The sequence below is a fragment of the Pelodiscus sinensis genome, chromosome 3 (genome assembly GCF_049634645.1).
Source record: "Pelodiscus sinensis isolate JC-2024 chromosome 3, ASM4963464v1, whole genome shotgun sequence".
In the NCBI taxonomy this organism is placed as follows: domain Eukaryota; kingdom Metazoa; phylum Chordata; order Testudines; family Trionychidae; genus Pelodiscus; species Pelodiscus sinensis.
This window is the reverse complement of record NC_134713.1, coordinates 180,729,064-180,800,022: the sequence shown is the minus strand read 5'-3', so window position 1 is coordinate 180,800,022 and position 70,959 is coordinate 180,729,064. Positions and strand designations below refer to the sequence as shown.

Here is a 70,959-nt window from a genome sequence, read left to right as displayed (position 1 = left end):
CAAAGGTTTTTAGAACACATTTCGCCATCTGTTTACATGTAACCTGAGTATTGTGTCATTTACCATAGGTCTCCCATCACAAATCTGAACTGAATACAAATGAGACACAGCAGGTTAGGTAATTTTTTTGGTGAAAACCCCACAGATCACCACTAATTTCATAGACTCAGTATCGACTCCGCACATGTGTGCACACACGCACAAATCTATTACTCACAGTCAGGCGCACATATCACATAATATGATTGGAGAAAAGTACCTTAACCCCTTCAGAACTACCATCACCAAACCAGGACTCTCCACCAGGAAAGCAGATAATTTAATGGGCCATCCAAACATCCCAAAAGACTCTCCTTCTATACAGAAATAAAATCTCCTCTGACCACAGACCCCCTACTCGTCACCTACCACTCCACACCTGAACCCATATAGAGTATCAAACAACTAAAACGTAAACCTGATTGAGACTGCATCCTGGGGAAAAAAAAATCTTTTCTGAACCCCACTCTTCAAGCTTATCAGACGGTCCCCAAAAAACAGGACATACCAACTCAACATGACATCAGACCCTGCCAGAATGGACATATCACCACTGCTTGAATGATCAGCACACCCAACCTCTCAACACACCTTTCGCCTATCACAGCATTTGCAGTACCTTCCCTGGTGCATTAAATTGTCTTAATAGCGACTATGTGGGTGAAGCTAGACAATCCCTAGGCTCTTGAACAAACCCACACAGGAAAATGATAAAGACAAAAACACCACATTACCTGTGGGTGAACATTTTGTGAAAACTCTGTTCTCATCCTCAAAGAAAACCTTCACCAACACTTTCAAAAAACAAGCCTGAGATCTTAAAATTCACAGCTTTGCTAGACACTAAAAGCATGGGCTGAACTGAGACACTGATGTATGTCTTATTCTAACCATCTGCAATCCACTAAACCTCCGCAACCTGCTTCCCCATTGCTTCTTTTTCCCCTATAACTGGAAAGGTGCAAAAGCTAATTCATACTGAACAATCACTTGATATATCTGTTAACTCTTCATTTTACACAAGGTGGAACAGGTTATTTTAACTGTGCAAATCCGTGAGCTTGTCTTCATACAATACTTTAATGAAGATTCTACTACGCAGACACAAGAGCTTCCCCCATCAATGTAGTTCAGTGGTTCCCAACTTTTTTAACGTATGAGAGCACTTTTTCAATTTAAGTGAAATCCAACATCAACCTGAAACCCAAATACAAAGGAGGTGAAGCAAGGGTATCCTTTCTCTGAGTGGGTTGATCCAGCCGGTGAACACCCTGCCACCTTCTGGGGTGGCCCAGAGCCACTTCAAAAATTTGTGAAGTGGCCCTCCTTCTAAAATTATTGCCCACCTCTGGTTTAGATATTAGCAACCAATTATTCAGGTACTCTACTCATGAAAAGTTATACAAAGAGTTGGTGGTGGAAAGCAAATATATCAGAATGCAGACTGATCCTCAGTAATAATATAGTCCATTGGGAAAGAATTTCAGTTAAACTTTCCTGACTGTGCTTCTGCAGTCATTCACTCCCCTCGTTTTTCCTGGGACAGAGATGGCCACAATACTACTGAATACAAATGAAGGAAAGTGAGAAATTTCAGAAAAACTAAAAGGAAGAGAAACACAAAGGGATGCTTTATTGTTGGGGCAGAAAAGACACCAATGCATCCTTCACTGAGCACGAAAACGAACAACATTCTTGTTCTATGAAATACAGGTGTCAAGTATGCTTAGCTAAAAATGCTGGAGAATCCTGGATAACATCAGTTTCTTTAGATAAGAATAACTCTTAGCTTAATCTCTAGAAAAAAAATCATGATTTTGTTTTATAAGTAACCATTTCCAATATGTTTACTATTACTCAAATTTGTTCTCTGATATTTATTCTTGTTTTCATTATATCCAGGGCAAGAGATCTCAAACTGGTAGTCGTGACCTCTCAATCTCCACTCCCAAACCCAGTTATGCCTCCAGCATTTAGAATAGTATTAAATATTTTTAAAAGTATTTTTAATTTATAAGGAGGGAGGTGCACACACAGAAGCTTGCTCTATGATAGGGGTCACCAGTACAACTGATCTAAGGCTGTGGAGTTAAACATGATAATGGTGCTCTGTTGAATTTTACAAGCTGGTGTATAATTCTGTTCCCTGAGGTACAGCAGGCTCTGTAATTTTGTGAGTATGCAGTGGTTAAGAGGCTAGACTGAGGCAGGAAATTATTTTTTGTCAAGGTCCAAATTTCTTGGTCAAGATATAGCTGAGGTTCAGATTCCAGACATTAAAAAAATACCCAATAGGATATATGGGTCTGTTCAAAAGCATCTGGCAGTCTAGATTTGGCCTGCAGTCCTCCTGACTTCCCTGCAGTGTCTAATTTGTGGTAATATTCCAAGGACTTGGATATGGTGGCCACCAATCCTCATGTACAGTGGGACCAAGGCCTTGATAGAGGCGAGGGAGAGGATTGCAGCGGCACTGGAAGTTAGTGCTTGTACTACCAGAAGCTTCTGAGTTCAGAAAGCTGAGCAACAGCAGGCCCAAACAAGACTAGTTGATGCTAAGAGCAGATAGTGGTTAGGTCACCAATGGGCATCTAGTCTAGCAAATGGGCTGCATGAGTGGTCCTCCATGTCAGTTACAACAATCTTGTGGCCCACTAAGATGATCTCTCTGGATAGGGTAGTTTTTTTAACTGTTCTTAGTTATAATTTGTGAGGTGTACCTGACTGAATCATAGTAGCACTTTGATTGGATGCAGGGAGGGGGTGCTGCATGTAGTCATTTGGATGAACTGATAAACCTAGACTTAATCGTTTACACATCTATAGGCTAACATCTGTAATTGGGATTCCATTGGGCTAGCCATACCACAAACACGCCTACGTTTTATGTCTAGACCAGTGGTTCCCAATCTTTTTGCTACTGGGGACCAGTAAACCCATTCACAAGCTTTTGGAGGACTGGTAACATATTTGCATATTCATTAAGCAAATGATGAATATGCAAATAAATTGTGTCACTGGCCCTACCTGTCCGGTAGGTTGTTCCACCGCTCCGGCCCCAATCACAGCCACTTTAATCGACTGGCACCGGCTCCCTCAGCTGCATCCGGTGCCGGGTATTCTGACTCGGTGTACCCGGCAGATTGTTCCGCCCCCTCCGGCCCCAATCTCAGCTGCTTCATTGGCCGGTGCCGGCTTCCCCGGCTGCGTCTGGCATTCCGCATCGGTGTGCCCGGCTTTCTCCCTGGGTCCTAGCACCTGTCAGATCTAGCCCCACCGCCCGGGAGCATGCCCAGCAGATACCACGGCGGTGGGTCTCTCCCAAGAGGGCCACGCCGCCTCACTCGGCAGTGCAGAGTGCTGCTACCCGTCACACAAATTAATAAGATTGTGTGCAATAATTTTTCCTAAGGACTGGTACTGGGCCGTGGACCACACTTTGGAAAACGCTGGTCTAGACTATATCTCTTGAAGACAGAATACCATACTTTTACTGAGTTTTCACAACATGCTGATAAAAAAATACAAACTTTAATTTAACCATACCTTCTTTTTTAATTTTGTCATTGATATTATTGATGTAAACAGTATGGTTTGGTCTGATATCCATCTTCTAACTTGCTTACACAACAGCCTAGAAAAACAAGCACAATCTATTAAAATACTTTCCATTTATGAGGATGAATTCTTAATAACAGATTGAGTTTTTGTTAGTTTAGATCAAATACCTGTTGCCAACATCAGGCTATATAAAATGGTATCAGAACTGCCTCGCTCCACAGCAAAAAGGAAGCCCTTTCTATCACATGGGGGTTTTAAAACCATATATGAAAAACAAGTAGCCCTTAAAGACTAATAAAAATACGTATAGCATCAAGAGCTTCCGTGGGCACGAAGCGGGTTTTGCCCATGAAAGCTCAGGATACCATATATATTTGGGAGCGAGGGACTACTCGCTGTTTTCAGCGTTACCGACTAACAGGGCTGCTACCCCTCTAAAGCCACACACGGCCATGTGCCCACAAAGGGCCATCTCCTGGGAGGGAGGAGCCGCCGAGAAAGCACCAAGCTGCGTGTGGACAAGAGATGTCCCGTAATCCCTGGACTGCCCCTCAGCAATAACGCTCCGTCGTGTTCAAACTCGTCGTGTAAACAGCGAGGCCCTCACATCACCCTCCCCCCCCCCCCCACAAAGCCAACCGCAGCCCCCGACACCCTCCCCAACAGCGGCCTCCTTCAGCCACCCAGCGCCCCCACCGCTGCAACGGCCCCCCCCCGCAGCCCATGGGCATTAGGGGCCAGCCCCAAGCGAACCCAGGCGAGCTCCCCCGCCCCCCAGCGGGCTTAGCGCTGCTGGGTGCCCCGGGGCCGCAGCGGCCAGTCCCTCACCCTGCTCCCACCGGTCTCAGCGCCGCACCAAGCCGCGCGCTGGCGTGACCTCATCCGAACACGCAGACGACAAGAGTCGATCTCTCGCACAATCGATATATCGCGCGCCCAATCATCGATGAGCTCTTCTCCCTCGCGCGTTCCTTCCTCTAGCACGCCTGCGCCGCCGCCTTACCAGGTCGGGAGTGGAAGGCCGAGCGGTCCCCGTGTTGCCCCACGTGTCTCACTCACTGCATAGAGTTGTGGGCCGGGCTTAGGTGCAGCACGTCCGAACCGCTTCCGTCAGGGCCAACAGGAGGCCTCCTGCCGGCCCAGGCTCTTCCCCGGGTGATTTTCGTGTTTCTGGTCCTTGCCCAGATGCTGTTGTGCCTCGGCCATCCCCTGCCCTTCTTCCCAAAGGCTCTGAGCCAGCGCTGTCACGCCAGTTGGTGGGGCAGTGCCCTAGAGCAGGCCCCTATGCGGGGGGGGGAGGGTGCGAAGGGTGCAAAAAGCAGGTACCCCATAGAAGCATGCTCTGGCTGGCCAGAGGAAGGCAGCAGCGGGTTGCTGCCCCATGCTCTGGCTAGCCAAGGGAAGGCTGGAGCTGATTTCCCCGCTTACTTGGGAAACACGGGGGCATATCCACACCCTTGTGGCCCACATTTACAAACAAAGCATACACCCCCACAGAAATTCCTGCATAGGGGCCTGTAGAGAATCCCATTTGGACACAAACAGCAACCAGGTGTGGAAGAACAGTCAGGAAAGGGCCTGGGTGAACAAGAGCAAGTTCCTGTAATGCTTTGAAAAATGCTGATACCATGCTGTGGTGTTTTAGTGGGAGTGCTGGATGTATACACTGATCATACGTCCCGGATTTTCTGACACTGTCCTGATTTTAAATACTCTGTCTCTGTGTCCCCATCAAGTAGTGAAATGTCCCAAAAAGCCCTGCTGGATATTTCACTACTTGATGGGGATACCAGCTTGCGGAAAGAATTGACCGAGTCCATGCACTGTCACTGCTCCTTGTGCAACGCCGCCGCAGCAGCAGCCTCCTCCCTATCTCCCCCCGCGCAGAGCGCATAGGCGGCTGCACTGGAGCTTTGCTGGCTGGGGCCAGCTTCTAGTGGCATGTGGTTTCTGTCACTGCCCACCCATGGGTTGGCACCTCATAAATTCACCCCTCTTGGAGCCAACACCCCTTCCTCTCGCCCAGGCAGCAGCTCTCACTAATTGCGCTTAAAGGGGCAGCGGCATGCACATCCCCTCCTGCATGGGCGCTCTTGTTTCTGGGTAGTCCCTGAGCCCAGCATGGCTCCCAGACAGGACAGGCACTTGCTCATGCTCAGTGCCTGCATGGTCACTTACTTTCTATCAGCCACCCAGTGCCCCACCACTGCACAGTGCCTCCCTCTCCCTGAGGGACTGCCTCTATCGCATGGGATCCCTGGTCTGGCCATGTAGCCTCCTTTTCCACATGTGCAGGGGCCGCTTGTTCTTTGTTCTTCAGGAACCAGGAGCTGATTGGGGTGGAAACCTCACCTGGGGAGAGATGTGAAATCTTTGTGGGATGGTGATACTGTTATGGGTTGCTTTGCTATGAATCTTTGTTAATAAGGTTATTAAGTTTCTGAAAACATCCACCCAGTGAAAAAAGCAGTCAAAAAAGCAACCAAAATGTTAGGAATCATTAAGAAAGGGATAGAGAATAAGACAGTATTTTATTGCTGCTATACATATTCATGGTACACCCACATCTTGAATACTGCAGGCAGAGATGGTCACCTCATCTCCCAAAAGGTATCTTGGCATTGGAAAAAGTTCAGAAAAGGGCAAAAAAATTATTAGGGGTATGTAACATCTTCTATACAAGGAGAGATTAATTAGACTGACTTTTCAGCTTGGAAAAAAAGATGACGGGGGGGATATGATAGAGGTCTATAAAAACATGACGGCTACGTCTACACTGGCCCCTCTTCCGGAAGGGGCATGTAAATTTCACGAGTCGTCGTAGGGAAATCCGCGGGGGATTTAAATATCCCCCGCGGCATTTAAATAAAAATGTCCGCCGCTTTTTTCCGGCTTTTAAAAAAGCCGGAAAAGAGCGTCTAGACTGGCCCCGATCCTCCGGAAAAAGTGCCCTTTTCCGGAGGATCGGGGCCAGTGTAGACGCTCTTTTCCGGCTTTTTTAAAAGCCGGAAAAAAGCGGCGGACATTTTTATTTAAATGCCGCGGGGGATATTTAAATCCCCCGCGGATTTCCCTATGACGACTGGTGAAATTTACATGCCCCTTCCGGAAAAGGGGCCAGTGTAGACGTAGCCGACTAGTATGGAAAAAGGGAATTAAACAACTATTTGCAGAAGAACTAAGGGTTACCAAATTAAAATAATAGCAGCTTTAAAACAAAAGGGAATACTTCTTTACATAATGCACAGCCAACCTATGAAACTCCTTGCCAGAGGATGTTGTGAAAAGATTATAACAGGGTTCAAAAAAGACCTAGATAAAATAATGGAGGATAGGTCCATCAATAGCTCCCTAGTCTTTGCCAGAAGCTAGGAATGGGAAATGAGAGAGGGATCACTTGATGATCATCTGTTCTTTTCATTTCCTTTGGGGGCACCTGGTATTGGCCACTATCAGAAGACAGGATACTGTGCTAATGGAGTTTTGGTCTGACATAGTAGAGCTGTTTCTAGGTATGTTCTTAATAATGAAAGGTATGTTTATCTATGTTAAAACCAAGTTATACAAGGTGGTTAGCTGTACACTCTTGTGTATATAGAATATTAGTGTTGTGGGATGCCCTGTTTAACTATACAGGCAGTCTCCGACTTACGCGGATCCGACTTATGTCGGATCCGCACTTACGAACGGGGCTTTCTCGCCCCGGAGCTCGCAGGCAGTGGTCCGCCACCTCGACCTCCAGGGCAAGAAAAGCTGCTCCTGGTGCCCCTGGTCTGCTGGGGACCGTCTCCAACAGACCAGGGGCACCGGTAGCAAAGCCGCAGCAGCGGCGGGTCCCGCGCCAGAGCAAAGCCTCAGAGGCGAGGAACCCCGCCGCTGCGGCTTTGCTCCCCGTGTCCCTGGTCTGCTGGGGGGGGGGGGGGGCGCAGCTAGTGTGCCCCCCCCCAGCAGACCAGGCTTTTGTTGTGGACCCTGGGGCCAGAGCAGCTGGGGCGCTGCCGGTTGGTCCCGCAGCGTCGCTCTGGGCACTACTGGACCAACCCGGCAGCACCCCAGCTGCTCTGCCCGAGGCGTCCTGATTCAGCCGCTGCTGGTCAGTTTCAGCAGCGGCTGAATCAGGACGCCTGGGGCAGAGCAGCTGGGGTGCTGCTGGGTTGGTCCAGTAGCGCCAAGGAGCGGCGCTACTGGAGCAACCCAGCAGCACCCAAGCTGCTCTGCCCCAGGCGTCCCCAAGTCAGCCGCTGCTGAAACTGACCAGCGCTGACTACAGGAAGCCCGAGGCACAGTTGCTCTGCCCTGGGCTTCCTGGAATCAGCGGCTGATCAGTTTCAGCAGCAACTGACTTGGGGTTCTTAAGTTGAATCTGTATGTCAGTCAGAACTGGCGGTCAGTTTCAGCAGCGGCTGAATCTGGACTCCAGTTCCGACTTACATACAGATTTAGCTTAAGAACAAACCTACAGTCCCTATCTTGTACGTAACCCGGGGACTGCCTGTATACAACTTGAGTGTGTCGATCAAAAAAGTCCAAAAGCAAGAGAAATTTATGATGCAATGTGTAATCCAGAATTTAAAGCCTACCTGCTATTTTTGAAATATGTTTTGGATTACATGAACAAATTCAATGCTCTCTTTCAAAGCAAATCTCCACTCATTCATTGCACTAAACCAGCACACCAGGGAGACGCGGAGCAGCTTTTCTCGCCCCGGAGGACGCGAGCGGCGGGACCGCGGCGCATCTGGGCGTCCCGCCGCTCCCGTCCTCCGGGGTGAGAAAAGCCCCGTTCGTAACTGTGGATCCGACATAAGTCGGATCCGACATAAGTCGGGGACTGCCTGTACTTTGAAAAGTTTCACTGACTCTGGTTTAATGCAATGAATGAGTGGAGATTTGCTTTGAAAGAGAGCATTGAATTTGTTCATGTAATCCAAAACATATTTCAAAAATAGCAGGTAGGCTTTAAATTCTGGATTACACATTGCATCATATATTTATCTTGCTTTTGGACTTTTTTGTTCGACACACTCATGTTGTATATAGTTAAACAGGGAGCCCCCCCACAGCAGACCAGGGAGACGCGGAGCAAAGCCGCGGAGGATGCGGGCGGGACCGCGGTGCGTCTCGGCGGTCCCGCTACCCGCGTCTCCCTGGTCTGCTGGGGGGGGCGCAGCTAGTGCACCTCCCCCTGCAAGACCAGGCTTTTCTTGCCGACGACGCCTAGGGTAGAGCAGCTGGGGTGCTGCCAGGTTGGTCCCGCAGCGCCGCTCCTCGGCGCTACTGGACCAAACCGGCAGCACCCCAGCTGCTCTGCCCCAGGCGTCCCCAAGTCAGCCGCTGCTGAAACTGACCAGCGGCTGACTACAGGAAGCCAGAGGCAGAGTTGCTCTGCCCCGGCTTCCTGGAATCAGCCGCTGATCAGTATCAGCAGCGGCTGACTTGGGGACACCTGGGGTAGAGCAGCTGGGGTCCTGCTGGGTTGGTCCCCGCAGCGCTGAGGTGCGGCGCTGCGGGGACCTACCCGGCAGCACCCCAGCTGCTCTGTCCCAGGCGTCCAAATTCAGCCGCTGTTGAAACTGATCAGCGGCTGACTCCAGGAAGCCCAGGGCAGAGCAACTCTGCCTCGAGCTTCCTGTCGTCAGCCGCTGGTTGGTTTCAGCTGCGGCTGAATCTGGACGCCAGTTCCGACTTACATACAAATTCAACTTAAGAACAAACCTACAGTCCCTATCTTGTATGTAACCCGGGGACTGCCTGTAATTGCAACAAATTACTTAAAACCACATTTCCTAAAAGGTGAATTAACAAAAGTTAATATGTCACATCCCTCTAATTTTATCAAAATTAATGAAATATATACTGGTCCAGAGTGTGAGGAGTACTTAAAATGTATTGATCCTAGTGTAGCTCTGAATGTAAGAAAAGTGATTCAGCATTATTACATCACTTGTTGTCAAGAAATGTAGCACAGGCTACCACTTGACTCAGTTGTTTTCTCAGAGGTTGGATTTATAGATCCTAAAATTTGTCTTAATGTTGATGTAGATAAAGAAAAAAAAAGATATCTCAAAACTTTGTGCAATATTTAAGATAGATGTGAACTCAGAGCCTTGTCATTTTCTTTAGAATCAAATCAAATTGAATGTGTAAAGAATAAGCCTATCGATGCAATGTGGCATGAAATTTCTAAAATGAAACATTTTTCTGGAAAATTTATGTTTTCAAACATTCATAAATCAGCTCAAAAGGTTTTAGCATTGCCACATTCAAATGCAGAATGTGAGAGAATTTTTTCAATGGTTACAGACATTAAAACTAAGAAAAGGAGTAACATGAAAACTAAAACACTTAATTCTAGTGTAATTGTCAGATCAGCTTTTAAAGCAAAAAAAAAAATGTTCTAGTTTTGTAATTACAAATAAGCATTTACATTTACATAATAAAAATACAGTAGACTTCCGATAATCCAGAACCTTTGGGACCAAGGTGGTGCCAGATTATTGGATATGCCGGACTATCAGGCGGTACTATAAACTGGTTTTAAATATATATATATATATATATACACACACACACACACACACAGACACTGTATACCAGTGGTCCCCAACCTTTAGAGGCTCCCTGGCGCCCGGGGGCGGGGCCACTCGCGCTGGGTGCCCGGGGGCGGAGCCGCGCATCCTGGGGCACACCAGGGGTAGGGATGCCCTTGCACTGGGCGCCGGCATGTGCCCCAGGGCCGGTGCCGCCCGAGCGCCTTGTGCCGTGGGCCCGGATGTGCCCCGGGGCTGGAGCCGCCCGAGCGCCACGCACCAGGTGCCGGTGCGTGTCGCTCGCCTGGGGCCGGCGCCTCCAGTGCGCCGCACGCCGGGGATGGGCCGACCCAGGTTGTCGGCGGGCACACAGAAATGCCTCGGCGGGCGCCATGGCGCCCGCGGGCACTGCGTTGGGGACCACTGCTGTATACAGTATATACTGTATATAAAGTGTTTTAACCCTTTTTATTGTGCATACTGTATATAATATACTGTAATGTTTTAGTTTTTTTAACCCTTTTCACTCGGTTCAGCTGCTTCCTTGAGGAGTTTTCTGCTGAAGCTCACTCACTAGGCTCTTGCCATTTTGATGCCGGATTATCAGGAGTGCCGTACAATTGGATGCCGGACTATTGGAGTTTTACTGTATGTACAAATATGGATATGCCAGAAAAACTGGCAGTCAGACTGATAAAAATATTAATGGTGATGACATTTCTAGTGAGGAGTCGAGTCATGACTCATCTGATGAGTAAAACTCATCGTGATAGTTAAGTATTATGTATTAAATATTCTATTCATTTTATATGAAACGAAAATCTTTTATATTTGAAGTGTTCCTTTATTTATCATATATAACTGAAATGTATTCTGAAGTGTATACTGTACTGATTTTACCTTGAGTAAAATAATTAAAATGTTTTATTATTCTTTCATTTTATGAAATACCATCCATGAAGTAATTAAGGATATTTGGATATATAAAAATAATTATTTTTGGATGAAAAGTTCAGCTTTAATAACATTATATTTTTAATTATAAAGAGCATCATAAAATCATCTAAATTATTGTCATATATTTCGAGTTAATTATATATATATATATATATAAAACAAATGAATTAACTATACATAAAATAGCCTTTATAACATATACAATTAATATGGGAATTTTTCATCAGATTTGAGAAATTTTTAGCGCTGGCCTGGGAAAAGTTGGCAACACGATATCGAACCGCTGCCCAGCTCTGCCGACGCTAGGGAAAGGTGCGAGCGCAGCATTGCGCGGACAAGAGAGCCGCAGTCTGCTCAGCGAGCCTGGGGGCGAGACCCCACCCCAAGCTGCTGCTGCTCCCGGGAAAGTGGGGCGCTGCGAGCGGGCGCCTGAGAGCACTTGCACCGCCTCAGAGCGGGCCGGTCCGCCCCCCAGCTCATCCCTCCCGCCCCGCCCCGGGCACTCCGCGCAGACCGTTCCAGCCGCTCAGGGACCCATCGGAGTCGGGCCGTTCGCTCCTGAGAGATTCCCCTCCCGCCGCGCACACTCTGCACGAGCCGCGCTGCCAGCCGGCTCAGGACACCCGCGCGCTCAGCACTTCCCATAGCGGACAAAGCCCCGCCTCGCAAGATGGCCGCGCCGGCCCCGCCTCGCGCAGACCGTTGTCCCCGGCCTATCGGCCGGCGAGCGCGGCCCTAATGACGTCACTCGCGGCGTCAGTTCGTTCCTCCCCTTTCGCCTGCGGGTGGCTCTGACGGGCCGGGAGGCGCAGGCTGAGGCGGTGCGTTCTGGAAGCTTCGCGGCGGGGATCGTTAGCGCGGGCCGGCCCGGTTCATCCGTCTCCATCCGGGACTTAGACGCAGCGAGGCGCCGGGGAACCGACATGCCGGAGAACGCGGGGCCCAGAGCCCTCCCGGGTGGCAACGGAGGCCGTAAAAGAAGCGCCTACCAGGACCGGGACAAGCCGGCGCAAATCCGCTTCAGCAACATCTCTGCCGGCAAAGGTGCGCCCGGCCCGACTGATGAAAGGGACCGAAAAAAAAATCTCTGTCAGGGCGGAAGGGGGGGGGGGGTCGGGGGATCGGTGGCGGCCTCTGTCTCGCCCGCGGTCCTGTTCCTCCTGCCGTTGTGCGGGGAAGCGCGAGGCGGCGGCTTCTTCCTACAGTGACCCCCCCTCCCTTCAGTCCCATAGTCGTGGGGGGTGAAGACTCCATCACACACACAGACCCTGCCCCCACCCCACCCCACCCCACCAGCGGGCCGGACGCCTTCGTGGAGGGTGAATTCTAGACAGTCGTCCCCCCAGGCTCCATCACTGCATCAGCTACAGCCGCTGCTGGAGACGTTTCTTCCTTTTAGCTAACACCGCATGGGCCTTGTCTGCAGGGGAGAGAGTGTTCTCTGCAAACCCTCCCCCCCCCCCCCATTTTTTCTAGGTTTTTTTTTTTAATGTAGTAACTGTTATGGTGCTAAGACCAAAATCTGGTGGGGAAGGGACTGTAATTGGCAGTTGTCATAAGGCCTGATCATTTTACCGGGGCAGAAGGCATTGAAATTTGAAATGTAAATAACACTTTAAAATTATATAGTGAAAGGGTTAACTTTTTAATTGGGATTAAGACAGTCTGCTGCAGGTGGCAGGTCTGCTCCAACCAGTTAACTGTTTCCCAGGTAAACGTGGGTGTGGCTAATTACCAAGTAACAGGGTTTACTTTTTACATCCTTAATTGAAATTCACTATGAGACCAGTGAAACCACTCAGCATTTTTAAATCTGTGTGGCTTATAATACCATTAATACCTCATTGGATTTGAAAATACTTCATTCACATAATCAGCTATTGATTGTCTTTAACATATTCCTGGTGTTAGAATTAGCCATGAAAGCCATGCACTTTATTTTTCTTAAAATTTTTTATGCTATATCAGTAAATTTGTCCTTGATAAGATTATTAAATAGTGATGCAGACAAACTTGTGTGGGAGCCATTTAAAGTTTTCTGTCCTTTTCTATACAGAAAAAACTATGTTCAGACTTGCAGTATTAATTTAGATGCTAATAAAATATACAAAAACTTGTAAAGTTGAATGTTAGTAACTAATTGCATAAAATAATTTCATTTTTACTCCTCCTTCAGCGGTTGCTGATGCTATTAGAACAAGTCTTGGACCAAAAGGAATGGATAAAATGGTAAGCTTTGAGATAAGTGCTTGAATATTTTAAAAACATATTATAAATACGTAAACAAATTTCAAAGTTTTCTTATAAGAATAGTTTTCTTTTGGGTTTTTTAATTTGCTAATCACAAAGGTGTAACTTCTAGTTACGTGCACATGATTATTGTTGGAAAAGATAATACATTGAAACTTTAGTACTAATATTCCCTTTGGTTTAAAGGAAATATCGGGTAGTTTATGACTCTTTAACATAGAATCATAGAATACTAGAACTGGAAGGGACTTTGAGAGATCAAGTCCAATCTCCTGCCTTCATGGCCAGACCAACACTGATCTAGATGGTGCTATCCCAACTGGTGAAGAGCTGGCATTCCCCTACCCCCTCTTAAAGAGACAGAGCCATGGCGGGAATCATGGCAGCGGGGCGCTTTTTTTTTTTCCCCTCTTGATGAAACGCAGCCCTAGGGCAGTGGTCCCCAACCTTTCGGGGCCGCCTGCGCGTCCGGGGACGGCCCAGATGATTCAGCAGGTGCGCACAAATGCCTCAGCGGGTGCCATGGTGCCCATGTGCATCACATTGGGGACCACTGCCTTGGGATTCTGTGGCCAAATAAAATTGGGAAACACTGATCTAGATCATCCCTGATAGATGTCTATCTAACCTGCTCTTAAATATCCTCCATTGATGGAAATTCCATAACCTCCCTAAGTCCACCCTAAACCTCCTTTGCTGCACTTTAAGCCCATTGCTTCTTGTCCTATCATCAGAGACCAAAGAGAACAATTTTCCCCCTTCCTCCCTGTGACACCCTTTTAGATGCCTGAAAACCGCTAAATAAATGTCTTGTGTAACTAAGGTCATAAGTATGTATAGTATTTAATTTCTATTTTAGATTCAAGATGGAAAAGGAGATGTGACAATTACAAATGATGGAGCAACTATTCTAAAACAAATGCAGGTTCTGCATCCTGCAGCTAAAATGGTAAATTACTTTTAATATCAACCTGTAAACCAACCTAGATTGCAGAGAACTCTTAAGGAGGCAGTGGTAGAAGTGATGGGCAACATAGACTTCATGAAAGGCTCTCCATCTCAGTGAGCAGCAAGATTGTTGTAACCAAGATGGTCTGCTGGGTTAGGATAGTTGTGCTAATTGCATTTGCATACCTGGAATTTGTGGGGTGTACTGATTGAACTCTAGCAGCACTTTGATGGGATGCAGAAGGAGCGCATGGCTTTTACAGTCAATGTTGTGTGCATGTGGTATACACTTCTGTTCATATGCCCTTTATGTGCATACCACTTAAGTAATAACAGTAAGTAAAAAAATATACACAGACAGAAACCCGCAAAATCTGGCAACCTTGCACATGAACTGTGTAATCAAAGTGTCTTGTGGGCCCCACACATAGAACCCTGATGGACCACATGCCCATCACTGATTCTGGGCATTTACATAGGAGGGAGGGAGGGAGAGAGAGAGAGAGAGAGAGTGTGTGTGTGTGTGTGTGTGTGTATTTTTGCAGCACAGCAAGTCTGCGATGCACTGGGGTTCTGGCTTTGATGTTTTTTCTATAGACTGGGGGAGAGAGCCTGAAAATCCAAACTTCAAGTAATGGTTTGAGTGTAACGCAATACAAGTTTGCCACAGAAAATGCCACAGAAAATGTTATGGAGGATGCTTAGATGCTGATTATCTGACAGTAAAATAGGCACCCTCACTGTTATTCCCTTCATAATGTCAATGGGTTACTGTTATACCTTGAGAGACACACTGGCAACGTGAGTGGTGTTGCTGGCCAGTCAAGAAACAAGGAATTTCCTGTAGTATGGACCTCACAGAATACTTAATACATATTTTAGCCCACTTACACTTCTGTACAAACAATACAGAACATATTTGGACCTTTTGTAACCATAGGATAATGCGTGCACACACAAAGTTGAGGAACTGATCTGTATACTTAAAGTTAATAAGAGAATCCCCTCTAAGCAATCCCCACTTTGATATTTAATATTTTTTCATGTTTATTAAGATTCAGTAATGCATAAAAGTAACTGGTTTAAATACATTATGTCACAAGTTCTCAAACAGTCTTAATTTTAGTTGGTAGAGCTGGCCAAGGCACAAGATATTGAGGCTGGTGATGGCACCACTTCAGTCGTCATCATTGCTGGTGCTCTCTTGGATGCCTGTTCAAGACTTCTTCAGAAGGGTACGTACTACTGGTTGGCTTTAATAAACTGGAAAAGGGAAAATGCCAGAATTTAATTTTATGTAACTGATTTGAAATAAGACTTGTTTGGTTAATGAAAGACCATTAATTGTGTTACTTACTCGTGGTAGAACACTAAACTGATTTGAAAGGTGTTTTTAAAAAAGAAAAAAAAGCTTTGTTTCCATACTTGATATTAAAGGCCTGTATATCTGGTGGTAATAGTAAATAATTTAGCTTCATGTTTCTGAGGGTGAATCTGCTTCCAGTATCACTGATCAAGTATAGTTGTAAAAATGTTAAGATACCTTATGAGAACTTGTATTTACAATAATTCATGATGGGTGAAATAGTGGTAGAAATAAATTAACCCCACATTGGGAAGTAGGAATTCTTGCTGGGGTTTGAGCAAACCATCTGGACTTTGGTTTTGTGTGTTTTTCAGAAAAATATATATTTCATATGACTGTTGAGGATTATTAATGCTTGTAAAAGATTTTCAATGTGTAAAGCAGTATAAAATGTGAGCACTGGCAGTTCTGCTGTACCAGTTCAGAAAGACTAACAGCATGCCAGCAGCAATTGGATAACTGTGTGAAGTAGGGATGTGAACAGGTTACCTAGTAAGCATCACCCTTAACAGGTGATGTTTATCCGGTAATGGTTAACCATTACTTAGAGCAGTCTTTCACCTGCAGCCTGCCATGGGCAGAGCGCTGCTCCGGCCCTGCAGGGCTGTTGGCAGCTGTACTGGTTCATGAGAACTAATAAGTGAAATTGAGGCTTGTCGATTTTATAATTCAAATAAACTACAACTAATAAATCTGTTTACATGGAAGTGATTACTATCAGTCCAAAAATCTAAATTGGCATTTTAAGTGGAATTAACCACCACCTAAAATTAAGAAAATCAAATGTTAAAGTTAAGTGAACAATTAGTCTGTAAAACTTGAATTTAAACTTGTATTAGGAATTCATCCCACCATCATTTCGGAGTCATTCCAGAAAGCTTTGGATAAGAGCATTGAAGTCTTGACCAACATGGGACAGCCAGTTGAACTGAGCGACAGGGAAACCTTGCTAAATAGTGCAACTACTTCACTGAATTCAAAGGTAATAATTATCTAGTTGGTAGGGAAGAAGAGAGGGTTATTCAGCCTAACTTCTGTGTAAATTAAAAATAGCATGTGTTCATGGGTATTGTTTATACATTTTTCCCACTGTTTGTAGGTATTTTGTTCCTTTCTATAGTGTTTAGCAAAATGAATTCTTTAGGTGCTACCATAATACAAACAATAAACAGTGATTTTTAGCTCATCCACTTACTAGCTGAATTCAGGTCTTTGCTGTTAACTAGACTGTGTTTCTTGTATGAACTTTTTATGATTCATGATACTAATACACATATACCAGATAATTGGGACAGTAGGTAATTTCAATAACTGTTCCTGGTGTACTAGACCAGCAGGCAATTCATGAAGCTACCATTGATTGGCATTAATTTGCAACCTAAAAATTGAACTGAATTTAATCTTCATCACTTTTCAGTCTGAATGTTTTACCTAATATATGCTACACATAAGATAAAGAAAACAATTAACAGTGGTGCTAACCTATTATATATAAGTGATGCTACAGTGATAGACTACTTATTGGAAGGGGGGAAATTACAAAATCAGATTTCATTTTCAAACTCTGTATATGGTTATAAGTACAAAAGAAAAACAATAAGAAATTAGAAAAGTCTTGGTAGCGTAATTTTGAAATTGGTATTGTCTTAACTTTGATAATGCTGCTAAATTGAATTATTTTTCAGTTGGGTAAAATTTTGTTAATGTTCCTTTTCACATTAGATTTCTTAATTAAATTCCTTAGGTTGTATCTCAGTACTCTAGTCTGCTTTCTCCAATGAGTGTGGATGCAGTGATGAAGGTGATTGATCCAACTACGGCTAGCGGTGTAGATCTTAGAGATATTAAAATTGTCAAAAAGCTTGGGTAAGTAGCAATCCATAACTAGCCATTTTGTTAAAAGTAACTTGTCTAGGGTTTAGAAATGCTTCCCTAAAATGTTAATTTCATATTTTACTGCTCTTGTTTCCAGTGGAACAATTGATGATTGTGAATTGGTTGAAGGACTAGTCCTCACTCAGAAGGTGGCAAATACTGGTGTAACTAGAGTGGAAAAAGCCAAGATTGGTCTCATTCAGTTTTGCTTGTCTGCTCCAAAGACTGATGTGAGTTGGTGTGATCCTGCTGAATTTAATATCATCTTAGTGCATGGGGATTTACATATAATTCAGACAATGAAGAAATATATACTTGAGATTATGTATACTACAAAAGCCATCATAGTAATTGAATCAGCTGGTGATGTCCACACTACCCTCCTGCTGGTAATATGCATTCTCCATCTGAAGCACTGATTGGAAAAGAAGCACTGTGCAGTACTATCAGCTGCATGGGGCTTAAAGTCTGAGCTCCTGCCTGCTGTCAGGCTGGCATGGGCTCAGTTTCATAGCATGGAGTCTGCCAGCAGTGAAATTGGTGCTTGTCTGTTTCATGGCTGTCTCTGGTTCAGAGCTCCATGTTAGGGGTCACAGCTTCAGACTCACCCCAGGTAGGGGTTCCGGCCGTGAGCCTGGACCCTAGCTGACAGCTGCAAGAGAGGGATGTGGTGTGGCAGCAGGGAGCTTACCCAGCATAACGTTCTTTAAATTTCATGGCTCCAGCTGTGAGCCCAGCAGCCATGAAACTCATAAAAATGACAGCCAATGTAAGTTTTGTTTACCAGACTACACTGACATAACTCTGCCCCCACAAGAGACATAGTTCTTATGTCTATGTAGCAGGCAATTTACTTCTTCAGATGTAGCATTCTAGTGTAGACACTGACTTATAGAAACAGCATGGGATAATTAGAAGTGTATTTAAATTTGAGCTGGACTTCAGTAATTTTTGAAGACATGGAATATTTTTCTGTTTTAATAGATGGACAACCAGATTGTCGTTTCTGACTATGCTCAAATGGACAGAGTATTGCGTGAGGAGAGAGCTTACATTCTAAACTTAGTTAAACAAATTAAAAAGGCTGGATGCAATGTGCTGCTCATTCAGAAGTCTATTCTACGGTATGCAAACTTCCAGAAAAAACAGTTCTTCTGCTTGCTAAGTAACTCTTAGATTGAAGTAAAGCATCTGTACTCATAAGCTGAAATTGAACTGAAATATTAACATAAAGGAGTGTAATTTCAAAAACTAACTGTGTAAGCATGGAGGTTCTGTCACACCTCACACTTAAACAATTTTTATGTAGTTTTTATAAGCGAATGCTGAAATTTGTCATCAGGTTTTTATTACCTCGGACACAAATCCTAATGATTACTGATAATCATGTGCTGGCAATATTGGTTTTATAGAGTTGTGCATTCACTGTTTCTTTGCCTTTTGGTTTAGGGATGCTCTTAGTGATTTAGCACTACATTTCTTGAACAAAATGAAGATCATGGTGATTAAAGATATTGAAAGAGAAGATATTGAATTTATATGTAAGGTGAGAAAGTATTTTGTTTAAATAGCTGTGCTAAAGGATATCTATACTCAAAAGATTCATTCTAATCTTCAGTATCCTGTCATTGTTATATAGCTTTAATGGGCTATAACAGATTGTTTTATTGGCATGAACTTTGTGAAATATGGATGTGTGTGCATATAGGGTATGAATAAAACAATATGAAGCTCTCTAGAATACTTAACTATTTTTCCCATTTATCACCAAGAAAAATAGCAAATGGTCAGGTTGTAGGGGGGAAAAAAGATTGGTCATTTGAATTAAAGTAGTTTTGAGTCAACTATATTGTATAGAAATGTACACTACACTGTATTATGCTTGTTTATTATTTGTGGTTTAACTTTTTTCTGTAGACAATTGGAACCAAGCCAGTTGCTCACATTGATCAGTTTTCTGCTGATATGTTAGGAACTGCTGAATTGGCAGAGGAGGTCAACCTAAATGGTTCTGGGAAGCTAATAAAGGTGAGGAACAGAAATGATCTTTCCTTGTTGGTCATACAGTTGTAATGTAAGTTTAAGGGAGGGTTGTGAAATCTTTTTTGGGTTGGGGCCATTGACGCAGAGAAAAATCAGTTGGGGACAACACATAAATGAGTAACAACAAAACAAAACCCCTCACTGACTTGGCCCTCAAGTGAGGAGCGAGGTAAAAACTAAGGATGTTAAATTTAGATTAATCAATTAACTGAATAGTCGATTAGTTATTACGGGTGCCTCAGCCTTTGTAATATAGCAAGAGCAGGGCTTTTGCTACATTTCAAAAGCAGAAGTGCTGCAGGGAGTCTGGGGCGAGCTGGGGACTCAACCCGTCCCCTGCTGGCACTGTAATCCCTGCTTTTGAAATGTACAAGAATCCCAGGCTCTTGTACATTTCAAAAGAAGGGAGCACCGGGCTATTGGGGGACTGTTTGAGTCCTGCGCTTCTGGTGGCGCTTAGCTTTTGAAATGTACAAGAGCCCTCCCCAACCAAGAAGCAGGAAAAAAAGTCAATTTACTTCACTCCCCTCAAACTCTAGCCCTGGTGGTGTTGGGGAGAGGCACTGCGGCTCACAGTTTACCCCCAGGGTGGAATTAACTCTTCTGTGGTACCAGGTTTGTTAGATTAGATGGGGCCAAAAATGAGAGATTCAGTGTTCAAGAATGGGCTTCTGGGGGCTGGGCTGGGCTGGGGCTATAGAGTTTGGGCGGGGGAGGTAGGGTGCAGGAGTGGGCTTGGAGTGGGGCTTGGAGTCCTATCTAGCGCAAGTTGCTCTGTGGGCTGCAGGGAAGCACTCACTGCAGGCACTGTCCCCGCTGCTCCCATTTCCTGCAATCCTCTTCCTGACACCGGCCCACAAGCTGTAAGTTTCCCAAGCATGCTTTAAGGGGTGATACTTTGCAACGTGCCTGTTCTAGAAATGAACATGAGACCTGTGACTTTTAAATTTTTCAGAAGTATCCAGTATGCTCGAAACTCTTTAATCAGTCAACCTTAGGAAATTAGGCTATTCCAGATTATGGTATTTTCTGGTTCATGGGTGTTGATGCAAAATGTTTTTATTTTTAAAGTACTGAATTTTTATTTAACGTGTAACATACAGGATCTGGGAGGGAGAGAGGCTACAGGAGCACACTGGAGGGTGTGGACCTGGGAGTGAAGGTGCAGGAGCATGCTGGGGAGTGAGGATTCAGAGCCTGGGAGAGAGGAGGAAGGAGGTGGTGCCTACCAGGCATATCTGTACTGGGGGGCGTGTGGCTCCGTGTCCCCCACCACTCCCAGCTGCTATGGGAGCAGTGGGGCGAAAAAAACCTCTGGGCAAGCGCTTTGCTGTGCTGCCATTCCCCACAGCTATGGGAGAGGGAGAGTGGTAGCATGAAGGCCTCCCTCTGCCAGGATCCAAACCATGGGTGTTCCCGGATCAAAGACCTCTAAATTAGGGATATTCAAAAGTATTTGCTTCTGTATATCACCAGCAAGCTCTAGTTATGGACCTTAGGTGCTGCACAAATGCAAAAAGAAGTGTGTTTCTGTCCCAATGGACTTATTTCATTTTACTGACTTTGAAAACTTAGTCTGGTTTACCAGAGCTCAAATGGTAATTGTGTGTCAAATCTCAGACCTTACCCATTAGCAAGGAATGAAAATTATAAGGGCTTAATGTCCCAGGTTTTAAACTTAAGATTTTTCAGTCCAGCTGTTCTTATGTTCTAGGTAACAGGCTGTGCAAGCCCTGGAAAAACCGTTACAATTGTTGTACGTGGATCCAACAAGCTAGTTATGGAAGAAGCTGAGCGTTCAATTCATGATGCTCTGTGTGTCATACGTTGTTTAGTAAAAAAAAGGTAATGCTTTCTTCATATAGTGGCTTCATACACAAATCATACAGTAAACTGTAAGCACTTAAATGTTTGTCAAAGACCACAGCTTGTATTTTTAACAGAATTTTACTTTTTCCCCCTCAGAGCTCTAATTGCAGGAGGTGGAGCACCAGAGATAGAGTTAGCATTTCGCTTGAATGAGTATGCTCGTACTTTGAGTGGTATGGACTCATACTGTGTCCGTGCATATGGAGATGCAATGGAAGTCATCCCATCTACACTGGCTGAAAATGCAGGTCTTAACCCTATTTCTACGGTAACAGAGCTGAGAAACAGACATGCTCAAGGAGAGAAAACAGCAGGCATTAATGTCAGAAAGGTAAGATACAAAAGGATTATATGAATGATGGTCAGTTAAACAGTTTGATCCTTTTGATGGAATATACTTGAGAATAAAGACAGACAAAGGTTGCCCAACTTGTAGCCCAAAACCCTCCTCAATCAACCTTGCATATCATTGCAATATAACAATTTTCATGGTCTGAGAACTGCTTTTAAAAACTGCTTTTAAAACTGACTAGTTGTAGACATGGTTAGGAATCTTATCAGACTTTTTTTGATTGAAAGTGCCCTTTTTGCAAATATTAATATTCCAACTGAAAAGTTCCATTTGGTTGAGAAACTGAAATTATGACTTCTGTGCAGGCTACCTAGAATCTGCAGGGAGGCAGAGCAGCCCACTGCACCGTCTCCTGTGTAGCCTGAGTGCCTCTCTTCATCATCTTTCAGATGGACAGACAACAAACTAAAAAAATTATTTTGCTTCTCCTGAAATGAGATTTTTCAGAATTTGTCCCATGAGAAATTTCAAGTTTATATTTTGTTCTAAATGGGACAATGTTTTGTTCCCAAAACCTCAATTTTCCATATGTTAGCAATCCTATTTTTCGGTCATCTTGCTAGTTTAAATATATTTGGCTGCTAAAATCTCAGGTGCACTCTAAAAATCCTGTAGTGTGAGTAAGGAAGGTGAGTTAGAGTGCACCTGAGACTTTTAGCAGCCAAATACATTTTTAACTAGCAAAGATGGCTGGAAAACAACCTGTGAGATGCTAGTCTCAGTAGTTCTCTCTTCAGCCATAAGAACTAGAGACATTAATTTTTTGAAAATGAAACATGTTTGGATGCGAGAGCATCAGATGTAGCCACCGGGTAAAATACCTGCTCACTCAGCTGTTGTGACGTGAGTGCGTTCAAATGAACTGTGTATGGTTATTTGCTGATAAGGTATTTGTTTTCTCTTTTTAAAATTATGCTAGATAGGAGGCTACTGGGGATAATTTACAGGTATGTTAAAATCAAATTTGTTGTTTGCTTTATACTGCTGAGGCTATAATTCTTGTTTTGTAGGGTGGAATTTCCAATATCCTGGAGGAGCTGGTGGTCCAGCCTCTGTTGGTGTCTGTCAGTGCTCTGACACTAGCTACAGAAACTGTCCGCAGTATTCTTAAGATTGATGATGTGGTAAGTAATGTTTTTTATTATCATGTTCTGTTAATGTTGCAGTACAGTGACATGAACAAGGTATATCCCTTGTGTAAAGGATTCATATTTAAAGTGAATAGTTATATGCCCTTTCCATGTAATTCAGCAGTTTCCTGATAACTGTTAAAAATGAAACCAGTCTTATGGGAAAACAGTACTCAAAACCAAGTATTAGTTAACACAGCAGGCCAGATTAAAGCACAGGATACAAAAGGATTATGTATGAAGTGATCGCTTTAAGATGAGGGATATTGATGATTGTTTCCCATCCACATAATCTGATCATGTTAACTCATCTTTGCAGGTGAACACTCGCTAAGATGACTAAAGGAAATGGCAGTACAGCCCAGAGTATCTACGGTGTAGTCTGGAGTATGGTTTCTTCAAAGAATCCGTGTGTCAAGCATTCTGCTAAAATTCATTTACGTTTATGTACTTTTATCAACTTAATTTAATAAATTCTCTGCTCTCGAGACAAACTTAGTTCATAAGTGAAAGACAATGTTCTATAATTGAAAATCTGCATTAAAAACTCACCAAATGATACTAACATTTTGCTAGTTTTGCTGTTGTTAATCATATACTTTCTTTCTCACTACGTGAACCTATTTTGATATCTAAATTTAGCTTCTGAAATCTGTCCTTTTGAAATAATTCTCTTGCTGTGGAAAAACGTAAATGATGGATAGTCTAGTAGCACCTTTTAAAGACTAACAAAACACGTAGATGGTATGAGCTTTTGTGGACACTAAAGCTCATGATACCATCTATGTGTTTTGTTAGTCTTTAAGGTGCTACTAGACTATCTGGTTTTTCTTCCTGTTGCAGACTAATTCAGCTACCCCTCTGAATCTCTTACTATGGAATCTTAGTAATAACTGTACTACCTCAGACCTGTTTTTGCAAAATTCATCCAAAACAATAGTTCATCCTTCCTCTCCTACCCAAGGAGTTGTTACAGCCACTATGGTGCATGGCAACTATAGGACTGTACTTTGCCCTGTAATTTAAAGTGTACATTTCTTTCTGCAAATGTTTCCTTGTCCATTAATGCCTATATGCCAATGTCTTGTCTCTCAGCCAACACACCTTTAATACATTTCATTGTACTTCAGCTACCCAGGACAAAGGCTTCTAGCCTTTAATTGCTGAAGTTTCCTTCATTAACTGCAAATGGAAATACTTATTAGTTGAGATTTTGTAAGTTATGTTTCAGGATCACATTCTAGTATTTGGTCATTAGTTGTCACACGAGGTTGGTAATAAACATGCCAAGCACCCTATTACAGGATTGAAGCTGATCTAATTTTGTAAATACAGTTTTAGATATTTCATATTTGGGCCTTAAGGAAATATGCTGCCAAAATAGATCTTATGCTGACTTTACAGATCTTTGCAATCCAAGACTTAATATTAACATCTTTGTATGTAGTTTAGGGATAATTTTTGGTGGAGGGGGAGACTCCAAGCTTTTGGTAAGTAGTCAAGGTCACACTTTTCTAGGTGTGGGGGGAGACAGTGAGGTCTTGGCTACTGATTGAGAGTAGAAGGGAGTTCAGGAGCAGGCCACTTGGGTGCAGGAAAGGGGGTGGGATCTGAGGAAGTTTGGGTGAAGGAGGAGGTTGTGACCTGGTCCAGTGCATTGGGGTGTAGGCTCCAGGAGGGGTTAAAGATACATTCTGGGAGTGTAGCAGAGTGTGCAGAGTCTGGGAGATAATAGGGGCATTGGAGGGGGTGGGGTGCCAAAGGCAGGCTCTTGCTAGCAAGTGCTTATGCAAACAGCTACTGGACAGGTGACTGCTCCAAACAAGCTTCAGTGCTTGGCAACAACCCTAAATGCCTTCTGTTCCATGTGGCTCTGTGATGTGGGCGGGGGATGGAGGAGTTCATGCGCTTCTACTCCCTCCAGCAAAATCTCTTAGCTCCCTTTGGTGGATTTTTGGCAAACGGGCAGAGAGATTTTGCTGACTGTGGGGCACCAGGGGAAGCCTCTTCCCATTCCCCCCAGTGAAGGAACAAGGAGCAGCTTGCTGCTTTGGGTGTCCTATGCTGTAGGGGTGGACTGATTCACCCGATGCATCTTGCTCACCCCTGTTCTAAGAACTACTCAGTTGGTCTCTGGCCAATTAACTCCCCCAACTGGGATGGCCCAAGCTCTTCCCCTGGGGTGACGTTCCCATGTTTCAGTTCAATGAAAGTTGGCTGAAATACACTTGCTTTATCCCTAGGGGGTTTGGGAAGGGAGAGGGTAGCACCTTCTGTCACTAATCATAGCTTGAGCAGCAGAAGTGGCACAAAACCATTGCAAGCATATCGAGTGGAGACTCGAAGCACTCTGACAAAGATACATCTGCCCATCGGCTGTGGTTCCAGCCCATCTAGCACTGAATTACCCTTACGCTGAACTGATCGAGGAAGCTAACTTGGCGCGGGGTGTGCATCCAGCCTTCCTGGGAACAGCCTGAGCAGAAAGGCGCAGCAACTCTCAGAAGGGAGGACTGACAGCCCCCTCCTCCCCAACAGCGGGGCAGGAATCTCCGCACTCCGGGGTCCCCGAACTTCCCGTCGCGCCGCGGTCCGGAAGGGCTCTAGGAGGGCGGAGTCTCAGCTTGGGGCTTGACTCGCAGTCCGCATAGGTTTGTCCTAGTAGACGTGCCGTAGCGTCCCCGGTAACCGCTGTAGCTGGGAGCCAGAGGCGGCGGCCGAGCCAGCCGCTGCCCGCGGAGTATGGACGCGGCGCACCGCGCTGCGCTCCTCACCGCCTCCTGCCTCAGGACGCCCGTGAACCCGCGCACCAGGGCGCCGGTGGCTCTGTACGAGCGGGAGAGGCGCCCAGCGGCCGCCGTGGAGCAGCAGGTACCGCGGGGGCGGGGCGGGGAGCCCGGGCCGTGTCTCCTGCGCCGCTCGCCCCCCGGGTGAGGGCAGCGACATCCCGCTCCCCTTGCGCGGGAGCCTCCCCCCCCGCCTGAGCCGGGGGCTGGCGGCTCCGGCCGTGGGGCGCTCTCGCAGGGCGAGGGGGGGGCTCCTGCGCCCCGCACATCGCTGGGGCTTAGCCGTAGGGAGCCGCTCCAGCCCCCACCGGTTAACGGGGACCGGTCAGCATTACCCAGTAAGGGTGATAGGTACCGCTAATCCCCACTTCGGCACAGCTGAAGCCTGGCAGCCATGCTGAAGCAGGGGGCGGAGTGTGGGTGGGACCATGCGTGGCCGTTTGAGAAGGCAATGCCTTTCCCTGCCTCTTATATCTGCTGCCCATGGGGGTGAAAGTCTGTGAGCATCTGATCGCTATTATGTCAAGTAATGTCTCTGTTGTATAAGGGAGGCAATGCATTAGAAAACGTGGAACCGGTGGCATTCTCCTAGGCTGCCTAGCTCCTGCTAACCTTTTCATGGCTTTGATGCTGTGCTTTATGGAGTTCCATCAAGTCCAGTGACTGTCCCAACCTGCTAGGAGAACTAGGATTTAGTAGACAGATGGCTGCTTTTCCAGCCAGAAAGGGTCACCAGATCTGACTGACCTCCTGTAAACACAGGGCACCAGCACCGCCCTGCATGCTAAATGCCACTACCAAAATTAGTCTAAGGTATTTCAGCTTCCAGGAGACTGACCACTGTGCGCCACAGGCAGAGAACAGGAGGAACCAATGTCCACCAATGCCTGAGGCCCTTGGAATGGCAGGAAATTGATTGAAAGCTGCACAAAGATGATCCTAGCAGGCAACTTGCATCCCACACTGTGGAGGAAGGTGAAAATTCCAGAAGACTGCTACCAGTCTGATCCTCCCTCACCCCCAATATGTTGCTATGATATTCCTTGTGGCAACTGCAATAATGCTAAGGAACAAAACACACTGGGTTTACATTTTAAATAGGGTAAGATGATCTTCTGAAGATTAGTCTCTGGATTAATGATGTATTTTTAATTCTGTCTTCAAGTGAGATTTTAAAACTAAAAGTAATATAAGTTTTGTCTCTTAAGGAAATACTTTGGCATGTGGTGAAGTATTTTCTGATATATAAGGACACCCGTGTTCCAAGTCTGCCTTTTTAAAACAAGATGCTACAAGAGCTGTAAGAGATAAAGGAGATTATTGATGAGAATATAGGAATGATTCCTGTAAAAATGTGTTTTAAAGAGGGGTAGAAAGCGGAGTGTAGTTTCAAGTTCAGGGAAGAGATGTTGAAAGGTGTGAAGGTAAGAATGAAGGGGACAGCTTTAAAGCAAGAGGTGGTGCTGAGTTTAGCATACTGAAAGGTAGAAATAGGAGTAAATGGGAAAAGACATGTAGATGAGAGTAAGATTATGTAGCGTGATGAGAATGAGAACAAAGAGCTTGAATGTGATGCACTAGGCACTAACAGAAGGGGTTTGAAGATGAAGTAAAAAGTAATCCTACAAAAATGGAGAGAAATTACTAAGGGTGAGTACAAAAGAACAGTAAATGAGTGGCTATGAAATCAGAAAGGCTAAAGCACAAAATGAGATATACCTAGCAAGGAACATAAAAGAGGTTCTACAAATGTGTTAGGAGCAAGAGAAAGACAATGGAAAATGTAGGTTTGATACTTGGGGGGGGGGGAAGGAAAACTAGTAATGGATGATTTGAAGAAGACTGCCCTGTTTAAGGCCTATGTTGCTTCCATCATCACTATACGCAGTCCCTGAGTTACGTGGATCCCTACATACGAACAGGGCTTTTCTCGCCACGGAGGATGTGGGCGGCAGGACCGCCGCCCGCGTCCTCTGCAGTGAGAAAAACTGCTCCGTCTCTCCCTGGTCTGCTGTGGGTGGGGAGCGCAGCTAGTGCGCCCCCCCCCCCCCCCCTCCCCAGCAGACCAGGCTTTTCTCGCCGATGCCTGGGGTAGAGCAGCTGGGGCGCTGCCGGGTTGGTCCCCGCAACGCCAAGGTGTGGTGCTGCGGGGACCAATCCGGCAGCGCCCCAGCTGCTCTGTCCCAGGCATCCAGATTCAGCCACTGTTGAAACTGATCAGCGGCTGATTCCAGGAAGCCCGGGGCAGAGCAGCTCTGCCTTGGGCTTCCTGTAGTCAGCCGCTGGTCAGTTTCAACCAGTGGCTGAATCTGGACGCCAGTTCCGATTTACATACAAATTCAACTTAAGAACAAACCTACAGTCCCTATCTTGTACATAACCCGGGGACTGCCTGTATAAAGCTTAATTTATTAGTAAATCAAACAGTTTATTAATATAATAAGGGGAAAGGAACACAAGTAAAAACAGGGTTAAGGAATATTTAGATAGCAGGGCCTGATGAAATTCATCTTAGGGTACTTAAGGAACTAGCAGAAGCAGACTTGAAAACATTAGTGATTATCTTAACTCATGAAGGACAGGAGAGTCCCAGATGACTAACAGGCAAATATACCCCATATCTTTAAAAAGGGGAACAAAGAGGAATTATAGACCAGTCAGCCTAACTTCAATACCTAGAAAGATACTGGAACAAATTATTAAACAATCAGTGTGTAAGCATCTAGCTGACATAGAGTAATAAATAATAGCATGAATAAACATAATTTGCCAAGTCAATCATGCCAAATAATACTAAATCAACCTATTTTCCTCCTTTGACGGGGTTACTGGGATAGGGAATGCTGTAGATGTGATACATGCTGATTTTAATAAGGCTTTTGATACTGCTCAATATGGTAAAATTACTATTAGGGTGATAGTATCACTGGTTGAAAGACCATACTCAAAGAATAGTTCTCAGTGGTTCCCTGACAAACTCGAACAGTGTATCTAGGGTATGTCTCCACTAGGCAGCTTTTAAAAGTTGCCAAAATTCAGTGTGTGTGAATGCTGATTGTTAGTATTTTGTGAACAAAAGTGCCAACGCCCCCAACAAGGGGGTTTCGCTTTGTCGGCAGCAGAGCACTCCTGCCAACAAAGCAGCATTCACACTTCCACTTGCTGTGGCAAAACTTTGTCATTCATGGGTGCAGCCAATGATAAAAGTTTTATCAATCAAATGCAAGTGCAGCTATTGCAAATCCTATACCACGTATTATTCAATATTTTCACTAATGACTTGCATACTAGAGTGGAGAGTATGTTTATAAAATCTGACACACACACCAAACTAGGATGGCTTGCAAGCACTTTAGAGGATAGGATTAGAACTCGAAATAACCTTAATTAGAGGCTTGGTGTGAAATCAATATGCTAAAGTGAATTCAATATGCTAAATATGAACTGCATATGCAAAGTACTTCACTTAGGAAGGAAAAGTCAAATGCACAAATATATCATGGGGAGTAACTAGCTAGGCATCAGAAGTGTTGAAAAGGATCTGGAGTTACAATAGATCACAAATTCAATATAAGTCAATAATATGATGCGGTTGCAAAGTAGGCTATTACCATTTTGGGTTGTAGTAACAGAAAGATCATATGTGAAATCCAGGAAATCATTGCTCTACTTAGCAAGTGTGAGGCCTCATCTGTAGTACTGTGTCCTTTTCTGGGTGCCACCTTTTGGAAAGATATGGATAAACTGGAGCGATTCCGGGGAAGAGCCATAGAGATGATAAAATGTTTAGAAAAACTGACCAGGGAGAAAAGATTAAAAAGCACTAGGAAAGAAGACTGAGGGGCCACCTGATAAATCTTCAAATAGCTTCAAAGGGCTATTATAAAGAGGACTATGATGAATTGTTTTCCATGTCCACTGTAAGAGGAACAAGAATGAAGGGGCTTTCTCTGCTGCAAGGAAGATTTAGATTAGATTTAGGAAAACTTTCTAAGTACAAGAATAATTAGGGATTGAAATAGGTTTCCAAGGAAGTTTGTAGAGCCCTTGTCATTTGAGATTTTTAAGAATAGGTTGGACAAACACTTGTGAGAGAAGATCTAGGTTGACTAGTTCCTGACTCAGCCCAGAAGACTGGACTAGGTGGCCTCTGGGGGTCCCTTCCAGCCCTACATTTCTATGGTTCTGTGACTGATGAACTGGGTGACTTCATCTGAAATGTTCTGGATAGATTTCAAGACAGAGATTGCAAGTTCCTTGATAGAGAAGAGTGCAGAGGAGGGAAAGCGGGAAGTAAATTCAAGGACAGAATATACAATGGAATTGTCTTGGTTTGACAGTACAAGAGTTGACCATAGAGAAGTAAAGCTTTTGATCAACTTAGTGGAGGATGTTGGTGTAGTCCAGCTCAGATTTTTTCTGAGTGGCACGAGGCATGACAGGAGCAAGTGTGGAAATAGTAAATGCCAACAGACTGCCAGGTTTGAGAATAAAAGAGACGAACAGTGTGGTAAAGAAGATTAAAAGAATCCAGAGTAGAGGAGATGACAAAGGTGACAGCTGTGACTTATGTCACTAAGAGTACATACTACACTGCGGCACTGTTTCAGGATTTGAAATAGCTATTCCACATCATTTGTTCAAGCCCATTATTTCAAAATATAACAGGCTTGCTATTCCAACGTCCCTGTATATCTTTTTCCATGAGGAGTAAGGAATGTTTCAGAATAGTGCTCTTTTCTAAATTAACTTGAAATAAGCTATGTAATTTGGGTTGCTCAAATTGCGTAGCTTATTTCAAGCTACGGGTGCAGTGTTGATGCACCCTGAGAGATGAGAGCGTAGGGAAGGAAGAAAGGAGAGGGCAAAGAGAAGTAGAGAACTCAGACAAGTTTTCTGAAGATCAGATAATCCATGAGTGATAAAACAATGGGGGAGTCTGAATGTGTAGTATTGGAGTGGTCAGAAACAGAATTCAGACAGAGATTTCTAGGCAAGTTGTTGGGAAGTAGGACAAGCTGTTGTAGTTGATTCAAGGGACACATTAAAGAGCGCAGCTAAGCTGTCTCCAAGCCAATAGTAATTTCTCTGTTCATTCAGTAAAACACATTTGTCCTTTATCTTATTGATGTAAATTATTAAATCTTACAATTTGCATTTGGCTGTTTTTTCTTAAGAAATCCTTATAGCTAAGTCTTCTGATCAAACAGTGTATTGTGCCTGTGATCTTTTCCTAACAGCACACATTCATTGAATCTCAAAATAAGGCAACCATGTGACCTGTGGAGAGGGGAGAAGTGAAAATAAATAAATAAAAATAGACCTAGTTCAGCAGGAAACCTTGGACAAACATTCTGTGCCACTCCACCGCTTTCCCACCCCCACCACCACCACCAGTGCCTCAGCTGTTTCCATAGCAGGCAGCTTAGCAAATCTTGACTACTGTGCCCAGCTGCCTTGGACAAACAAAACACCTCAGTGGTAGGCCCATCAAGTGGCAGCCTTGTACCAGAAACTCCAAAAGATGCTCTGTTGAAATAGCAACGTTGTACAATGGTTCATTCATTACTGATTAAAATCAGGCAAGCCAAATGCCAGAACTCACCCAGAATTCCATTGCAAAAGGATAGGTTCATGGAGAGTTAATGCTAATAGCCAAGTTGAATGCATTGCCATAGTGGCTGATTAACTTGTTCTTTAACTTTCGAATAAATGCACGTGTTTTTAAAAATCTGTTATTGATAGGGTAGTAAGCACACAGTGTGGTATCTGCTATTTTAGAATACCAGTTGGCAGATGGCAGTACTGCATCACTTGTGCCCACACAAATCTCTTAATGAGCTTTTTTACATAGAAGAGTCTGAAGAGAGGATTTAGGAGTTGATGTGCAACTCAATGGAAAATAATATACCATCTTTCCATGGATCCAAAGCTGAAATCACCATTATTTGTACACATGTCAAAAGAAACAGATACCAGCAAGTAGTATAATATTAAGCAGTGTTTATGTTTGGTCTTTTATGGGCAGTCTCTATCTGGACTCTTTAAAGCTTCTCTTCCTTGTGCCTGTTTAATTAGTTTCATGTCAGGTCTGCTGTACTGTATGAAACTTGACATAGGATTTTTGGATGAAAGCTTAACTACAAATATAGTTAAACAAGAATTTTCAGTTAGAACTTAAGATTCTATAAAAACAAAAAATGCTTCAAAACAAACAAATAAACCCCTACCAAAACTCAGGACTAGTGGATAAAACTCGAAAGTGATTTAAAAGGCAGAGTAAATATTATCCCCATTCCATAAATGAAGAAACAAATGTGTCCTATAACTATAAAATGGATCATTAAAAATAATTGCAGGAAACATTTTTAAATATATGCACTAACCTGTTTTTACTGTACATATTTCTCCAACTTCCTATAACCTTTAAAGTGTTACACATATTGTGTTTATCGGGACATAAGGAGTTGCTGGTAAAAGAACATGTAAACTGATAGCCTAATGTAAGCACCAACGTTCCAAAATTTGATCTCTTTAATATGTTGTCAAAATGGGGATTTAAACCTTACCATGTCAGGTGTTTGATGGCTACTTATTTTCAAAATATTTATGGTAATAGAAAGTTTAGTCTTTGCATTTATTTTTATAGCAGAGGAATTATTTTTAGAAGAAAAAAAAGCACCTATTGTGTTTATACAATAGTAGCCAACCTGTGAGGAAATTAAGTGTAATTTTGACTTTTCTGAAATAAATACACATAAGAGTATAGCATCTAACTAACTGCTATTGACTTTGCTGGGTCTGGAATTTGTGCTGGAAAGCATACTTTATTATACTGCAATTAGTACAGCAGCCTTGGGGCAAGGAAAGTATGTCTGTTGAGTTATGCAGCTCCTGTTGCCTAAGCAAAGTGTTAGCTGGTCACTAATTCTTTTCTTATCATTACAAGGAAAATAATTCAATTCTCTTTTTTAAATAGGATGATTTTGACTTGGACTGTAATACCGAGAGACAACAAAGCCCCACCTTAAGTGGGGATTGCAAAGACTTGATAGACTTTCCCAAAATGTGCCACTCAAACCAGGAATATTACTTGAAGCTGCAAGAGCTGAAGAATGCCCATCTGGAAACAATGGCCAAACTGGAAAGAATGTATCAGAATAAGCTGCATTTGAAAGGAGTGTACTCCTTGGGCAATAAGGATGCTTCTCCCAGTTTGTGTTATAGGTAAGTTTAATAATTATCTGTGCTTCTGTAGTGCTTTTCTTCTGAGTCCTAGAGTTCCTGGCCAGAAGGGACTACCAGATCATTTACTCTGATCTCCTGTACATCCCAGGCTACTAATATCACCCAGACACCTTCACACCAACATCAGTAACCAAAATTAAACTAAAATATTGTGAGCCACGGACAAAGAACATGAGGGACCCAGGTGCACCAGTGCCCCTGTAATGGCAAGCATCTGATGAAGTAAGATACATCTAGATGATCTCAAAGCATTTTGCAAATATTAATGAACACAGCACTCTTTTGAAGCACAGAAATATTACTGTGCTCATTCCACACATGTGGTCTCTGAGGCATAGAAAATATAATAACCTAATTTCAAAGGTGCTGAATACCCTTAGCATCTATTGAACTTACCTTCATTTTCAGAAGCATCAGTGATTTCCCCTCAGAGCTACACAATAAGAATTGCAGATCATCATTCATCCAAAAATATTAAAATACTTTGCAAGTATTAAGTAACCCTCACAACTTCCTGTGGAGGGGCAGACATTATCCCTATTCCAGCAATCCTCAAAGTAGGCCGTGGGCCCATGCTGCTTTGTTTATCTAAAGGGTCCATAGCCATGGAGCCTCGTGGCTCCCTTTGGCTGGAAATGGCAAACTGGAGCCAGCAAACCCACTTTGAGAAACACCGCTATTCTTTAGATGAGTAACTGACGTTAAAGTGAGTTGTCCATTGGCACACAGTGAATACTGACTCCCGTTCCTCTGTCTAGCCATCATGTTTCTCTTCCATTTCTGTTTCTTGGGAAACCCTTTCCAGTGATTTTCCTTCTCTAGTTACCAGCACAGCTGTGGGTTATATTCATTTTGGATATTTAAACCACATGCAGATTCTGGCTGAAGGACTTGTTTTACAGCAGTGGTAGGGTTGCCTGGTATCCGGTTTTGAACTGGATAGTCCAGTATTTGAGCTTTCTGTTTGGGGAAACAAACTGAGAAAATATAAATGTCCGGTATTTTCTAAATAATATGTAATGTAGATTGTGATGTAATGTCAAGTGTGTCCAGTATTTTTGTTGAAACCATCTGGCAACCCTAACTGCCGTGGTAATCAATCTTTACAAGGTAACACCTCTCCCCTTATCTCTGTCCACACCCTCTCACACAAGCTAAGGCCAAGTGGATGAGGGAGGAACCACGGATTGAGTAAGGGAGCCGAGGCGTGGGGTGGACCTAGTCCAGGAACAGAGCTATAGCCAGGCTGCATTGGGGCCAGCAGCCAGATGCAGAGCCATGCCAAGGCTGAGGATGGGGACAGACATGGACCAGGAACTGAGGCTGAAAGTGGTGGTGGGGTAGGGCAGGGCTTGGCATTCCTTCCCTCCCTCCAACCTGTGGCCACTGTGCCCCCGCACCTTTGCCCTTGGATATTCTTCCACCTCCCACCCCCCACCTTAGGGAGCCATGCCTCACAGTTTGGGGATTTCTGTTTTACAGTAGAGATGTAAAAAATTAACCGGTTACTTGGTGAGCAGTAGGATAACTGGAATGCTTATCTGATAACCAGTTAACTAGACCTTGTCCAAACCCCAGTGGATGACCCACTGTACCTGGCCATAGCATCCCCAGGTGAGTTGGGGTAGCAGGCAGATCCACATCTGTGTTGGGAATGTGGAGTCCCAGCCATGCAGTGGGCAGGCATGACTCTGGTCATTTCCATGGTCAGGCTGGCAGGTGGAGCCACGGCCATAGAGGGCAGGCCCTGGCCACTCAACAGGTGGGTGGGCAGGGCTACAGCTGTGCCAGAATGGTCTCAGACCCATCCATGGTAGACAGGCTGGCCTGAAGTAGCCCCCACCACACCTGGCAGGTGGGACTCCTGACCCACAGACCCGGCAGGACCACAGCCCCAACTGTTCTGCACTATCCTGTGAATGGTTAAACAGTATAATTTTAATTGTTTAGCCAGTTAACTATTTTAACTGATATTTACATCCCTATTTTACAGCAATGTTCTTTGCTATCAATGCTATTTACAGCATTTCTTCTATACCTTTTAGAACAAGGTATTCTTGTCTGTGACCCAATATGAAAATAAACTTGCTACTTTCCAGTTCAATATAGATTTCTAGTGCTTGACTAAAACACTCTTTCCTAGAATCATGTCTTGTGCCCTAGTAAAAAACTGACTAAAATGGGTGCCGCTTATTTGGGCTTCTAAATCTTGTAATAAAATCATCTTCTGATTATTGTATATCACTACTAACTATTTTAATGAGCCTAGTTCTAAGCTATTTTCAGTTATAGACACACACCCTTTCAATTCCAGTCTATGGAGAAAGAAGGAAAAGAATCAACTTGGCCTTCATTCTACAAACAGTTCAGTCCATGAGTAAATACATTTTCCTTTTAAACAAAGTGTTAAGTGAGAAATCCTCAAGGCACCATTTTGGGCACATAGCAAGAGCAGCAGCTGTCCACCGGGACGTTAAGGAAGTGAGGGGAAAGTGCTTGCATTTCATGTATTCTGTGAGCTTCATTAGCCAGGTGTGAGAGGAATGCACAGAATGTAAGCACTTTCCCCTCACTCCCTTAGCGGCTGGGGAACGGGATGAAAAGCTAGCCACGTCCCGGAGCGCACGGCTGCTGCTCTCCTTATGCACCCAAAATGGCTCCCTAGGAAATCCTCCTGAGACAAACCCTTAAGAGCAAAGAAATGCCAATTTGCAAGATACCTCTTACTTATTTTCAATATATTTGAACTACCAATCCCAGCTAGAGATGATGCATCTGGTTATTATTGTTAATCTTAAAACTAACTTTGTAAAAATATACTTACTGCAGTAGTATCTTAATACCTCAATTAGGTCACAACCCTGTTTGGCTAGAACATAAACACACATAGTAAATACGAGTTTCTATGCTGCTCAGTCTCCGCGCTCTTGCAAAAAGTAGAGTAATGCTGCTTACCATCCTTGGCAAAGTGCCTTTAGATTTACAGCTGGGAAAAAGAGTGGAATGTTTTATTGTTGACTTTTGGCTCAAGATTAAACCTGTTACACCTAAAATTATTTTTTCCTTTTTTAGATCAACATGGGATAAGAGCTCATTTCAGCCTCTGAATTTGCATAAATCTTTTTCCGAGTCTGACTTAAATGATCTGCCCTATTCAAGTTTATCTGATGGGTCTGCTATAGAATTAGAGTTGGAAGAAGCAAATGGTAGTGAAACTGGATCACTGACATTTGCTAAGGAGCAAATAAAAAAAATGTGGGATGGATTTTCTGTGGAGGATTATGTCTATTGCACTAAATATAGCTTACCAAATTCACCAACATTCAGAATGATGGGAAAGAAGCAGAAAGAGTGGTCACCAAAGGTCACGGTGCCCAAGCCTTTCCAGATGACTATTAGAGAAGCTAAGAAAAAACAACAGAATGTCAAATCAAAGTCACAGATAGAAATGGAAAATAATTTATTGAAGAAGCAACTAGAGGAAGAAACAGAGTGTCAAAAAAAATTCCGAGCTAACCCTGTGCCTGCTTCTGTCTTCCTTCCGCTCTATCATGAAATAATGGAAAGAAATGAAGAACGCAGGAAGTCTGTGAAAGAGAGAAGCAGAGATATTCTTTTGGCCTCCCAGAAACCATTTCAGTTTATTAAGAGGGAGGAGCAAAGAAAAGAAATTAGGAAAATGCAATTAAAAGACCTTTCATTGCCTGAAAAGAAAACAAAATTATTCCAAGCAAAACCTGTCCCTAAATCGGTTTACAGTGCAGCCATTAATGATAAATTAAAAGAAGAACAGCTTTATAGAGAAATTAGGATCCAAATGAGAGCTGAAGAGTTGCTACGCAATTCCACTCTTCCCAACAGTAGACTGGCTAGTAAAACTTTCAATAAGAAGAGGAAACAAAAGTGCAATGAACAGAAAGAAGTGGAGCATAAACCAAAGATCAAATCTAGGGTTCCAGACTTTGTAACATTACATCAAAAATTCCAGGATCGCCTCCTGAAGCAGAAACGTGTAAAGCACATCACAGTCTGTGAACCCTTCAATCTTCGTACTCCATGTATTCCGTCCAACAAAGGGAAGATTCTGCAGGATATTCAAGCAGATGAAGAAAAATTAAAAGAAACACGCTGGCCTTATGCCTCTCCAAGATGCAAACCTCAAATGAGGTATTCAAGTGAAAATTCATCTCCCTTGGGACACGACGATTCTAAATCTCCAAGAATCACAGAATCTACCAAAAGACGAATACAAGCTTTAAGGTGAATAGTTCAGTGGTACGTTACATAAAGTACAAGTTACTTTATGAATCCTTGAGAAAAGAGACTGAGTTTATGCCACCAAATATTTAATTCCTTTTTTGTTTTTATTGCTACTGTGGTTATTTTCATCCTTTGATGATTTTTTTCTAGCTGCTGTCATGTACTTTCTTTTTCTCCCATAGACATTTGAGCAAAAGGACTGTGCCAGTTGGTTCCCAGTGTATACCTGAAGCCCCCACTTCTCAAATGAAATATAAATATTCCATTGTCTTGTCTGACCCTGGTTTCCTCCCTACTACCTTCCATAGATCCTTCCTTATGTTCTCTCTAGATTAAAAGTAATTCAGCCTTAGTTTATTTTTCCACCCAGGACATCACTTGAGGAAAAGAGAAAGCTGGAAGAAGAGCAAAAAAGGAGCAGAGCAAAGCAGAAACAAAGAGCAAAAAAACTGCAAAAACTTATAACAACCCGGGCTGAGGCCAATGACCCACATCAGAGCCTAGCTCAGATGTCTAAATCCAAATTAAAAATAATCAGGTATTCTGCTGTATCCCTAAAATCCTGAACCCCTAGATACAAGTTGTATGTTTAACAAAATCCAGTAACAGTATAATATAACTATTAATATAATATAACTGTTGTATTATATTAATATAACTATTCATCTGTCATAAATTAGAATTGTCAAACATTCTTGATAGAAAAGGGTATGAGCGAGTACAATATTTTGATCAATCAGGAATTGAGAACAAGGGTCCATTAAGATGAATTCAGGTTTATATGCTGTTCCTTAAATTATATCACAGATAACAAGGCTGGCTTGTTTTTAAACCTGCATATAATCAAAAGAGGGAAACAGAAGTTGTCACTACAAAATTTATATGTAGCTACAGGCTGAACTTCTCTAGTCCAGCACCCTTTGGATCTGACCGGTGCCAAACCAGATAATTTGCCACACCGTGGGAGGTCAGTATTGTCTAGCAGCATTACCAACACTTCCACTGCTTATTGGGCTCCTAGAACAGTGGTTCCCAAACACCGGTCTGTGGACCAATGGCGGGCCACAAACCCCTGCCCCCTGGGCCACAGCACTCTGCCAGGCTGTGCCTCTAGCTGCTAATGAGGTCCGTTCCCTATAAGGTGCACACCTCTGCATGCACTACAAATTCTCTTGCCATCTGCTCACAGTGAGTGGCACTACAGACTTCCTTGTGTGCCACAGCTGGAGCCTGGCAGTGGTGAGGTTGTCCCTGCTGGGGCAGCTGCGTGCCCTGGCTAGTGGGGTCACGTGGCCTTTCTGTTGCGGGCAGCATGTTCGGGACGAGGGAGCGGAGCCTTTGCAGCCATGAGCAGCCCAGCCTTTGTCAGTACTGAGGAGAATCATGTTAGAGGCCCCAGGGAGCTGCGCTGGGTGTCTGATTTCCACCCCTCCTCTGGCAGGGCCCAGCTTACCCTGTGGAGTCTCCCCTGCTGGTTCCAGCCTGCACGACATGTCTGGCAGCTTCCCAATGTCCTAGAGCACTACAGCCAGCAGCACAGCTCGGAGTTGTGCGGGGGGATCCAGGCTCTCTGACTCAAACCAGCACGTGTCGGGGCTAGTTCTACCCGGCTGTCAGATGGGTGCCATGACCCTGAGATGCACACGGGCTGAGTGATTCTAGGCCTCGACTGTTAATGGCCTGTGGAGGAACACTTGAGGCACCAGAAACATGCGCCTGCCCCGTCCATTGTACTGCAGACACTGCCGATGCCGTGCATGTGTCAGGGACTAGGCTGTCACCAGGCCTGGCAGGGCAGGGCCAGGGTCTCCTCCCAGCCACAGAAAAGCACTTTATTGTGCAGCGGAAGGGCCACATGGAGCCTGGCATGGCAGCATTAGAGCAGCCACAACCTGGGCAGCAGCGCTCAGCTGGTGGCTGGGAGGCAGCACAGCACTAGCTGAGAGAGGGTATGTCTACACTTGCACCCTCTTTCAAGAGTGATGCAAATGAAGATATTCGAAATTACAAATGAAGCCAGGATTTAAATATCCCGCACTTCATTTGCATATTCACGTTATTGCGCTCTTTCGAAATAGCGCTCTTTTGGAAAAAGAAAGGCTGTCTAGATGCGGTTATTTCGAAAGAAAACCCTTCTTCTGAAATAACCCTTATTCCTCCTACAACGAGGTTTACGTGTTATTCCGAAAGAAGGGTTTTCTTTTGAAATAACCGCCTCTAGACAGCGTTTCTTTTTTCAAAATAGCGCCCGGATGCAATTATGCAAATGAAACACGGGAGATTCAAATCCACGCTTCATTTGCAATTTTGCTCAGCTGCATTTGCAACCCTCTCTTGAAAGAGGGTGCAAGTGTAGATATACCCGGAGCAGGGCAGGCACTAGAGGGGCGGGCTAGTGCTGGGGGGCTCTAAGAGGCGGGGGGCTAACACTGGCAGGCTCTGGGGATGGAGCTAGTAGTGGGAGGTTATGGGGACAGAGCTGGCACTGGGGGACTCTGAGGTCAGGGCTAAAATTGGGGACTGGGAGCTGGCACGGCGGGGAGGCTCTAGAGGGGTTAGGTGTAGTGGAGCTCTGGAAACAGGAGGCTGGCACTGGGGATCTGGTGGTAAAGGCTCATCACTGCAGGGCTGAGAGGGCAGGAGGCTGGCACTGGGGGGTTGGGTGCAGGGGACTGGTCAGTGGCTGGTGCTGGGGAGTAGTGGAGGGGTGGGGAGCTCTAGGGGTTAGGGCTGGCACTGGGGGACTATGGAGGCTGGGGCTTTTGGTGGACCAGTAACATTTTATTTGCATATTCAGTATGCAAATACAATGTTACCAGTCTGCCAAAAGTTTGTGAATGGGTTTGTCAGTCCCTGGTATCAAAAAGGTTGGGAACCACTGCCCTAGAAGATATTTAGGGGTAATTTAGAGCTAAAGAACTGCTCAGAAAAATGAACCAGGATGGGTGGCTGTAAAGAAACATTATAGGACTGTGGTAAACTTGGCCACACCTATAAGAAGTGGACATCAGGCTAACTAAATTCATGCCGGCCCCTAGATGTTGCTGAAGCAGTGTGCCAGACTAGAGAGGTTCTACCTGTAGTATAGTTCCAGCTCTAACTCCACTCATACTACTTTCAAATTGCCAAATAAAATAACCCATGTTTTTGCTCTTATTTTTTAAAATTTAACTTCATGTTTATTTATATATTTAAGTGTCTTCTGCTTCCTGGTTGATAAGCAAATATCTTTTTTGTTCTGATTTGGGAATCAAATCTAATGAGAGTAGGAAGTGAGGCAAAGATATTACATGACTCTGTATCCATAATTTATCAGGAGGCAAGTGGGCTCATGACGCAGGCATGAGGGAAAGAGCAATTGTGTTTTCTTTGTAGCTAGCATGGGAAAGTAGGCAGAGACTTTTTCCTAATGGATTGTGAATCCAAATACTGCTGGGGGAGAGGGGGCCTTATGAAAGGCACTATAACTTAATGGTTACAAGATAGGGCTAGGACCCAGAAGAGGTAGATTCTAGTCCAAAGTGTTTCGTGAACTTCAGCATCTGACTTTTAATTCTAGGTTTTAGTTTCTCCTGTAAAATGGTGAACTTTTTTTTTCTTGCAAGGTGAATGAATGTATATTCATTAATGGTTGCAATATGCTTTGAGTTTATTGCACATCTGTAGTCATCTATGCTAAGTGTTTTTATTACTGTTACATGGGGAAGTTGATAGCAGCACTACGGTTGTTTATGCAAGTCTGTAACTATGCAGGATGTTTTTAAAATTATGTGAATTCTAAAGATGTCTGCTCTGCAACTAAAAATAGAAGACACTGACATTTTCTGTTTTTGAAAGATAAATTAAAATGTTAATATAAAAAATGATGTGGGAGTTTCATTAGTTCAAATATTTGGTACTTTAAGGTACTTGAAAGTACCTTAAAGTACCAGTTTTTCATAGTATACATTTTAACTTCCTCTTTTTTTCAAAAGCCTCCAGTTTCCTAACTTATCTTAGAAAAACAATTATATGGAATTGCTATCAAGATGAGAATGTAGCACTTAAAGGAAATTAAATTTACACGGAAAATCCTAAAACTTGTGTGTAACATGCACAAGTTAGATCCCTAAAGTTGTTGTACTTAAACTCATTTGTAAGGACATCTATCTCTTTTTCCAAATCGATTGCATCAAAAAACATTAAATGTTCTTTCATTTTCCCATTGTCAAAAGTACACTGTTGCTGTGGTAAAAGAACTTGAGATAATTTACTCGGCACATAACTAATGTAAAATACAGAACATTGACTTCAAAGACAACAGCACAATGGTCTATCACAAGCAATGTAATTTGCAGTTACTCTAGAATGTTGCATCTTGTAGCATAGCCTAGTCTTTTTGCTACCCCTTCTATAGATAATTAAAGGCAATCAATGCAATTTCTGTGTCATACTATATTTTAATAGGAAACATGAGAAGCAGAGAAAGCAAGAGTATCTGCGGGAGCGGAAGGAAATGGAAGAAAGAGTAAACCAGAGGCCATTGCTTTTGGAAAGAGCCACTCAGGTTGTCTTCCTACCTTGCTCTCACTCCTTAATTGAACTTATCTCTGAATATTGCCTAAATCAATGCCTGTGTCAGTTTTGAATATTTTTAGAGGATGTCTGAAAACTTTTGTAGTCAGGCATGTCAATTCCTGCCCGACTCTTTTAAAAAAAAAACTGCCTAGCACCTGTCCCCATGAAAATAAAATTATATTACCATAGATTGTGGCCCAGTACTCTCTGCTGCCAGCTTGCTTAGAGAGGTGTGGACCATCTTCCAAACATATTTCCCCCCTCCCCTCTGTTTTGGATTGCATGTGAGGTGAAAAAGAGGTACTGTGTAATTTAAACTATTATTATGACTTCATTATTTTCCCCACAAACATGTAACATGCCCTGCACTTAACCTACATATGACTTTAATGCTGAATATTTGTAATGTGACTGAGCTTGTAATTATGCTTTTTGATTTTTAATGTTGTGTATATAGTGATTTCCTTATCTTGAAGGCAGTAGGAAGTTCTCTGAGGCAGTGCAGAGTTTGTCACTGTCATTGATAATAATGTCACAGGTGAGAGGTATCTTGTAAAATGGCATTTCCTTGCTCTTAAAGGTTTGCGTCTGAGGAGAACTTCTCACTAATAACACTTTGTTTAAAAGGAAAAAGTGTTTACTCATGAGCTAGAGTTGAGAAGGTATGTGTCTGTGGAGTGAAGGCTCTTTGAGTGTGTTTGAAGATTGTGAGGCAAGTACATTGAGATTGATGTGGAGGTGTGTCTGGGCTGAACTGACTTCCTGGATTTTTAACTATCACACTTATAGGAAATCCCCAGGAACAACTTTATGTCTAAATTGATTAAGGGGGTTGTTGATTAAGGGTCCCTCCCAGAACTAATGCAGGGCTAAATGAGGCGGATGTACTGCTCGGTAGCTTTCCTTGCTTTGTACAATTTATGTAATAGACCTAACCATCATTAGATAGTGTATTATCCTGGAGACTTCACAGGAAGAGCTAGCAAACAGTACTGATTGAATGTTTCATAAGGTTTGTTTGAAGGGAAAACTACTACTATTAAAAACAGTAATACAGATATTCAGCAAATAAACGATCGATTATGAGTATACTGCCAAAACCAAGGAATTCAGAATATAATGGTGCTGATCATTTAATCCTATTCAGAATATTAGCCTAGAACCTTAAAGTACAGAACATCCTGTGGGTATCCTTGGCACTGAAGAGCAAATCTTACATCTTTGACCAATTTACGATGGTATGAAAAACTCCAAATAAAGCAGAAGCTGTATGCTTCTGCTGCAAAGAGTGACAGGCAGCAAACCCCTAAGAGAAGAAGGACTCTGCGCTATTTTTCCCTGCTAGGGAGCAGGGCTCTAAGCTGTAACTAGGAGAACAGCGTATGTGGGCATAGTAAGGGTGTGATCCCTGCACAGCACACTTCAATAGAGTCACAAACCCATAGAGGGAACAGCAGTTGTTATTCTTCATTCGGGCCTATCATGGTAATTGCTTTGGGCTATCTATACATGTGGGTTTGGAAAGGAAGACCCACCAACCCCTGTACCCTTCCACTGGGCAAACCCTCTTACACAGGCTATACCTGCAGGATTACAGAACTGTGTACTTTCCAATAGTGAGCTAAAAGAAATTCTACCATTTTGTGTTCACAGAGTAACACACTGAATTTGATGGGATTATGATGGATTAGAATCTGGCCCTTAATACATTAATTTTTAGAATGCTGTAACTATTTATTTTTCCATAGAAAAATGCCAGAATAGCGGCAGAAAAGCATTATTCTGGTCTACTGAGAGAACTGGGGATTTGTGAAGACTTCCTTTCAAAGAAAAGTCAAACTGATACATTTCTGGGTCACTCCAATACTAAAGGCTTTGGAAGCTGCTCTGAAGACAAAGAAAGGTAACAATTATCAGTGGTTTGTTGTGGTCGGTTACACACTTAGTTATAACAAGTTTTGTTTTAGTTTTAGAAGACAAAATTGTTTGTATTTTGGAGGTAACTATTTGGCTGCACAAAAATTCTCATTTTCATAGTGTCAGTGTTTCTATTAAATGTTAATTCACAAAAGACAATGAAAATGAAGTGCTCATCCGGTAAATTTGTAATCTCGTTTCCTCTTAAATATTTTAACACGGGATATGTAATTTAATGCACATGTTTTTTTTTAAAATTTCATTGCCTTGTCTTCCTGTTTTATTTCTGATTCTTTATCAGAAATCCTGGCTGGTTGCTAAGGAGAGGTCTGCTTTTGTAGAAGGCTGTTTTGTTTTTGTTTTTTTAATGAAAATAATGTTAACTTTTCAAATTTTCATTAAATGCTTGGATAATATGCCTTTTTAATGCCAACTCTTCATAGCTGTTACTGGGATTTGGGGAGCTATGCAGGGGTTCCAGGTCTGTGGTGTGTCCTATAGCGCCACTATTGAAATCCATTGACCACTGCTTCCTGCCGAACGGGGACACAGGCTACTGGGGCTACTGCAACTACTCTGCAGTGTAGAAAGAGGCTTTTTCTTCCTCATTGTTAGAACGTGTAACGTGCTTATTTTTTTATCATTTTTGTTTTATTTTTCAACAATTTCATGTTTCTTTTTTTCCATGCCAAGGGGGCATTGAAGGAAGGGTTGGAAGGCTCGGGAGGCAGGGTTCTGCCTCTAGGAAAGGGGCAGCAGAATGTGAGCCCACCCCACAGTGGAAGCTCTTGTCCTGTGGGGCTGAATCCAGCTGCCCCTCCAGGCTTATGACCTGGTGCACAAGGTCACAGTGTTGCTCCGATTTGGCCCACCTGCCTCTTTGCCATGAGGGGCAGCCAGGCCAAATTCGTGTGAGTGGTGCTTCAACCCCATACACTAAGTCACAACTACCAGAGCAGGCAGCTGAGCACAATCTCATCTTACAGGAGCTGCTGCTGCAGAATGATTTTGTTTTTATTCCATGTTGTCTTGCATTTGTGAAAAACGGGGGGGCCCTACCCATAGTAAATCCCCACCCCATAGAGATTAATACTCTGATTGGCAGGATCTGAGTCAGAGTATTCAAGGTAGGGATGTGAATCATCCTTAATGGGTGAGGCTTACCAGTTAAGGTTAACCGGTGGGGACTAGATCAACTCCCCGCCTGCCACAGGCAGGGGTCTTCTCTAGCCCTACGGGGGCGGGGAGGATGCTGTGGACAGGGGCTGCTCCGTTTGTCCAGAAAAGCCCCTGTCCACTGTTGGTGTGGATGCCTTGCAGGCAGGGGCAGCTCCGGCATCTGGAGCAGCCTCTGTTTGCAGCAAACCCGGGTGCCCCATAGGCAGGGGCTGCTCCAGCATCCGGAGCAGTCCCTGCCTTTGGTGGGGGGACTGCTCCAACCCAGTGGCAGGCGAGGGGATTCACTCCAGCCCCATTACCCCCTTTCCCTTTAATCGGTTAACCGGTTAACCAATATGTTTAACCAGTTAACCAATTAAACAGGATTTTCCATCCATAATTCAGGAGTTGTATTTCTTTACAACATATTTTTTAAATCTTCCTCAAAAGATAAATATATGCAAATCTTTGTTTCCTTTAGTCTTAATGAAGATAAAGTTCAAGAAAGAGAATCCTGTAGTGGGGAGAAAGCAAATCCTCAATCTGACCAGTCCTGTGAGGAAGGGGAGAAAGAAGAGAAAGCAAGCTCACGCTCTGACCAGTCCTGCAAGGAAGAGGAGGAAGAAGAGAAAGCAAGCTCACGCTCTGACCAGTCTTGGGAGGAAGGCGAGAAAACAAGCTCACAGTCTGACCAGTCCTGTGAAGAGGAGGAAGAGAAGGCAAGTTCTCAGTCTGATCATGACAAAGAGGATGTTTTGGAATATGAGGATTATAAGTATGAAGATAGTTTAGAAGGAAAGTCTAGTAATGCTGAATCTAACTGAAAGAACCGATGACAGATGTAACTTCTTTTATTACCTTGGTGCTCAACATACATTTCATTGCTGGCAATGGGTACATGCTAAAGAAAAAACTGAATCTTGGTGCTACGGGCATTTTGAACAGCATACCATCTTTTGTGAATTTCCATTTGTTAGCAATAACATAATTAGTTAATTACTAATGCTAAATTTGCTTTTTTTCCAGTAAGAAAAAATTATCATTACTCATCCCCATTAGCAGTTACACTTGTCAATGTATGCTTTATTCTAAACTTTCACTGCATGAGCACATTTCTGTGTTAATGAGCTATATACTACACTAAACTTCCAATAATCCGGCACTTTTAGGACCCAGGGGGTGCCGGATTATCAGAAATGCTGGACTATCAGAAGGGGGGGCTATGAGGGGACTGGAGTGGGGTGGGGGGATGGGAGGGCGGTGCCGCGGGTCAAACCCGGCAGCACCCCAGCTGCTGTGCCCCGGACGTCCCCAATTCAGCCTCTGCTGAAACTGACCAGTGGCTGACTCGGGGAAGCCCGGGCAGAGCAGCTCCAATTGTCTGGCTGCCTGAAGCACTTCCGGGTTCCAGGTGGTGCCGGACTAGCGGGAGTGCCAGACCACTGGATGCCGGACAACTGGAGTTTTACTGTATTAGGCACAGTTTAAAACTCATTTCTTGCATTCCTATTGACTAATACTTAGGCTTTTACATGTTGGCACAACAGGGTGGAGTGCAATTATCACGGAGGAGAAACAGTGTTGCTCCATAAGCAAGGCTCACAGAGCAATATTAGCTCTCATTTCAGCACTTCTAGGATCTGCTCAGTTTTAACCATCCCATACTATATCCTCCCATTATGGCACTATACATTTGTGTGCAACTGCCATTAAGGATGGTGATGGGTGTTTCTTGTGTATATCCTTTGGCCACCATTGGCAGAGTGGTAGCCATGGACACCAAAATACCATCTTACTATGCAGCTGGACTGCTCTTGCAACTGCTTAATTAATGTTCCTTTTAATATAATTTATCAGTAGCATCCCAGATATGAGGGCTCTTGGAACACTGAACGGGATAACAAAACCATGACTAATATACAGTGTAAACACATGGAGCCCCCTCATTAAACTTCTGTAGGGCGTTATAATTCTAAAAAAAAAAGGTGTGGGGGCACAAATTTGTAGCACGGGCTTCTGAAGCACAATTTGTATTTTTGTTATAATACGGATTATGTACTAGAACAAGTGTCTAATCAAAGCTCCAAAATAGTGTGTTCTGAATATTTTTAATCTATTTTAAAAACCATTCCAAGATCATGTGAAAGAATTCATTATAATGTAATAATGAATGTTTGTTTTACCGTGCAAGTTAGTTTTTTATTGAGGTTAATAGGTAATGTAAATCAAGAAATTATTACCTGTTTTGAAAATGTACCTCTTGAAGCTGTATTTTAAAATGTTTTGAGTGGGTAGAAGAAAAGAGGTTTAGTAAATTTAAGTAGTCTTCCTCCCTATATTGGCTACTCAGCCTGGCAGCTTTCTCTGTGGCAAGGGTGGCCAACAATTTTTGATGGAGGACCACTCCAAGAATTTGGAAAGTGGTCAAGGGCTGTACTCTTCCATATCAATGGAGGAGGTACAGAGTCTGGGATGGAGGATGGGTGCAGAATGGAGCCTGCAGTAAGGGACTGGGGTGCAAGAGATGGCGTGGGGTCTGGGAGGGAGTTTGGGTGAAAGAGACAGTTGTGTCCTGGGTTAGGGGACTAGGGTGCAGAGGTTTGGGCTCTGACCTAGGGCAGAAGGGGGTTGTGACTTGGGGCAGGGGACTGGAGTGCAGGATATGGAAGGGCATATGGGGGCAGAGGGTTTGGGTTGTAGCAGGGGCAAAGGGCTGGGGTGCCAGAGAAGGAACCGGCTGGGAGACTTACCTGCTTGACTCCCAGCTAACAGCCTTCTCAAGATGCCTGCCTGCCTGTCCTGCCCCTGCACTGGCTGCAGGGGCCATGTGGTTTTTGAACTGCTATGAGCCTGAGGTGAGGATGCTTTGCAAGCTGCCTGTTGATAACAGGCAGCTCCTGTTGGCTGAAACCGGCCAATGGGATTGTGGTGGGGACAGGAGCAGCACTTGAAGGCGGACAGCTTTTCAAACAGAATCCAGGAGCAGCTTCTCTCAGCAGCATGCGGGGGTGCATCTGCAGACCAGATCTGGCAGCTTGGCGGTGCCGAATTTGGTCCGCAGAGGATATTTTGCCAGCCCTGCTTTGAGGCTGCTCCAGAAATAAGGGCACAAATGAAGACATGAATGCTTCATATAGAGAACACCTTTTGGTTCCTTTTCCTACTCTATGCCTGGCTATCCCACGGTTCTCCATCAGTGCTGATGTAGGGATGGAAAAAAATATTTACAAAATAATAAGCAGATGCTGAAGAACTTCAAGTAATAGTTTGCAAACTAAATAAAGGATGATGCAAAATATCTACACAGCACATACACCCAATACGTGTTAGTGGCATTTTTGTTTGAATGCTGAATTACTGAATGTATAGAGGTTTCAGATGCCTTAGTCATCAAGTCTTAGGGGTTTTTTCCCCTTTTTTTGCAATAGTGTTAGATCGTTTCTTGTATGGTTAGGGCTGCATCAACAGACTTGCACTAATTCAGATCAGGTATTTCTAGTTCTCCGGTTTCTAGCTACTGTGCAATTTTAGCACAAATGTGTTAAATTTTGAAGTTAATTTTAATTCTCGATGAACTTTGATTTTTTTTTAAATAAAATATTTCTTTGGTGAAGAGTGTATATGTGTAAATATAATATAAAATAAGTGTATGTTAATAACTGACAATGAAGTTGCAAACAGTTTAAAATCTCTGGGCTGAGAAACTACAAACACTGATTTGCTAATGTTGGAGGCAGAGTAAAGGTAGGTGTTTCTGATGCACATTGTTAATGGAGGGCAGTTTGCAGATCATGAGCTTGGATTTTTTGTGTTGCTCTACACTTAGTATGGAATGCTGATAGATTTTTACAATATGATATTATTCTGAAAGTGACTGTAAAATGGCCCAGATGGGTGAGGCAAGTTGTCACTATTAGAAACAGTGCTTCAGAGTTGTCTGGCTTGTAGACTTAAGTTTTGTATTATAACAGCCTCAGTGAGGATCAATGCCCTCTTGTGCTAAGTGTGGTGCATTCATACAAGACATTTTTTCAGTAATTTTAGGACCCATTTCTTGTCCCATGCTTAATTAACTGCAGAAGCAAGAACTGCATTTGTATATTTAATACTGTGTACCTCCTCTGTAGATAAAGATTTGCTACCAGTTGTGTAATTTTCTACTGACCACAACAGCATTCCATTATAGGGTCCAGGTCTGTAAACGTGAACATGCTTAACTTAATACATGGGCACAAATAGAACCATTCAAGTATGCCAAACTAAGCATGTTCATAAGTACTTGCATGATCCACATCTTGCTGCTAGTATTCACGAGCACCTGACAAAGCAGGTACAAAGTTGGGAAATCTGTGCCAGGATACTGTGTTTGTTACAAAACCATCCTGACACTTCATTTAAATTATTTACTCTTTTTTTATGTATCTCCCCATATTTGTAAAAATGCAGTTGGTTGTGCTAAGTTGTCACTGTTCTGGTTATGTGCTTTCTGAATTCCTTACGATATGTTTCACACCCACCGTAAACCTCCCAAAAGGGGGCAATGGTATCCAACACCCTTCATTTACTTTTGTAATAACAAATAACAAAAATCTGTTCTTATAACTGTTTATACATTTCTTTCATTCCAATTCCATCATCCTTCACTGACCTTGTCGCAGCAACTCACTTATCCTTCTGTGTACCAAAATTACAAATTGCACCACCACCGCTATTGCAGCAATGAGACCTTTCTGTAAGAATCAGACAGATTCCCTAGTTGTTAGTCTGTCATCCTAAATGAATATCTTCATTTCCATTTATTCTTAAATAAAATTATCATTGTAATGATCAAGTAACAAACAAGGCTAAAACTGGTCTAGATGTCCTGCTTTAATGTGATTTTTTTTTTTCAAGCTAAAATCTTGTAAACTTCTTTCTGTGCCATAAGTTATCTCCTCTTGCAGTTTATGTGGTAAGCAACTAACTACCATCTATAAAAATGTATTGCTAGATCATGTGACTGTGTTTCAAGAAGAAAAAAATGTTTCACTAAAGCAGGTCGGCTACAGTTTTTCAAACTTTCACACACAATTCCAGAATTTGTTCCAAGGCCTGAAAATATTTTTCTCCGCTGGACCCCCCCACCCCCACCCACACAAACACACTCCGTTCTAGCCTCACAGAACAAAGGCGTAATTTGACTAAACATCTGAAAAATAGATCTTTATCTAACTCTGGAACACCTCACCACAAATGTTTAATGTGAAGTTTTGATGCTGAAGTCATCCATGCTATAGGCTATAGCCTAGCTACATTCTACTAGAGTAACAAATAATTAATTATGGTTAGGTACCCTTTAAGCAGTGTTAGGGCTCAGCAACAGTGGTATTGGTCTAGTAGCTGCCAGCCACAGGCCTTTGTCTAAACTAAAATGAAAGGTATGGTGTCCAAATATTTTAGCTAACAACCTGGGGACTGCCTGCATATGTACAAGATAGGGACTGTAGGTTTGTTCTTAAGTTGAATTTGTATGTAAGTCGGAACTGGTACATATTGTAGGGGAAACTCTAGACAAACATTTCTCCAGAGCTCAGTTTTATTCTCCCACACCTCAGTTCCCTCAGTCCTTTATTCTCAAGCTGAGGTGTCTGCTGAGAAAAGCCGCTCCGTGTCTCCCTGGTCTGCTGGGGAGGGGAGAGGGAGCGCTAGCTTTGCGTCTCCCTGGTCTGCTGGGGGGAAGCAGCTAGTGCGGGGTTGCCTCACCCCGTTTGTAAGTAGGGATCCGATGTAAGTCGGATCCATGTAACCCGGGGACTGCCTGTATTCTAAAACTACCATGTTTGAAAAGTCAAACAAACAAAGAGGGTGAAATAAATATTTTATTGGATCATATTCTGTTTTGGAGAGACAAGCTTTTGAGCCACACCAAGCTATCGTCTGTATACTCAGAGTTCCCACTCTTAGTTGCTACTTTCTTTGTATCTATTAGAGTGTAATTGATGCAATCTATTGAAGAGGAAATTTCTTAGCTAACTAGATCCAGTTTGGGCTGAAAATTCATAACACTAAATACTTAAAATATCTGATCTTGAATTTGGGTGCAATAACTTTGGTATTAGAAAATTATAATCTATATTTATAGACGTTCTAATGTCGTCTTACTACTCGCCAGTAAGGATCTCCAGCATGTTTCCCAACTTCAAATCCACCGCCAAAACTGGTTACCAAACTTCCATATAACTGGTGACTGACAATTTCTCCCTGTGGTGCTGCCTGCAAGCTTACAAAGCCTTCCATCCTGTACTTTCACTGGCATACATATAGAAAGAGACACACCCAATGGCAGTTACAAGCAGGTTCTCTGGCCAGCAGAGGCATGGGAAAGCTACTCCCAGCTCATCAGGCGCACACACACACACCCTGCAATATAAACCCAAAATTATACCATCTTGCACTGCACAGGAAACTGTACAACTGAAGCTCATAACATTTACACACACCCTAAATCTGGAGAGGTCTTTGCTCCTTAGTTATGGTTCCCACACACTGGTTTAGATGAAGCAAAAAAAGTTTACTTACGACTAAAGATTTTAAGTGATTATAAGGGGTAGCACAAAGATCAAAGCAAATTACCAAGCAAATAAACAAAAATGCAAACAAAACTTCATATACTACATAGATTGCTATTCATAACCAGATTCTCACCCTAAGAGACTATACAAACAGATTGTAGATTCCTAAAGGGCTAGCTACACATGCTTTCAGCTTGGAATCCCCAAGGCTATGTTTATACTACAAGGCTTTTATGAAAAAAACAGCAGAGCGTCCACATCTTATGCATGTTTTTGCACACGCAAAAAAATACAGTCAATCAACAGGATAGAGGGCTTTTGCCAGTAGAGTTATTCCTCTCCCCATGAGGAATAACTCTTTTTTTGCACTACAGCTCTTGCCCAAAAAGGCACGTGTAGACACTCTGCAGGGGTTTCTTGTGCAAAAAGAGACTATCAGAAAAAGCACAGGTGCTCTGATGCCATTCTGTTAATGGCAATCAGAGCTTTCTTATGCAAGAGCAACCATGCAGTGTGGATGCTCTCTTTCACAAAAGCACATCGTTTTTGTGATTCGCTTTTGAGGTGTGGATGTGCTTTTGTGCAAGAAGTTTTTGCAGAAGATCTCTTCTTGCACATAAATCCTGCAGTGTAGACAAAGCCCAAGTGTGCCATTCAAAGGCTCAAAATTCAAAGGCCTGTGTCCAGCACTTTCCTCAGTTCAGTCTTTATTCCTCAAGTGTTTCCAAAAGTCTTCTTCAGTGGGAAGTAAGTGAGGAACCTGGGATGATGTCACTCCTTGCCTTATATAGCTTTTCCATATGATGGGAACACTTTGTTTCAAAGTTTGGTCCCCAGACTGGTCCATGGAAAAATATTGACATCCCAAGGAGGAGTCTAAAGACATGTGGTCTCATCACATGTCCTTATAGAATCATAACGCCATTACTCTCAAGCTGTTTGGAATGTTCACAAGAAAGGTCACCAGTTGGGAGATAAGCTTCTCCTAAGGCCTATTGTTTTTCCCTAACGGCCTTTTCCCTATCCCCTAATTAGGTCGAAAGCATCTTTTTGAATGTGCCCCAGGTGTAATTATATTTGAAATACAGATACATAGTCAATATTCCTAACTTCAGACACAAAAATGATAGGCATACAAATAGGATAATCGTAGTCTGCAAAGCATAACCTTTCCAACAACAACTCATGACTATTTTGCATAAAATACACCATATCTGTCAAGTCATATAATAATATCACTGAAGATCTGATGAATATGAGGTGCTGTGTTGCCTTCTGAAAAGTTATTTTCTTGAGACAGTTGTTGAAGTGGTACAGGTGTAGAATCAGTCTGAGACTCCCTTGGCTTTTGGAGTATGAAACAATGCGAGGAGAAACCCTTCCTTCTTAAATTCTTCAAAATCTCTTCCATGGTTCCCATCTGAAGGACAGATTGCATACTTTGGACCAGAAGTTCTTCATGAGAGGGGTTTCTGAATAGGTAGGGAGAGGGAGGGTGAGAACAAGTGGAAATAAACTGAAGACTATATCCACTTCCACCATGCTCAACATCCAACGGTTTGATTTGAAATGGGATCATGCACTGAGGAAGTGAGAGAGGCAGTCTGTACACAGAGAAAGAGTTTGACATCATAGGAACTCGTATGATGTAATCAAGTGTCCCTCAAAATGCCTGCGTAAAACTCCCGGAAGTTGGGGTAGGGCAGGCATCAACATCAAAGTAGAAAGGGGGAGGGTCTCCTAAATCTAAAATCCTTGCTGCTTTTTCTCTGCAGATCCTGATGGATAGGTGGGACAGAGTCCTGATTAGGCTGCCGCGGCTTGTAGTGCTTCATTTAGTTGCTGATGTATACAAACTGAGGGTACGTCTAGACTACATTTAAATTATTTAAATCGCCGCTTCATTTTACTGTGTCGGGTACCCTAATCTACATGCCTCTGTCGCCAGAGGCATGTAGTCTAGACGTACCCTAAGTGACTGAAGGGGCACCCTGGAGTCTTTTACCCCACAAAGCTTTGAAACAGTTTGTTCTGAAAAGAGCAAAGCTCCCTCAAAAGGCAGATCCTGGAGTTTGCTGAACTTTCTGCAGGAGATCTGAGGAATGAAGCCATAAACTCCTGCATGTGGTCACTGCTAAAGCCATAGACTTGGCTGCTGAATCAACCCTAATCAAAACAGCTTGCGACGAGGCTCTCCCTACTGATTTTCCTTCATCAACCAGCAAGGAGTATTCTTGCATAACCTTTTGTGCAAGAAAATCCTTGAACATGGAGTCCCAGTATTGTAATCGTGTCTGGCCAGAAGTATCTGGTGGTTTGAAATTCTGAGCTGCAACTCTCCAAATAAGATAAACTTTTCTACCAAACAAATCCAGTCTCTTACAGCCCTTTACTTTTGGAGTTGCACTCCAGTGACCCTGCTTTTCTCTTTCATTGGCAGTAGATACCATGAGGGATCCTGGGGAGAGGATGGGAGTAAAAAAACTTATAAACTTGTGCTTTCATTTAGCTCTTTTTGATGGGTGAGAGAAATGCAGAGGTCAGCCACAAGGTTTTTACATGGTCCATAGTGGTCCCATTGAGAGGCAAGACCATTCTTTATGGGCACGCAGAGGCTAAAATGTCAAGTAGGCTATGTCTACTCTACTCACAAGGGCATGGCCAAACAGGATTATGGATTCAATTCACAACAGAGTCAATTAGGGATTGTTGCTTTTATTAATCTCACTATGTCACTACTATTGCAGGCTTAATACTGCCAGATAGTTACACAGCTATTGCAAAGTGACACATCAATAAGCACAGGCAGAGCAATGCATATGAGAGCAACAGGCACTTACAAATGCTTACGCCCCTTCAGTCTGCGGGGAGTCCGGTTTCTGTCACCTCACAGCAGGCTACAGTGGTGCTGGCGTGGTACTTTATACTGGGACTATAAGTGCATGGCACCTATAGGAGCTCAAACTGTCCCTGATGGATACTTGAAAGAAAAATTTCTGGGGACTGTACTCGAAAGTGCATACACACCTACAATAGAATGCACATGTACAATCACCTGAACACAATTTCTTTACATGCATTACCGGTAGATGCTTAGGAATAATTTGTCCTGTTCTCTTGATTATTTTAAATAGTTTATAACAGACCTTTAGCAGAATCTGTTTTGCACTTTGTTAGTTGGCATAACTGATTTATATACACTGAAGATCCTGTGATTCTAAGTTAGTCACAGCTCTGGAATAGGTAGAGGCAACTTTAATGAAGAGTGCCACTCTCCATACATCTTTTATTCACTCTATCATTCCTAGAGAGATTGTAACTAGTGGTTATAAAACTGCAATCATGCACATTGTTTCACCTTATATTAATAATGCTACTTATATCAACTTTCTTCTTATCAAAGAGAAATTCCAGGTCCTCCTGCTCGTTACCTAAACCAGGGCTTACCTGGTTCCATCACCTGAGGCTCGGGGCTCCCCTACCCCAGCATTGGGGAGCCTGTGCTGGCACTCCAGCCCCCCACTCCACTATCCAACCATGGGACTGGATCATACAAAATCTACTAGCCTGGTGGTCAGCAGCCCCCAACCCAAAAAAGATTCCCCATCCCTGCCTCAGACACATAGCATTGGTATATATAGAACTGAAAACATTCTTCTCATTACACGCTGTGTCACCTTGGATATGTCTACACTACGGCTGTTTTTTCCAACAAAACGTGAGGAATGTCCACATTGCAATTGTGTTCTTCTGCAAGAAAAGTGAAAGAACAGAGGGGTTTTTCCAGCACTGGTAATCCTTATTCTACAAGGAAGAAGACTTTTTGCGAAAGAGCTCTTTCACAAAAAAGCGTGTGTGGATGGGGAAGAAGGAGTTCTTTCGGAAGAAGAGGAAAAAGCACGTCCATAGCAATCACAGCTTACATGCAAGAGAGCGTCCATTTAGTCTGGACATTCTATTCCAAGATAGCAGATCGATTTTTTGGTGCACTTTTGCAGTGTGGACACTCTCTTTCAGAAGAAGTTTTTTCGGAAGATTTCTTCCGAAAGAAGCCTGTAGTCTAGACATAGCCCTTGGTTCAACTTGTTTACAACTGGCTACACTGCTCCAGCCTACCCTTTGTCTGGGTTTCTTCCTCAGAAGGTCTGAGGAAGTGCAACACACACCAAATTTCACAAATAACATGAAGAATAATGTGAAAATGAAATATCAAAAACCACATTAGGTGTGTGTTATACCTGCAAATTCCACTATCCACCAACAGTGCTAGGGCTAATTGTGAAATGTATACAGTCAGAAACACATGCTAGCATCAGTTGGACAATAAGCAGTGTGTATAGGGAAATCCTGCATGGAAAACGGTTGTCAAAATTGTGCCTGCTGCTGCATCATCCATGTGTATTCTGCAGATTTCCCTGATGCAAATATCATCGTTCCTTTTTACTCCTGTTCTCACTGTAAAGTACGCACAGCTCCAGCGGTGTAAGCTGGACTCTTCTGGTCATGTTAATCAAATTCCCCTTAAAAGCTGACTTGAGAGAATTAAATAAAACTAACAAAAAACCCTCTCTCCAAGCAGCGTAAATCCACAGTCCCTCGTGTGTATCTCACCTCAACTCAAGGTTGTGTTGTCTTTGATAAAGGTATGCTTGTTTTCTCAGGCTCTGAGCTCATCTTTGGCATGGTACAAGTTGGAACCTCCCAGACCCAGCATCCTTGGGACCTGAGCTGTCCTGAACCAGGGAGTTTGCCGGACCAGGGGAGGTCAGTGTTCCCCTGCTGGCTGCACCACTTACAGGCTCCGGCACAGGCTCTCCACCCTGCTGCCCCAAGGTCTCCTGGGGTTCCTGGCGGGACCCTTGGCCACTGCCGGCCCTGCTGTCACAGAATGTTCTCCAGGTTCCAACTGGGACCACCCCGCCACCACCAGCCCTGCTGCACTAAGGGTTCCCCATCCGGGACCACATGGCCACCTCGCCCCGCTGCTGCTGGGGATTCCAACCATCCGCCTCTGCCAGACCCGCTTCAGCCAGGGGGGTTCCCTGGCAGAGGCTGTCCAGTCATTCTGGCCTCACTGCTGCTGGGGACTTCTTGGAATTCCTGTCCAGGGCCGCCCATCCGCCGGCAGCCTCGCTGCAGCTGGGGATTCCCCAGCTGTGGCCAGGACACCCCGGTGTCCCAACTGAAGCTGAGGTTTACCCAGCTGGGTGGGAGCTCCCAGCTGCTGTCTGGCCCCACTAATGCCAGGAGTTCCCCAGCCAGGGTGGGGAGAGTGCCCCAGATGCCACCTGTCCCAGCTAGGGCTCCTCAGTCCCTGCGTTGCTCCCACCTCCAGGGCTCTTTGGTCCAGCAACATCTGTGGCCCTGCCAGACAACAGATGCTGCCAGACCAGAGAGTCCCGGGTTGGGAGGTTCAACCTGTACAATTAATAAATGCTAATGACAAATAGCAGAGTTGTTAACTAAATTCAACTGCAGATTCTTTATTGGTGCTGCATAGGCCAGAAAGATCTGATCACTGTTGGAGTTTTCAGGGCTAAAAGTATAAACATGTTTTCATGTGTAAGCTGAGCAAGCATGATACTGCACATTGAGCAACAATACATTTGAAGCCACATAAGGCCATTTTACCAGCCACCTTTTTCAAAGTCAAAATACACTTTAAAGAGATAGCAAGTAGTCCTGCCAAGCAGGATAATATTTAATCATATTACGAGATCTTCCATCCCTTGGCTCTGACCACACCTCCTTCCCCTTGAACAGATATCTATGCTGTACTACAGGCAGTCCCCAGGTTACGTACAAGATAGGGACTGTAGATTTGTTCTTAAGTTGAATTTGTATGTAAGTCGGAACTGGCGTCCAGATTCAGCCGCTGCTGAAACTGACCAGCGGCTGACTACAGGAAGCTCGAGGCAGAGTTGCTCTGCCCTGGGCTTCCTGGAATCAGCCGCTGATCAGTTTCAACAGCGGCTGAATTTGGACGCCTGGGACAGAGCAGCTGGGGTGCTGCCAGGTAGGTCCCCGAAGCGCCGCACCACAGCGCTGCGGGGACCAACCCAGCAGCACCCCAGCTGCTCTACCCCCGGTGTCCCCAAGTCAGCCACTGCTGAAACTGATCAGCGGCTGATTCCAGGAAGCCCAGGGCAGAGCAACTCTGCCTCGAGCTTCCTGTAGTCAGCCGCTGGTCAGTTTCAGCAGCGGCTGACTTGGGAATGCCTGGGGCAGAGCAGCTGGGGTGCTGCCGGGTTGGTCCAGTAGCGCCGAGGAGCGGCGCTGCAGGACCAACCCGGCAGCGCCCCAGCTGCTCTACCCCAGGCATCTCGGCGAGAAAAGCCTGGTCTGCTGGAGGGGGAGGGGGGTGCACTAGCTGCGCCGCCCTCCCCCCCCCCCCAGCAGACCAGGGAGACGCGGGTGGCGGAACCGCCGAGACGCGCCGCAGTCCCGCCCGCATCCTCCGCGGCTTTGCTCCACGTCTCCCTGGTCTGCTGGGGGGGGCTCCCCCCAGCAGACCAGGGAGCAAAGCCTCGGAGGACGCCGGCAGCGGGACAGCCGTGGCACGTCTGGGCTGTCCCGCTGGCCACGTGCTCCGCGGCTTTGCTCCGCGTCTCCCTGGTCTGCTGGGGGGGACTCCCCCCCAGCAGACCAGGGAGACGCGGAGCAGCATTTCTCGCCCCAGAGGACGCGGGCGGTGGGACCGCAGCGCATCTGGGCGTCCTGCCACTTGCGTCCTCCGGGGCGAGAAAAGCCCCATTCATAACTGCGGATCCGACATAAGTCGGATCTGCATAACTCGGGGACTGCCTGTACTTGTATTTATTGTAATGTACCTGTTTGCCTCTAGTGGTAAGCACTTCAGACTAGTGATATTGTTTTACGGATACTTTTTTACTATTGTAAAGGAGAGTATTAATCAACAGTAATGTGCAAATGATGCAAATAGCGGTATTTGAATGACAGTGGCTATTCCCTGAGGCCTATGCTAACCAGTGAGTACCAGCTGGTTCTAATGCTCTGGAGTGGTTTTAAGAACATCATCTTAACCTTTGAGCACTCGTTGACAGCATGCAGGTACAATGAAAACCTGGAACTTTTTTCTCATGTCCTTGCACATGAGCAAGCAATAAGTGACTTCTCTATAAATATTATTTGCCATCCATTACACTGTCCATAGAAATTATTTTCTTCTTTTTATTTGGCAGACAGATACTTTTTCATGCTGGCACTTCATTCTGTGATGTGATCAGCTTGACCTGGCTTTATTGTTTTTCCCTGTTAGATACCTAGCAACCAACATCTGAGAGAAAAACAATCTAGATTAGTCAATCCTGCTCCATCAACAAATACATGAAGGAGGAGAAGTTGATCTTACATCAACAGTGCATCTATACTGCACCCTTAGCTCAAAGTAAGCTACACAATTTGAGCTTCGCAATTTGTGTAGCTTATTTCGAGTTAATTTCAAAATAACTTATTTTGAAATTTGGAATGAGGTTTACACGGACGTTGGAATAGCGAGCTTGTTATATTTCGAAAAGGGGCTGACAAGCAGCAGTTATACTGTCTGACTTTTAGACTACGTCTATACTGCACCCTTCTTCTGCAAAAGCTTATGCAAATGAAGTGTGAAGTAGAATATTGCCACACTTCATTTGTATAATTAATTAGGGGCCGTTTTTGCGCAAGAGGCTTTTGCGCAAAAAGGAGCTGTGTAGATGGCTCCTTTTTGCACAAAACCCCCCTCTTGCGCAAGAGCCTTTCTTCATTTTTTCATAAACAAAGTATTGCTCTATAGTAATTAATTGAAATGGAGAATCCCTCTATTTAATTCAATGAAGATATTGGACTCAGCTTTCCAAAACACACTAAGGTCCCAATATATCTCCTCTTGAAGTCAATGGAAAGATTTCCAGTGGCTTTTGGTAGGGCTGGATTGCCTCCAGAAACAGACTTCACTTTGTGTTTTAGCCTGAATTCTTTACTCCCTTTGGAAGAAGCAAGGGATTTTCAGTTCTCCTGACTGGATATTTTCTCTTTTTACAACAAATTTATAAAATAACCTAATAAATACATAATGGAAGGAATATTTAGAGATGTTAAGAGGCATGCATAGGTTACACAGAGAAAAGACAGAACTTCCTTTACACTTTAGCTAGTAATTTTATGTTTCTAATCTTTTTTAGAACCGTGAGATACATTTTCATACTTTATCTTCTCAATGCAAGTTTTCAATTCTGCTATTTCCCTCAGACAGGCATCTTATCAAATAATTCAAAGTATAATCACAACTTTGTAGTAAAGAGTTTGTTGTTCATATATACTTATATGTTTGGGGGGGATATAATTTACATTAAATAAACAAAGCTGTCAGCTATTAACACATTGTTTTCTTATTTAGGGAAAGATTTTTCATATGCACCTAATGGAGCTGTGCACCCAATTCTCATGGACTCTCAGTGCAAGTTTGATGCCTGAGTCTTAAGTGAACTTGAAAATCCCACCATTACTCTACTTGAAAGGGGGTTTAACTGTTCAGAGTCCTGGAATCTCCATTCTCAGTACAGGTACAGCACAGGCACTAGGGGTATGTCTAGACTACATCTCTCTGTCGTCAGAGGAATGCAGATTAGGCAGGTCGACACTGCAAATGAGGCAGGGATTTAAATATCCCATGCCTAATTTGCATAAAAATGGCCGCCACATTTTGCTGACTCAGCACTTTGTCTAGAGGGGGATCTGTCGAGAAAGAAAGCCTTTTTCGACAGATCCTGTAAATCTCCTTGCAGGAGGCATAAGGGATATTTAAATCTCTGCCTCATTTGCTATGTCGACCTGCCTAATCTGCGTCCCTCTGCTGACAGAGGGATGCAGTCTAGACATACCCTAGGAATATAAGCTTATCCACCCTGGTGAATATGGCACTACCTTATTCATGGTCTGTTTTGGTCAATCTCACAGTCATGGGATTTAAAAAAAAATGAAATTTCACTGTATTGTAATTGCAGGGATCTTAATCCAAAAAGGAGTTGGGGGGTAACAAGGTTACTGTAGGGCAGCTTGCAGTACTGCTGCCTTTAATTTTGCACTGCTGTTGAGGGTGGCACTGCAGCCATAGAGTGGAAGCTGCTGGGCAGGAACCCAGCTATGAAGGCAGAGCTGCTGCCAACAGCAATGAAGAATTAAGAGTGATATGGCATGGCATTGCCTCTCTTAATTCGGCACTGCTGCTGATGGGGCACTGCTTTGAGGGCTGAGAACCAGCCAATAGCCCCTGCTCTCCGGCTTCCCAGATCTGAAAGCAGTGCAGAAGTAAGGGAGGCAATACCATGACCACTCTAAAATAACTTTGCAACCCTGCCTGCAATTCCCTTTTGGGTCAGGGCCCCCAACTTGAGAAACTCTGGTCTCCTCCAAGAAATCTGTACAGTATAGAGTAAAAGCACACAAAGGGCCGGTTTTCACAGGGAAGGACCAGATTTCCTGGCTGTGAATTTGGTAGGGCTACTAATAAGGAGAAATCAACACCAGGAGTGAGGAAGTAGTTCAGCCTTCCTGCTAGAACATTTTGAAAATTTCAGCAACAAATATTCTCAATTTTATTTTCCATTTTCAAGCAGGTCTGCTCCTTACTCATCCATCATCTACGTTTTGCAGACAGCCAAGAAGTGGGCCACCTAGGGGCTATTAACCTAATGAGAACCAGCCTGAGACCACCAAACATTTCACAGGAGCCACTGAACAGCTATCAGACACTAACCACTCTTGGCCGCCACCTGTGCAGGTTGGATTTGAAGACGTGACCTAAAGCCTTAGCTTGGGAGAGGATACTTAACATCTCGCAGCAGGAGGTCTACATTTTTCAGGACAAGGAACTGAAATACAGGCAGTCCCCGAGTTACGCGGATCCGACTTACGTCGGATCCGCAGTTACGAACGGGGCACTTCCTCTCCCTGGTCTCGAGCAGACCAGGGAGAGGAAGCAAAGCGGCGGCGGAACGCGCGGCCAGCTGACAGCCCAGACGCATCTGGGCTGTCAGCTGGCCGCGCGCTCCGCTCTGCTCCCCCCCCCCTGCAGACCAGGGGGAGGGGGAGCAGAGCGGAGCAGAGCAGAGCGGCGGAACGCGCAGCCAGCTGACAGCCCAGACGCGTCTGGGCTGTCAGCTGGCCGCGCATTCTGCCGCTCTGCTCTGCTCCGCTCTGCTCCCCCCTCCCCCTGCAGACCAGGGGGAGGGGGAGCAGAGCGGAGCACGCGGCCAGCTGACAGCCCAGACGCGTCTGGGCTGTCAGCTGGCCGTGCGTTCCGCCGCTCTGCTGTGCTCCGCTCTGCTCCCCCTCCCCCTGATCTGCAGGGGGGGGGGAGCAGAGCGGAGCACGCGGCCAGCTGACAGCCCAGATGCGTCTGGGCTGTCAGCTGGCCGCGCGTTCTGCCGCTCTGCTCTGCTCTGCTCCGCTCTGCTCCCCCTCCTCCTGGTCTGCAGACCAGGGGGAGGGGGAGCAGAGCGGAGAACGCGGCCAGCTGACAGCCCAGACACGTCTGGGCTGTCAGCTGGCCGCGCGTTCCGCCGCTCTGCTGTGCTCCGCTCTGCTCCCCCTCCCCCTGATCTGCAGGGGGGGGGGAGCAGAGCGGAGCACGCGGCCAGCTGACAGCCCAGATGCGTCTGGGCTGTCAGCTGGCCGCGCGTTCTGCCGCTCTGCTCTGCTCTGCTCCGCTCTGCTCCCCCTCCTCCTGGTCTGCAAACCATGGGGGGGGGGGAAGCAGAGCGGAGCACGCGGCCAGCTGACAGCCCAGACGCGTCTGGGCTGTCAGCTGGCCGCGCGTTCTGCCGCTCTGCTCTACTCTGCTCCCCCTCCCCCTGGTCTGCAGACCTGGGGAACGGGGAGCAGAGCAGAGCAAAGCCGCGGAGCCCGAGGGCAGCAGGATAGCCACGGCACGTCTGGGCTGTCCCGCTGCCCCCGTGCTCCGCGGCTTTGCTCCGGACGCCTGTGGTACAGCAGCTGGGGCGCTGCCGGTTGGTCCCGTAGCGCCGCTCTGGGTGCCACTGGACCAACCCAGCAGCACCCCAGCTGCTCTGCCCCAGGTGTCCCCTAGTCAGCAGCTGCTGAAAATGACCAGTGGCTGACTACAGGAAGCCCCTGCCCCGGGCTTCCTGGAATCAGCCGCTGATCAGTTTCAGCAGCAGCTGACTTGGGGATGCCTGGGGTTCTTAAGTTGAATCTGTATGTAAGTCAGAACTGGCATCCAGATTCAGCCGCTGTTGAAACTGATCAGTTTCAGCAGCGGCTGAATCTGGACGCCAGTTCCGACTTACATACAGATTCAACTTAAGAACAAACCTACAGTCCCTATCTTGTACGTAACCCGGGGACTGCCTGTACCACAATAATAATCTATGCCTACATTTGAACCACTACAGTGGCTAGGGTTGCCAGGTGTCTGGTATTGACCCGGACAGTTCGGTATTTTTGGCTCCTGTCTGGTAAAAAAATTCAGAAAATACTGGACACTTAAAATGACCGGAATTTTCTGATTTTTTTTCCCGGCCAGGGGGCAAAAATACCAGACTGTCTGGGTCAGTACCGGATACCTGGCCACCCTACGACACACTCAGCAATCGGGCTTAGTCCCCCCTCCACACCGCTCACCTGGTTCTGCAGGGGAGCTGTCTGGCCCGGAACAGGGAGGGAGGCAAGATGGCCACTGGTTGCCAGGTGTCCGCTATTATACTGGACAGTCTGGTATTTGCGCGCTCTGTCCGGTAAAAAAAAACCAGACAATACCAGACATGTGCAATGTCCGGTATTTTCTGATTGTTCCGGCTGCGCACCGGACGGAAGCCTGGCGTGGGCGGGGGCGCGGCTGGGAGTCCAAGCTAGGAGGCGGGGCCGCGATTGCCATCAGGAGCCCTTAGTTGGTTGTGTGAGAGAAGGAGGGGAAGCCTCCTCCTCGCTCATGCGTCGCCGGGAGCCTGTGCAGGACAGGCAGCGCCCTGGGATCTGCAAGTGCCCGGGTCAGTCCCACTCCGCGCCGACTGATTTGCTCACCCACCCCTCCCTTCCCGGCCAGCCGGTTCTCCTCCACTTTCCCTCCTGATCTTATAGACTCATAGACTTTAAGGTCAGAAGGGACCATTATGATCATCTAGTCTGACCCCCTGCACAGTGCAGGCCACAAAATCTCACCCACCCCTCCTAGAATAATCCTCTCACCTATATCTCAGATATTGAAGCCTTCAAATACTTTGAAGACCCCAAGATGCAGAGAATCCTCTAGCTGTGATCTGTACCCCATGCTACAGAGGAAGGCGAAAAACCTCCAGGGCCTCTGCCAATCTACCCTGGAGGAAAATTCCTTCCCGACCCCAAATATGGCGATCAGCTAAACCCTGAGCATGTGGGCAAGACTCATCAGCCAGACACCCAGAAAATTCTCTATAGTAACTCCTATCATCCCTCCATTGACCTATCTTCCCCAGTCAGCACCTCTGCACCGCCCCCCAGCTCTGCTTCCCGCCGGCCCGTTCCTCTTCCTGATTTCCCCCGGCCACCACCGCTGTATCTCCCCCCCCGCCAGCTCTACTTCCCTCCCCACTTCCTCCAGGCCCCCGCCCCTTCCTCCCGGCCAGCCTCGCAGTCCCCGACCCCGCCTCCCCAGCTCTGCTTCCCCGCTAACCCGTTCCTCTTCCTGATCTCCCCTGGCCAGCGCCACTGCACCCTTCCCACCCTCCCCCCTTCCTCTGATCCCCCCCTTCCTCCCGGCCAGCTCCGCGGCCCCGACCCCTTCCCCCAGCTCTTTTCCCACCCCACTTCCCTCCCGACCTCCCTACCCCCCTCGCAGCCAGTCCCCCCTATCCCCCACCCATGATCAAGTGGGACCATTTTTTTTGGGGGGGGGTCTACCTGGTAACCCTATGCCAGCAGCCTTTTAGGAGAGGCAGAGCCCAGCTTCTCCTGCTCTTAAAGGGGCCATGCTGTCTTTTACATTTTGTTTGCTTAATAACTTTCAGGGTCTTTTTTTTTTTCCCTCAACGACTTTGGTCTCCTCCCCCACCTTTTTTTTCAACAAATTTTTTCCCCTTTTTTTGGGGGGGGAGGTGGTTCGGTATTTTTGGTTAAACCATCTGGCAACCCTAACAGTAGCACTGCTACAGCAGCTCTGCTGCCCCTTTCTACATAGACACTCACTGCAGCACTGAAGGGGTTCTCCCATTGCTATGGTTAATTACAGGCAGTCCCCGACTTACGCGGATCCGACTTACGTCAGATCCGCAGTTACGAACGGGGCTCGCCCCGGAGGACACGGACTGCGGGACCTCGCAGTCCTGCCGCCCGTGTACTCCGGGGCTTTCTCTGCGTCTCCCTGGTCTGCAGACCAGGAAGCCATGGAGCAAAGCCTTGGGGACGCCGGTAGCGGAGCAGCCCAGGCGCGCCTGGGCTGCCTCGCTGCCCAAGCCCCTCCGCGGTTTTGCAAAGCCTAGGGGAAGCCGGCAGCGGAGCAGCCCAGGCGTGTCTGGGCTGCCCCGCTGCCCGAGCCCCCCCGCGGCTTTGCAAAGTCTCGGGGGAAGCCGGCAGCGGAACAGCCCAGACGCCCCACGGCTGTCCCGCCGCTGGCGTCCTCAGAGGCTTTGCTCCCCGTCTCCCTGGTCTGCTGGTCTCCAGCAGACCAGGGAGATGGGGAGCAAAGCCATGGAGGACCCAGGCGGCAGGACTGCAGTGCGTCTCGGTCCGCCGCCCGCGTCTTCCTGGTCTGCTGGTGTGGGGGGGGGGCGCAGCTAGTATGTCCCCTTCCCCCCAGCAGACTAGGCTTTTCTCCAGACGCCTGTGGCAGAGCAGCTGGGGCGCTGCCGGTTGGTCCCGCAGCGCCGCTCTGGGCGCTACTGGACCAACCCGGCAGCACCCCAGCTGCTCTGCCCCAGGCGTCCTGATTCAGCCGCTGCTGGTCAGTTTCAGCAGCGGCTGAATCAGGACGCCTGGGGCAGAGCAGCTGGGGTGCTGCTGGGTTGGTCTAGTAGTGCCGAGGAGCGGTGCTACTGGAGCAACCCAGCAGCACCCCAGCTGCTCTGCCCCAGGCGTCCCCAAGTCAGCTGCTGCTGAAACTGACCAGCGCTGACTACAGGAAGCCTGAGGCAGAGTTTCTCTGCCCCGGGCTTACTGGAATCAGCTGCTGATCAGTTTCAGCAGCAGCTGACTTGGGGACGCTTGGGGTTCTTAAGTTGATTCTGTATGTAAGTCAGAACTGGCGGTCAGTTTCAGCAGTGGCTGAATCTGGACGCCAGTTCCAACTTACATACAGATTCAACTTAAGAACAAACCTACAGTCCCTATCTTGTACGTAACCCGGGGACTGCCTGTAATCAAATATATAAAGGAGACTGTTTGTATGTTTGTGCGCTAATAACTTGGGCACTGTAAGAGCTACCGCAACCAAACTTTGCATGGGGTAAGGTTTTAACCTTTCAGGAGAAGATTTTTAAGGTACTTTTGGCAGTGCGGGGAGGAGCGGTTTCCCAGGGGAACTGGCGGGGACAGTCACTCACTAAGGCTGGCGGCGGAGGCACGAGGGGAGGGGCAGCGCTCCAAGCGGCAGCTGCCCCACTCACCTCTACCAGGCTGTTCCACTGTGCAGGCGCGTCCAGGGCGGGGGAGCCCCCTCCTCCCTTCCATCCATGATGTTACTCGACCCGGGCCCCTTCCCTCCGGCGGCGGCCGAGAGTTGCCGAGCAGTGGGCTGGAGCTTGTGGCTGCCGGCGCAGCACGGCGGCGGCAGTGGTGCTGGGAGCGGCCCAGGGTCCGGCGCAGCTTCCTGGTCATGTGGTGGGGAGCCCAGCACCTGCTCGCCGCGGCCTGTGGGAGAGGGGAGCCCCTGGAGCGGCCCCATGGTGCAGCAGGTAGCAGGGCAAAAGTTTCGGGGCGGGAGGTGGGTCGTTGCCCCCTGTAGCACCTGCAGCCCTGGGCATGAGCTGGGCCACCCCACCCACCCTAGGTCCTGTGCTTGCCCCCTCCCACCCACCCCTCACATAGGGTACCCCCAGCAGGACCCCACCGCCTGCCCCGAGCAATGCTGGGTAACTCCAGCTAGTCCACTATAACTGGTTAGGTTGACAGAAGAATTTCTCTATAAACCGACTGCTGTCTACAGTGTGTGTGTGGAGGAGGGAGGGGGCGGTTATATTGGCTCTTAACTACATCACTCAGAAGTGTGGCTTTCTCAGACTCCTGAGCAATGTAGCTGGGTTGACCTAACTTTTTTAGCGGAGACCTGGCTACATGTTCTTGTGAAGTACCTGAGAAAGACACTGCAAGCCTTTACAACATCATTCACTCTAAAATGGATTTGTTTGTTTTTTGTAGTCAAAGTCTGCATTTATAGTAACACTGTCTCCTTGGATTTTTTTGAAATTGGAAATATCCAATATCCAGTGACAAGGAAACATTTCTTTAACAACCACCTTTAAAAAAGAGCAAGGAAGCAATGGATCTGCTCCATTGTTGATCTTTATAAAGATCTTATCAAAAAGGAAAAAAAATTGAAGAAAGGACCTGATCCTGCCATGAGACCCATGCAGGCTGACATCAATTTGTGCAGGCACAAGGATATGTCCATATGAGTCTGACAGGGGCCTACCTGACTCTACAGGGAAACAGGCTGTACTCAAAATGATGTCAGATGTAGGTAATAAAAAGACAAAACAGAAAATTACACTTACTTCTTTTAACTATAATAACAATTTAACAGAAAAATTAGGCGATTTGCTACATTTGCTCCTTTCAACAGAACAGTGTACCTGTCAAAATTTGTATGCAAGGAAACAATCACTCTGCATGATTAGAACAATGGCATAGACATGCTCTTTAGAACTTCCTTTCAGATTTCTTGTTTGGATTTTACCCTTGATATTGCGCTGCAGAAAGTCCCCCCATTACATTGTGATCTCACAGATAACATTCCAAATGAAACTGGCAATATGCACAAAACTCTTAAACTCCAGAAGAATGCAATAGATAAAGTAAGGAAAATAGTCAGACTTAAGACTATATCTTCATTTTTTTCTTTCCAAAGGAAATAAGTGATTTTTTCCAGACACTTTTTCCATTACTGCAACAATGGTTCATTTTGGCCACACCTCAAAGTGTATTGGAGATCCGGAAAATCTCATGTAAACATACCAGGGTCAATTGTGCTTTGTTTTCATTGTAAGTCATAACTCCACTGATTTCAGAAGAATAGCTGCGGAGTTTGGTTCACTAAATATAGATTCTGAGCCACCTATCTACAGAAGAGTTCTGCTGAGATTCTTAGTATATAAATACATTTAATGCAAGTAAACTGAATCCTTACAATAGGAGGTCATGTAATTCAATCTCCATTTTGTAATTTCTCATGTGACAAAATAAGTATAGAAAAAATATTAAAATGCCTAACAAATGTATGGGCCCAAGATAGGACATGCCCACTACATGTCTTCCTTTGTTCCCAGGCTGACAAAAGCAGGATGTGCTGCAGATGGAGGATCATCTCCTTGAGTGAAGCAACTCATTGAGGGCTGGATTATACTCCTTGGTCTTACTCCCACTGAATGCAATTAAACTAAAGCCTTACTGTTGATTTCCAAAGCAGTTGTAAGTGCTCAGCAATTCTCATTATGTGAGCCTACACCCTAATATAACAAATCGCTTCGATGGGGCAGTGAAATTAGTATTTAACTCACCTTGATCACAAGGTGTGGTGATGTGATCTGGACCTTTGAGAGTCAGGGGGAATTGTGAAGGTCAGGAATTTCTTTTCTGCTTTCACAACTCCAATTGTTCCATCTTATCTCCTAATCTCCCTTGTGCCCACTCTCATCCTCTCCCTTACCTTTCCTCTTAACTCAAAGCACCTGCCGAGGGCCGCAACTTAAGTGTGAAGCAGGGCTTAGGTTCCTAAATCTGAAGAGGAATTATTGTTCAAATACCACGAAACATTGTGATTTCCCGCCATCCTTCAGAAAAACGAGGACTGTAGCTTCCTCAAGAATGAACCAACATTTACATTTCTGTCACTAGTGGTGGTTTATATGAAGTTAGCAAGTAGACACAGTCCACATTGTACCCTGATGACAGGATAAGCAACGTACACAAAATCTAAATAGGCATTTAGACTGGGCACCAGAATGGAACAGACTGGCAGAGCAGCATAGAATAAACTCTCCTGTCATCTGTTTCATGTGTAACCCTGTAGTCAGTAGGTTACATATGGACTTCACTCTTCAAAGGCCTCACTCAGGTGCCTTTCAGGAACAGTAAGTTCACCTTCAAATTTTGATAGTATATCAAGGAATAGAAACAATCAAAGACAACAAGCACAATAGAGCCAGCATATTATTCACTGTATCCAGCAGATGGCAATCTGCTTATAGCACCAGACAGAAAACAGCAAACAGAATCTCCTGCCTCCTAATATGGGCCCAAGGAAAGTGTGTTGAGAAGAAAGAAGATTTATGCTAAAAAATATTTAATTTTGTGTATTCAAAAATATTCTTTTTAAATAAGTAAATTTCAAAAAGGCAATAGTTGGTAAGCAGGCCTTATATAGTAAAGTAATGGATAAACCATATACTGATAAAAACTTATGTTGAAAATACTTTCAATTTACACACACATTCCATGAAACAGAGTAGCTAGCTATCATTTGCTCCCTAACACTTTTCAAAAATACAACTAAACAAGGTACTTGAGTAATACTTTGACCACTCTTTCTCCATATATATATATATAATGAAGAGAGAGAAAGTGTGCATGCAAGACAGCAAGAGATCTGTGTGTCTATAAGTCTTTCTGTCTGTGTCTGCAAGTCCATTTGTTCAAGAACTCCTAAACAGTAAGAGCTAAGACCACTAAATTGTGTATGCAGCTTCCTCTTATCTTAACTTAAAGCAAGGTCTGAGTATGGTTGTGCCAGGAAAATGGGATGTGCCTAGAATGCGAATGTTTTCCTCAACATGGAAAGGGGGGGAGGACAGAGAGGAGGGACACAACCCTTACACTCACCACTGGGGGGCAGCTGTACCACCATGGAAGTGGTCAGCTGGGGATGGGGGTTCTACTGCCTTCTTGCCTGCAACTGGCCAAGGTAAGTGGCCTCCTGACCCAAACTCCTATCCCAATCCTTGGTCTTAGCGCCAGATCACAATACATTTTGTTTTTGGAGACAGCCCTGTACAGATAATATGCTTGAAGAAACCATTCTGGAGCTTCAATAAGTCCTCTCTCTACTTATTTGGTTTCTAGTTTCTATTTAAAATTTGACCCATTGAGATGACGTTGTTGTTTTTAATCTCTCAAGCAGTTCTGCTATTCAGTGTGACCTTTTAAAAATGCTTTTTAAACATACTTCCAATTCTTGTGACTTAAGTATTTTGCTGGAAAACAACAAAAACAAAAAGTGAAACTGACTCTTACCATTTGTAGCTGCTTCCCTTTCCTTTCCTCTTACAGTTCATTCAATTCTGATCTGTTCCTCACACATGCTTGTTTATTTTGGCTGTGTCTAGACTACAGGGGTTTTTTCGAAAAAAGTAGCCTTTTTTCGAAAAAACTTCACCTGCGTCTAGACTGTAGCCACATTCTTTTGAAATTAAATCGAAAGAATGCGGCTTTTCTTTCAACGGCGGTACTCCTCATTTCACGAGGAAGAACGCCTTTTTTCGAAAGTGCTCTTTCGAAAAAAGGAGTTCTTGAATGCAAACAGGGCTTTTTCGAAAGAGAGCATCCAGACTGCCTGAGTGCTCTCTTTCGAAAAAGCGGCTTGCTTTTTCGAAAGTACTGCTCGCAGTCTAGACGCTCTTTTTCGAAAGAGGCTTTTTCAAAAGTATCTTTCGAAAAAGCCTCTTTCGAAAGAGGCTTGCAGTCTAGACATAGCCTTTGATACAGTCCCACCAAACCATCAAGAAGGAAAACTTCCTCTCCCAGGTGCTGCTGTTGTTCCTGATTTAATAAAAAGGAAAATTTAAGTCAGTGCAAGAATCAGTGCACATTTTATAGTAGCCATGCACATTATGTTTCTTGTTTTTATATGGCAAAAAAAGAGAATCTTACTAATACTAATACGTCCAGGTTACAGTTGTTTGCCAGCATTCTGGCTGATGCACACCAGCATAATTTGTGCTGTAGTTGCCCATACATAGGACAAACAAGACAATTCAGAGATAAAAAATAAACCTGCATAAGGCAGAGAACTGCTAAACAGACATTTATTTAGGAGGAGATACTTAGATCCGGATCTTACAGGTAGATGCTTGACTCTACCCATGGGAGTAGTTGCACTGACTTCAGTAAGTGAAACGTCAAGCCTGGGAATAGCTGTTAGCAACATCAGAGCCTAGGACATTAAAAATATGCAACAACAAAAAGCTCTAGGGGAAAACCCACTATACAAAATACTTATGGAACAGTTCTTCATCCTACTGATTTTTAAATAGAAAGTTATAACCTTTGGAATTGCCATGGCGCCCGCTGGGGCATTTAAGTGCGCCCATAGAACAATCTGGGCCGGCCCTGCCCCCAGACACGTGGCACATGCATGG

At 44.9% G+C, this 70,959-nt stretch overlaps 3 protein-coding genes across 5 annotated transcripts in view; 2 read left to right on the top strand and 1 right to left on the bottom strand.

Annotated features, from left to right (window-relative positions):
* SNRPB2 (small nuclear ribonucleoprotein polypeptide B2) overlaps nucleotides 1–4,571 on the bottom strand; it is a 16,778-nt gene extending 12,207 nt beyond the window's left edge. The window contains exons 1-2 of one of the 2 annotated variants that reach the window (XM_006122169.4): nucleotides 4,429–4,571; nucleotides 3,586–3,673 (exon numbers count right to left, since the gene is read on the bottom strand). In XM_006122169.4, the coding sequence (XP_006122231.1) occupies nucleotides 3,586–3,649 (64 nt within the window). In that variant the 5' untranslated portion in view covers nucleotides 3,650–3,673; nucleotides 4,429–4,571. Of the gene's footprint in view, nucleotides 1–3,585; nucleotides 3,674–3,767; nucleotides 4,194–4,428 lie in introns of those variants that run through there. The other variant, XM_006122170.4, reaches the window with a different exon arrangement.
* A 7,276-nt stretch (nucleotides 4,572–11,847) lies between these two features.
* On the top strand, nucleotides 11,848–23,485 carry CCT4 (chaperonin containing TCP1 subunit 4). The gene is made up of 14 exons (XM_075925552.1): nucleotides 11,848–12,131; nucleotides 13,264–13,316; nucleotides 14,197–14,286; nucleotides 15,412–15,520; nucleotides 16,491–16,633; nucleotides 17,396–17,517; nucleotides 17,624–17,756; nucleotides 18,511–18,650; nucleotides 18,976–19,072; nucleotides 19,444–19,554; nucleotides 21,284–21,414; nucleotides 21,535–21,769; nucleotides 22,801–22,914; nucleotides 23,240–23,485. Exons 1-14 carry the CDS (start codon nucleotides 12,011–12,013, stop codon nucleotides 23,252–23,254), a joined length of 1,614 nt encoding a protein of 537 aa, XP_075781667.1. The 5' UTR covers nucleotides 11,848–12,010; the 3' UTR covers nucleotides 23,255–23,485.
* A 2,140-nt stretch (nucleotides 23,486–25,625) lies between these two features.
* Nucleotides 25,626–46,060, top strand: FAM161A (FAM161 centrosomal protein A). Of its 2 annotated transcripts, XM_006122166.4 has the most exons (7): nucleotides 25,626–25,791; nucleotides 32,686–32,933; nucleotides 36,027–37,214; nucleotides 37,585–37,752; nucleotides 41,661–41,760; nucleotides 43,520–43,674; nucleotides 45,328–46,060. In XM_006122166.4, exons 1-7 carry the CDS (start codon nucleotides 25,663–25,665, stop codon nucleotides 45,668–45,670), a joined length of 2,331 nt encoding a protein of 776 aa, XP_006122228.1. In that variant the 5' UTR covers nucleotides 25,626–25,662; the 3' UTR covers nucleotides 45,671–46,060. The 2 variants fall into 2 exon arrangements, with proteins under 2 accessions (XP_006122228.1, XP_006122229.1); XM_006122167.4 differs by lacking the exon at nucleotides 37,585–37,752 and having other exon boundaries at nucleotides 25,627–25,791; nucleotides 45,328–46,059.
* The last annotated feature ends 24,899 nt before the right edge of the window (nucleotides 46,061–70,959 follow it).

Bases quoted from the DNA above. Each gene is read 5' to 3' on its own strand.
- CCT4 (XM_075925552.1), top strand. From the start codon at position 12,011: ATGCCGGAGAACGCGGGGCCCAGAGCCCTCCCGGGTGGCAACGGAGGC. The intron at 15,521-16,490 runs GTACGTACTACT...AACTTGTATTAG, and splicing joins TTCAAGACTTCTTCAGAAGG to GAATTCATCCCACCATCATT. The intron at 17,518-17,623 runs GTAAGTAGCAAT...TCTTGTTTCCAG, and splicing joins AAAATTGTCAAAAAGCTTGG to TGGAACAATTGATGATTGTG.
- FAM161A (XM_006122166.4), top strand. From the start codon at position 25,663: ATGGACGCGGCGCACCGCGCTGCGCTCCTCACCGCCTCCTGCCTCAGG. The intron at 25,792-32,685 runs GTACCGCGGGGG...TTTTTTAAATAG, and splicing joins CGGCCGCCGTGGAGCAGCAG to GATGATTTTGACTTGGACTG. The intron at 43,675-45,327 runs GTAACAATTATC...TGTTTCCTTTAG, and splicing joins TGCTCTGAAGACAAAGAAAG to TCTTAATGAAGATAAAGTTC.